The 72,089-nt window shown below is 49.3% G+C and overlaps 1 protein-coding gene and 1 long non-coding RNA gene across 2 annotated transcripts; one reads left to right on the top strand and one right to left on the bottom strand.

Annotated features, from left to right (window-relative positions):
* Window positions 1-42,984: 42,984 nt before the first annotated feature.
* On the top strand, window positions 42,985-46,450 carry LOC142295847 (uncharacterized). The gene is made up of 3 exons (XR_012751556.1): window positions 42,985-43,333; window positions 45,268-45,337; window positions 45,438-46,450. It is a non-coding gene; the product is annotated as an uncharacterized LOC142295847 (long non-coding RNA).
* A 10,661-nt stretch (window positions 46,451-57,111) lies between these two features.
* On the bottom strand, window positions 57,112-68,346 carry LOC142310793 (conserved oligomeric Golgi complex subunit 8-like). Its single transcript, XM_075348541.1, has 4 exons — window positions 68,262-68,346; window positions 66,824-66,951; window positions 66,574-66,742; window positions 57,112-57,347 (listed from the first exon to the last, which is right to left on the bottom strand). The coding sequence occupies exons 1-4, from the start codon at window positions 68,344-68,346 to the stop codon at window positions 57,112-57,114; spliced, it is 618 nt and encodes a 205-aa protein (XP_075204656.1).
* Window positions 68,347-72,089: the final 3,743 nt, after the last annotated feature.

The following is a 72,089-nucleotide window of genomic DNA, read 5'->3' as shown; positions in this document are numbered from 1 at the left end:
CACCTCATGAAGCCAGCTCAGTTCTGGAAAAGTATTCTATGGACAGATGAGACAAAGATCAACCTGTACCAGAATGATGGGAAGAAAAAGTTTGGAGAAGAAAGGGAACGGCACATGATCCAAGGCACACCACATCCTCTGTAAAACATGGTGGAGGCAACGTGATGGCATGGGCATGCATGGCTTTCAATGGCACTGGGTCACTTGTGTTTATTGATGACATAACAGCAGACAAGAGTAGCCGGATAAATTCTGAAGTGTACCGGGATATACTTTCAGCCCAGAATCAGCCAAATGCCGCAAAGTTGATCGGACGGCGCTTCATAGTACAGATGGACAATGACCCCAAGCATACAGCCAAAGCTACCCAGGAGTTCATGAGTGCAAAAAAGTGGAACATTCTGCAATGGCCAAGTCAATCACCAGATCTTAACCCAATTGAGCATGCATTTCCCTTGCTCAAATCCAGACTTAAGACGGAAAGACCCACAAACAAGCAAGACCTGAAGGCTGCGGCTGTAAAGGCCTGGCAAAGCATTAAGAAGGAGGAAACCCAGCGTTTGGTGATGTCCATGGGTTCCAGACTTAAGGCAGTGATTGCCTCCAAAGTATTCGCAACAAAATATTGAAAATAAAAATATTTTGTTTGTGTTTGGTTTATTTGTCCAATTACTTTTGACCTCCTAAAATGTGGAGTGTTTGTAAAGAAATGTGTACAATTCCTACAATTTCTATCAGATATTTTTGTTCAAACCTTCAAATTAAACGTTACAATCTGCACTTGAATTCTGTTGTAGAGGTTTCATTTCAAATCCAATGTGGTGGCATGCAGAGCCCAACTCGCGAAAATTGTGTCACTGTCCAAATATTTCTGGACCTAACTGTATACTCATGTGAAAACAAAAGAGCAGGACAAGGAAAGAGAGGAGGAGACACAGATATAGGCATGGCACGCCCTTCTAAAATCATGTAAAACACCGCAAGGTGACTCCAAGCGGAGTCTTCCTTTTTTCCAAAAATTGGGCCACACACACACCCACCCATTCAGTGGCAGCAGTTGTGCCCCAGTTGTACAATTCACAGCTAGGTTTGCATCAAGCACATTCAAAAATACGCCATAATTAACCGTCCCCAGGATGACACCAGGGTAGGTAGCAAAGTCTTTCCTGATCCCAGCTCTGTTCATCTTGGCTCCTTTTAAAAAACACAGCAAGCAAGGGTTACTCCAAGCGGAGTCTCCCTTTTTTTCCAAAAATTGGGCCCCACACACACCCACCCCTTCAGTGGCAGCAGTTGTGCCCCAGTTGTACACTTCACAGCTAGATTTGCATCAAGCACATTCAAAAATACGCCATAATTAACCGTCCCCAGGATGACACCAGGGTAGGTAGCAAAGTCTTTCCTGATCCCAGCTCTGTTCATCTTGGCTCCTTTTAAAAAACACAGCAAGCAAGGGTTACTCCAAGCGGAGTCTCCCTTTTTTCAAAAAATTGGGCCCCACACACACCCACCCCTTCAGTGGCAGCAGTTGTGCCCCAGTTGTACATTTCACAGCTAGATTTGCATCAAGCACATTCAAAAATACGCCATAATTAACCGTCCCCAGGATGACACCAGGGTAGGTAGCAAACTCTTTCCTGATCCCAGCTCTGTTCATCTTGGCTCCTTTTAAAAAACACAGGAAGCAAGGGTTACTCCAAGCGGAGTCTCCCTTTTTTCCAAAAATTGGGCCCCACACACACCCACCCCTTCAGTGGCAGCAGTTGTGCCCCAGTCTTACACTTCACAGATAGATTTGCATCAAGCACAGTCAAAAATACGCCATAATTAACCATCCCCAGGATGACACCAGGGTAGGTAGCAAAGTCTTTCCTGATCCCAGCTCTGTTCATCTTGGCTCCTTTTAAAAAACACAGCAAGCAAGGGTTACTCCAAGCGGAGTCTCCCTTTTTTCCAAAAATTGGGCCCCACACACACCCACCCCTTCAGTGGCAGCAGTTGTGCCCCAGTTGTACACTTCACAGCTAGATTTACATCAAGCACATTCAAAAATACGCCATAATTAACCGTCCCCAGGATGACACCAGGGTAGGTAGCAAAGTCTTTCCTGATCCCAGCTCTGTTCATCTTGGCTCCTTTTAAAAAACACAGCAAGCAAGGGTTACTCCAAGCGGAGTCTCCCTTTTTTCAAAAAATTGGGCCCCACACACACCCACCCCTTCAGTGGCAGCAGTTGTGCCCCAGTTGTACACTTCACAGCTAGATTTGCATCAAGCACATTCAAAAATACGCCATAATTAACCGTCCCCAGGATGACACCGGGGTAGGTAGCAAAGTCTTTCCTGATCCCAGCTCTGTTCATCTTGGCTTCTTTTAAAAACAATGTAAGCAAGGGTTACTTCAAGCGGAGTCTCCCTTTTTTCAAAAAATTGGGCCCCACACACACCCACCCCTTCAGTGGCAGCAGTTGTGCCCTAGTTGCAAACAGGATGTTTTGATTTGCATCAAGCACATTCCAAATCCACAAGCATTTACTCTCCCCAGGATGACACAGGGGTAGTAAATTCCTTCTGGATCCATGACTTGTTCATTTTGATGAACGTCAGTCTGTCCACATTGTCACTGGACAGACGCGTGCGCTTATCTGTCAGCACACACCCAGCAGCACTGAAGACACGTTCAGAGACAACGCTGGCAGCTGGACACGACAAAATCTCCAAGGCGTAAGTTGCGAGCTCTGGCCATTTTTCTAGATTTGAAGCCCAAAAGGAGCAAGGCTCCATTTGCAAAGTCATGGCATCGATGTTCATTTGGAGATACTCCTGTATCATCCTCTCCAGCCGTTGACTATGTGTCAGACTTGTTGTCTCTGGTGGCCTTGCAAAAGAGGGTCTAAAAAAATTATGAAAAGATTCCATAAAATTGCTGTTACCAGCACCAGATACGGTCCTACTGGTACGGGTAGACTGTTGAAGATGACGAGACCGTCCCATGTTTGGCAAGTTACAACTGGGAGATTCCCTCCCTGCACCTGCACGGTTGTTTGGTGGAAAAGCCGAGCTAAGATCGAGTAACAGCTTCTGCTGATACTCCTGCATACGTGCGTCCCTTTCTATGGCTGGAATTATGTCACAAAATTTGGACTTGTACCGGGGATCTAATAGTGTGGCAAGCCAGTAGTCATCATCACTTCTAATTTTGACAATACGAGGGTCATGTTGGAGGTAGTGCAACAAGAAGGCACTCATGTGTCTTGCGCAGCCATGCGGACCAAGTCCACGCTGTATTTGTGGCATAGAGGTGCTAACCGTTCTTTCTTCCTCTGACATCTCCCCCCAACCTCTTTCAACTGAAATTTGACCAAGGTCTCCCTCATCTGCTGAGTCTTCCATGTCCATGGACAGTTCGTCCTCCATTTCTTCATGTTCTCCTGCACCTTCCTCAACATCTCGCCTGCTACCATGCACCCTTGTTGATCCCTGTCCCCCATGGTCTCATGCCTGGCGCCTTGGTGATGATGAACGTCTGGACCTTGGTGATGTTGTTGTGTCTTGTGCATATGAATCCTCCTGTAGTTCATCCCCTTCCTGTTGTCCCACCCCCTGACTCCGAATAGTGTTTAGCGTGTGCTCCAGCATGTAAATGACTGGAATCGTCATGCTGATAATGGCATTGTCAGCGCTAAACATATTCGTCGCCATGTCGAAACTGTGCAGAAGGGTGCATAGGTCCTTGATCTGAGACCACTCCATCAGGGTGATCTGACCCACCTCTGCATCTCGTTGGCCCAGGCTGTACGTCATGACGTATTGCACCAGGGCTCGGCGGTGCTGCCACAGTCGCTGTAACATGTGGAGAGTTGAATTCCAGCGTGTCGCCACATCGCATTTCAGGCGATGAACCGACAGGCCGAAAGACTTCTGGAGCGATGCAAGTCGCTCAGCTGCGGCGCTTGAACGGCGGAAGTGAGCAGACAGTTTTCGTGCCCTGTTCAGAAGGCCATCTAGGCCGGGATAGTGTGTTAAAAATTGCTGGACGACAAGGTTCAACACGTGAGCCATACAAGGTACGTGTGTCACCTTGCCCAGACGAAGGGCCGCACCCAGGTTTGCAGCATTGTCGCACACGGCCTTACCAGGCTGCAGGTTGAGTGGAGACAACCATTTATTAAACTCGGACCGCAGAGCTGACCACAACTCCTCAGCTGTGTGACTCTTATTCCCAAAACATGTCAAGCTAAAGACCGCCTGATGCCGTTGCGCTCTGCTGCCAGCATAGTAATGAGGGGTGCGTGATTCCTTCTGCGCAGTGAGAACGCTGGTGGCCTGACCAGGCAGGCTTGGGGCGGAGGTGGAGGACCCAGATGAGGTGGAGGAGGCAGAAGCAGTGGCGGAACTTGGACAGACAGAGGATTGACACACAAGTCGTGGGGACGGCAAGACTTGTGCAGCAGACCCTTCACCATCTATCACCATAGTCACCCAGTGCCCAGTCAGCGACATGTAACGTCCCTGTCCATGCTTACTGGTCCAAGTATCGGTGGTGAAATGCACCCGTTGACACACAGAGTTTCTCAAGGAAGCGGTGATGTTGTGTGCGACATGCTGGTGTAGTGCGGGCACACCTTTCTTAGAGAAGTAGTGGCGACTAGGCATCTGGTACTGGGGCACAGCGACAGACATAAGGTCTCTAAAATCCTGTGTGTCCACTAGGTGGAAAGGCAGCATTTCGGTAGCCAACAGCTTACAGAGGGATAGAGTCAACCTCTTAGCTTTCTCATGGGTCGCAGGAAGTGGCCTTTTATTTGACCACATCTGAGGGACAGAGATCTGGCTGCTGTGTGTAGACGGTGTTGAGTAGGGTGTCCCTGGAAAAATGCAGGTTTGTGAGGAAAGTGCAGGCGGAGACATGATGTTGCCTTCATCCAACGTTGGTGCTATCGATGTCTGAGAGAGCTGTACACACTCACTTGTTTCCCCTTCCAAACCAACTGACGACCTACCAAGCAAACTGCCTGTTGCGGTTACAGTGGTGGAAGTTGTGGGTGGAAAAACAGGTGTGACAGCTGTCCCCACAGTCCTAGAAGATAAAGAGCGCGCGGATGCACTGGAAGGGGCAGGCGGTGGATGGTTCGCTCCGCTAGGCCGCATTGCAGCACGGTGAGCTTCTCACCGGGACATATGATATTTATTCATGTGACGATTCATGGAAGAAGTTGTCAAACTGCTGAGGTTTTGACCTCTACTAAGAGAACCATGACAAATTTTACAGATCACATAATTTGGGCGATCTTTTTCTATGTCAAAAAAGGACCAGGCTAGGCCAGGCTTAGAGGCCATGCGACCTGTTGATCCACCCCGAATAATGCTCAGAGGCAGAGTGGTGGCTGAGGATGCAGTTGTAGACGTGCTACCAGTTCCCCGACTGTGTCCAGGAAGGCGCAAGGTAACTTCGTCATCAGTTGCATCCTCCTCCACCACCTCTGTTGACCTCCTCGAGTGCCTGACTGTGGGTTGACAGTAGGTGGGATCTAGAACTTCATCATCAATTGTTGTGTTTGCACTCCCCTCCCCCTCAGACCGAGCCTCTTCTTGCCCTGACCGAATATTTAAGTTGTCATCCCAATCGGGTATCTGTGTCTCATCTTCATCAGTATGTTCCTCATTGTCTATAACCACAGGTGTTACAGTTTGTGACAAAGGGTCAACATTATGCTCAGAAACTTGGTCCTCACGGCCTGAATCAGAGTCACAAAGGTTCTGGGCATCACTGCAGACCATTTCCTGTTCTGTACTCACTGTAGCTTGGGAGCAGACCTCTGATTCCCAGGCTATAGTGTGACTGAACAGCTCTGCAGACTCAGCCATCTCAGTTCCACCATACTGTGCAGGGCTGATGGAGACTTCAGAGCTGGGAGAAAGCAAGTTTGATTGGGATGACAACTCAGAGGACTGGTGTTTTTTGGATGCGGTACTTGAAGTGGCTGAGAGGGCACTTGTTGGACCACTTGAGATCCATTCAAGCATTTTCCTTTTTTGGCCATCATCTACCTTTGTTCCTGTTGTTCGTGTACGTAAAAAAGGGAGCACATCGGATTGTCCACGGTAAGTAGTAGACATCTTACTTTTGCTGGTAGATGGTCTCTCTTCAGCAGATGATAATGGAGCTTTGCCACCTTCCCCACGGACAAACCCTTTTTTTCCTTTTCCACCACGCCTCTTCCCCTTTCCACCAGCATCTGTCATTTTGCCACTCATGTTGATTGCGAAAAGATTGTGCACTTAAAATGTGGTAGTAAAAATTGAGAGGTGGTGTAGATTGCAGCGGTGGTCTAGCTTTATTAACAGCAGAATAATAAAGAATAAATATCCCTGACAATGCAACTACGGCCCTTAAACTGGCAGCATCAATTGCTAGTATAATGGCTTAGTTATAATGAGTTGGAGTGTGCAATGCAGGCAGAGGTGCTGCAAATATCTTTGCACTAGTGGGACTATAGCAAAGTCCAATAGCCACGTTTAGGATGCCACTAGGTACACTGAGTGTTTGCTAGTATAATGGCTTAGTTATAATGAGTTGGAGTGTGCAATGCGGGCAGAGGTGCTGCAAATATCTTTGTACTAGTGGGACTATAGCAAAGTCCAATAGCCACGTTTAGGATGCCACTAGGTACACTGAGTGTTTGCTAGTATAATGGCTTAGTTATAATGAGTTGGAGTGTGCAATGCAGGTAGAGGTGCTGCAAATGTCTTTGCACTAGTGTGACTAGACAAAAGTCCAATAGCCACGTTTAGGATGCCACTAGGTACACTGAGTGTTTGCTAGTATAATGGCTTAGTTATAATGAGTTGGAGTGTGCAATGCAGGTAGAGGTGCTGCAAATGTCTTTGCGCTAGTGTGACTAGACAAAAGTCCAATAGCCACGTTTAGGATGCCACTAGGTACACTGAGTGTTTGCTAGTATAATGGCTTAGTTATAATGAGTTGGAGTGTGCAATGCAGGTAGAGATGCTGCAAATGTCTTTGCACTAGTGTGACTAGACAAAAGTCCAATAGCCACGTTTAGGATGCCACTAGGTACACTGAGTGTTTGCTAGTATAATGGCTTAGTTATAATGAGTTGGAGTGTGCAATGCAGGTAGAGGTGCTGCAAATGTCTTTGCACTAGTGTGACTAGACAAAAGTCCAATAGCCACGTTTAGGATGCCACTAGGTACACTGAGTGTTTGCTAGTATAATGGCTTAGTTATAATGAGTTGGAGTGTGCAATGCAGGTAGAGGTACTGCAAATGTCTTTGCACTAGTGTGACTAGACAAAAGTCCAATAGCCACGTTTAGGATGCCACTAGGTACACTGAGTGTTTGCTAGTATAATGGCTTAGTTATAATGAGTTGGAGTGTGCAATGCAAGTAGAGGTGCTGCAAATGTCTTTGCACTAGTGTGACTAGACAAAAGTCCAATAGCCACGTTTAGGATGCCACTAGGTACACTGAGTGTTTGCTAGTATAATGGCTTAGTTATAATGAGTTGGAGTGTGCAATGCAGGCAGAGGTGCTGCAAATGTCTTTGCACTAGTGTGACTAGACAAAAGTCCAATAGCCACGTTTAGGATGCCACTAGGTACACTGAGTGTTTGCTAGTATAATGGCTTAGTTATAATGAGTTGGAGTGTGCAATGCAGGCAGAGGTGCTGCAAATATCTTTGCACTAGTGGGACTATAGCAAAGTCCAATAGCCACGTTTAGGATGCCACTAGGTACACTGAGTGTTTGCTAGTATAATGGCTTAGTTATAATGAGTTGGAGTGTGCAATGCAGGTAGAGGTGCTGCAAATATCTTTGCACTAGTGGGACTATAGCAAAGTCCAATAGCCACGTTTAGGATGCCACTAGGTACACTGAGTGTTTGCTAGTATAATGGCTTAGTTATAATGAGTTGGAGTGTGCAATGCAGGCAGAGGTGCTGCAAATATCTTTGCACTAGTAGGACTATAGCAAAGTCCAATAGCCACGTTTAGGATGCCACTAGGTACACTGAGTGTTTGCTAGTATAATGGCTTAGTTATAATGAGTTGGAGTGTGCAATGCAGGCAGAGGTGCTGCAAATATCTTTGCACTAGTGGGACTATAGCAAAGTCCAATAGCCACATTTAGGATGCCACTAGGTACACTGAGTGTTTGCTAGTATAATGGCTTAGTTATAATGAGTTGGAGTGTGCAGAGGACAGGAGGGTACAGTGCCAGGATTGTGGGGCTCTGGGTAGAGGAATGGAAGCCTGCCTTTCTATTCCCTCCTGATGGGGAAATGCAGCGACGAAATCCCGGACCTTAGCTACACAGACGCTGTCTCTGTTTTCAGGACCTGTCACCTATGGCTCTGACCCTGCCGGTACGAGCCCTTAAAAGGACTGATGGAAAGTGCTATCCCTATGCTGTCCAGCGCTGTGTATGGAGCGCATACAGCAGTATCGGCGATAGGACAAAGGACGGAGCTGCGCCAGTGATGTCTGACACCAAGGACGCAGAAGAGATAATGGCGTCCGGACGGCCAGATACTCGTTTTTATAATGCAGGGACATGTGACATGGACATCCTATCACACATGCCGTTGCTTCTCTGGCTAAAAGTCCACTTAGCTGTGTGTGTGTCTGGGATTGGCTGACATAATGGCCCTCCCCACTACACGCGCGCGCTTAGGGAAGGAAGACAAGGAACCTAGTGGCAGCCATTATACAAACAGGAGTGATCTGAAGGCGCTGTTCACGCACACTATACACTGAAATGTCATAATAGTGTGAGTCACAGAGTGACTTACACTATTACAGCGGAAAGCCAGCTAGGAATTAGCTGTTTTTTTGCTGCTAGAACCGTTCTCGAACGTTTCTAGAACTATCGAGCTTTTGCAAAAAGCTCGAGTTCTAGTTCGATCTAGAACAGGCCCCAAAATCACTCGAGCCTAGAACTGGAGAACCTCGAACCGCGCTCAACTCTAGTGGTGACTAATTAGTATAGAACATAGTGTTACAGCACAAACCATTTGAAAACAATTGATAAGGAAACAAAATATAAAACGATGAAATAAAAAAAATCACCAGGTTTCACGTTTTAAAGATAAATAAGCAAGAATAATGGTGAATTAAGTTCAAATTTATTTTTATAAATATTATTTTTAATAATTAAAATTATTTCTATTCTGTATTCAATGCAACTTTAATTTTATTGTTGGAAGGAGGATTGCTTTGTAAGGCTGCTTTCACACTACGTCTTTTTAACATGCGTCCTGAACGTTTTTTTAACGCAGAAATGGATCCAGTGCAAATGCGTTTTCATTTCAATGCATTTGCAATGGACTCGCGTTAACATGCGTTCACCTGCGTTTGCGTGCGTTATAGTGAGGATCCAGCGAGTTGCAGTTTTTTAACATCTTTCAAAAACGCTACTTGTAGCGTTTTTGAGCTGCGTCCAACTTCTGGAAATTGCTGGATCCTGACTAAACAGCACGCAAACGCATGTGAACGCTGGCATGCTGATAGGCAGGATCCTGCTTGCTCTACTGAGCATGCCCAGAAGCCAGCCTCCGTGATCAGTCTATCTCTCTCCTCCCTCTGTCTCTCTCCCCCTCCCTCTCTCCCCCACCTGAGAGCTGCGGACACTCGTAACCAAGGTAAATATCGGGTAACCACTTATCTTAGTTACCCGATGTTTACATTGGTAACGTGTGCAGGGAGCCCGGCTCCTAGCAGCTGCAGACGCTTGTAACCAAAGTAAATATCGGGTATCCAAGCAAGTATACCCGATGTTTACCTTGGTTACGAACCTCCGCAGTTGTAAGAAGCCGGCTCCCAGTCTGGCACGTTTAGTTCCCCTCACTCCCGATCACATGACTCCAATGCCCGCCCCTAAACATCCAGTGACAGGATCCTGCAAAATAAGACATGCGTTTGCATGCGTTTTTTGCTGTAAAAGCAGGATCCGCTTTTGCAGCAAAAAACCGTTCAGGACGCATGTTAAAAAGACGTAGTGTGAAAGCAGCCTAACAGATACAATTCTTCTTTGGATTGCTGGTTTCATGTGCACAGACCATGGCTATCAATGTCAACTAAAGTTGTTAAGGAAAATAGCAAAAACAACTGATTTTTCTTCTGTTACAATGTAGTAACCATCTTTACTTAAAACATCACTCCAGCATTTTTTTTCAGTGCTGTAGGGGTGCTTTTAAAGGGAACCTGTCACCAGATTTGTCCCCTATGAGCTGCGGCCACCACCACTGATATATACAGCATTCCAGAATACTGTATGTAAGGGCCCAGGTCGCGCTGTATAACGTAAAAAAAAGATTTTTATAATACCTAGGGGGTGGTTTTACACTTTTATTTGATGCATGCCACTCTCAGATGTGCCGGCTCCCACTCTCTCTTTTTGCTTGAAGTTATGCTACATTGGTCCGGTGACTGACCTCCCCCATGCCATGTACGCCTGATGTTGGTTTGCAAATATTCCTCCTGTTGGTGGCTATTCACATTCAGACACCTCACCCTTTTCCACAAGCATTGCTAATTAAGCACCATACTTGGGTCTGGTCCGCTTTTATTTATGGTTGCTGGTCTGGCACTATGAAGGTCAGTTCTGACATTGTCCTGGCGTGTGTGGCGTCTGCTGCATATGCTGGGACCTGGGCTACCTTTTATCCGCAGTTGCCTCTTTTTGCGACATGGAAGTGGTTATAAAAGGTCACAGGTATATGTGCTATAATATGGTTCTGCTTTTAATTTATCTAGGAGGCCACATGGCACAATAAAATATAAAATATAGAGAAGGAACCCCCTATTGAGATTTGCCATGACGTGGCAGGGGTGGCTCAAAGAATTGATCAATTATTTGCTAAAAATCTCATTTTGTATTATAGTACAGTTGGAATAAATCTGTGAATTTACACTTTTATTTGCTGCATGCCATTCTCAGATGTGCTGGCTCCCCCCTCTCTAGTTTTAACAATGTGCCAGAAGTCTAATGCACTGGTTAAACGATGAGCAAAATGTTCAATAACCTCTGGCACTGAATGGAGCAGGTGTATTCTCTTTTTTTCCATTGACTTCAAATAAAAAAATAGTCAATGATTACCCTGATTAAAGCATGGTATGAACTAGTAATAATATAATCTCCTGATTTTAGAGTTAAACATTAAGTGGATGAATCATACTAAATTTATATTATCTACAAATATTAATCTGTTTCTTTACCTGGAAACAGCTAAGAGGCAACTATCAACCGCTATCAATGTCAAATAAAGTTTTTAAGGAAAATCGCAAAAACAACTGATTTTTCTTCTGTTACAATGTAGTAACCATCTTTACTTAAAGCATCATTCCAGCATTTTTTTTTTCAGCGCTGGAGGGGTGCTATAAAGGGAACCTGTAACCAGATTTGGCCCCTATGAGCTGCGGCCACCACCACTGAGCTCTTATATACAGCATTCTAGAATACTGTATATAAGAGCCCAGGCCGTGCTGTATAACGTAAAAAAAGACTTTTATAATACTCACCTAGGGGTTGGTCTGGTCCGATAGGTGATGATGCTATTTATTCTGGTGCTTCCTCTCTGCGGCGATCACCATCCTCCTTCTACCCAGCCCATTGTGGGTTATGTGTCCTACGTCATGCACACAGACCAGCATTTCGGTCCTGCGCAGGCACACTTTGATCTGCATTGCTGAGGGCAGATCAAAGTACTGTAATGCGCAGGCGCAAGGAAAGGTGAAAGACCGCCTGTGCATGCACACTACAATACTTTGACCTGCCCTGAGTAGGGTAGGTCAAAGTGCGCTTGCACTAAAATGCAATGCCAGCCTCTGTGGATGACGTAAGACGTGTCATGCACATAGGCCCCAGAAGTAGGTGGATGGTTATCACAACAGAGGAGGTGCTGGACTGGAGGGCAGCGAAGCCCATTGGACAGGACCACCCTCTAGATGAGTGTAATAAAGGTGTTTTTTTACATTCTACAAAGCACCCTGGGCTCTTATTTATAGCATTTTGGAATGCTGTATAGAAGAGCTCACTGGTGGAGGCAGCAACTTATAGTCGCCAAATCTGGTGACAGGCACACTTTAAAGGGAACCTGTCACCACTTTTTTTGGCTATAAGCTGCGGCCACCACCACAGGGCTTTTATATACAGCATTCTAACATGCTGTATATAAGAGCCCAGGCCGCTGTGACAACATAAAAAACACTTTATAATACTTACCTAACGGTCGCGCTGCGGTGGAATTGGGTCACGGAGGCGTTTCCGTTCTCCGGTACCAGCGCCGCCTCTTTTGGCCTTCTTTGTATTCTTTCTGAAGCCTGTGTGCATGACGCGTCTACGTCATACACACTCGCTGGTCCTGCGCAGGCGCACTACAATACTTTGATCTGCCCTATTCAGGGCAGATCAAAGTGCGCCTGTTCAGGACCTGAATGTAGGCGAGTGTGGGTGATATTGGACGCGTCATGCACCACGGCTTCAGAAGAAGGAGGACGAAGATGGCTGAAAGAGGAGGCGCCAGCGCCGGACAACGGAGACACCTCTGTGACCCAATTCCACCGCAGCGCGACCGTTAGGTAGGTATTATAAAGTGTTTTTTATGTAGTCACAGCGGCCTGGGCTCTTATATACAGCATGTTAGAATGCTGTATATAAGAGCCCTGTGGTGGAGGGCACAGCTTATAGCCAGAAAAAGTGGTGACAGGTTCCCTTTAAACTAAGGACCTTGCCACCTGTCTTATACTCACACTATGGTGGCTTCACCTTTTATCACTGCCACTTTGGTTTCTCAGCGCCATCTTATGAACGCAATTTCTGACTGGCAGGAAGTCAGAAGTTACATCACAAGCTCTCAATCCAAGTATATGAGAGCCAGAATGAGGCCAGAATGAGGTTCTCATAGACTTGCATTGAAGAGTCATCTCCGTCTCGCTCCATGAAAACACTGGAGCAAAACAACAGATCGCAAACTGCCTGATGTGGACAGGAACAGTGCCAATAGAAGGTTAAAAAGCTGGCGGGAGAGTATAAGATCAGGGGCAGGGAAGTTAGAAAAAAAACATCACTCCTGTAGTGGAAAAAAAAAGAAACAAATGCTGGAGTGGTGCTTTAAAAAGTACCTTTCACAACTTTTCAACTTATAAACTGTAAATTCCTGCACAGAAGTAGTAATTTAGTTGTATGTTTTTCCCGTATTGTTTTCTCCATTCCGTTGTGTAAATGCAAGGCATCAAAATTATTGGCATTACATTTACTATCATTCAGCTGGGCATTTCATTTCTTTGAGCCCATTGAGCGTGTACTTTCAACACACAAGGACGAAGTCCAATCATAAAAAGCCAGCGTCGTAGTGAGGAAAAAGTAGACAGCCAATGTTCTGACAGACATAAAATGAAGGTTAATCTATGCTAGTGAAGTCACAAGAGACTGTTTTACATGACTGCACTGAAGACACCTCCCTAGCTGCAATATCAGAAATACTTAAAGGGATTCTGTCATGTCATTACATGCTATTAACCTGCAGATACGAGGTCATTCAACAAGTTAAAAGCATTCTAAATTTGCTCAAACGCCACATTAACAGCACAACTACTGGGAGAAAATGAACTTTATTCTTTCCAGCAGCCTTTGGCTTTCAGAAATACAGGCATGCCGCATAGGCTTCAGTCACTGCTCAGTATACTTTAAGTGGAGGCTGTAAGCATGCCATAGAGCATGGACTTACAGCTTTTTCTGCTTAGCTCAGTTTAGTGCTGATAAAGATAGATGCTGACTGTATAACACAGCCATCATGTTACGGGTGTGATGCAGGCACAGCTCTTGAGAAAACATCTGGACTTCTCAACAGGTAATTGTATGCTGATTCTTTTATGAGCTCTAAGGTAGTTGTTTCTTGGCAGCAGGACTATATCCCTTATTAAAAGAACAAACAAAACAAAAAAAATCTTTGTTTTTTTGTTGTTTTTTTTCCAAGTTTAGCTATATATATATTTTGGTTAAAAAACATAGGCGATACTGGATAACTGCTTACAATATACACCATGTACGATTCATTTATATTTTGCTTAAATATTGCATTAAAAATATATGGCATTCATGGTATAATAGCAAAAACACATTCTATAAACAGTTAGTTCCAGAGATATTTGGATAGTTACAAGTTTTAGCATTTATTCAAGATAGTTTTATAATCAATATGGGCTTAAAGTGCAGACTTTAGTGCAGCTTTAATTTGAGGTTATTCAAATACTAATTGGAGAAAGGGTGTAGGAGAGAGTTATTTTTTATGTAGCTGCCTCTTCTTTAAGGGACCAAAGGTAATTGGACAATTATCTCAAAAGCTCTTTAATAGGCTTGTAAATCCATTATCAATTAAGCAGGTAGAAGGTCTGTAGCTTATTCCACTTGTGGCATTTGGATTTGGAAGCTGTTTCCCTGAACTCACAACATTGGGTCAAAGGAGCTCTAAATGGAAGAGAAATAGACAATTATTAGGCTGTAAAAAGAGATATAGCAGAAATGTTAAGAGTGGCCAAATCAATAGTTTGGTATAATCTACAAAAAAAAATAGTGTGCTGGTGAACTTGGGTAATTAATAGGGATGATTGAATACCAGAATATTCGCTTTCGTGAATATCTGATGACTAGGTCGCCGCTATGCGAATATTCGATGCGCAATGTAAGCCTATGGGAAGCCCGAATAGTTGTTATTCAGGTGTTATTCGGGTTTCCCATAGACTTACATTGCGTATCGAATATTCGCGAATAGTCGAATAGCGGCGACCTTTTCGGTGAATATTCGTGAAGCCGAATATTTGTGGTATTCGATCATCCCTAGTAATTAATAAGAAGTGGAAAACCACAGAAAACGACAGTGGATGATCGCAGAATCTTTTCCTTGGTGAAGAAAAACCTCTTCACAATGTCCACCCAGTTGGAGAACACTCTCCAGGAAGTAGATGTTTCAGTATCTAAGTCTACTATAAAGAGAAGACTTTTTGGGATTCCAACGGCTGTCTTTGTTGCCGTTGGAATCCTCCCTGCAGCTCTCCTTCCACTTCCTTTCCTTGACCTCCTGTGGTAATACCTAATACCTTATTGTTATCAATACCCTTTATATTTACTTCCAGCCACTAACATATTTTAGGGGATACTGCATGCATAATCCACTGCTCATCATGTTTATTATACACCATTTCTATCTAGATGGCATTACCGAGAACTACCATCTAACACCTCTCTATAAGTGAAATTTATTGTTGTTAACATTCTAACTATTCCAATATTCCAAACACTAATATTTAGAACAGAAATTAACATGCATGTAGCTGCACTCAAACCTTGTGAATATATGGACCACTATGCACACACATACGACTCCTACGGGAGCTACTAGTAACTACAGCTTCCCGTTTCTCTAAAAGTGTAGTATTCCTATAGCAGGGGTTCAGTGTGAATGATATTCTAAGATGTGTTGGAACTATGCCCGCTTTAATATAATTTTCAAGACTTTGAACCACCCACCATGAGGTTATTTGGTTCTTGTAAGTCTTGCTGAATTCTTTAAAGGCAGTATTGTAGGAGGGAGTGTACCAGGGTTGAAAAATTATGATCTGAGATTATATCCTTTCCTTCAGCCAACTAATTATTGACATCCAATCCAGTTGTGAGAAATCTTGCCATCTCTGGTACTACAACATAAAACATATAGGAACCGTAGGTTACATATAAAAGGTAACAACTCAGATTGAATTGAAAATCTTAGATTAAAGAGTAGTTTTTAAATTTACCGAGTAAACAAGATACCCAAGAACAAGACGTGATTGAAATGTATAAACATTTTATTTTAAATATATTCATATAAAAAATAACATAGATATTTATCACAATGAAGAACCAGGATATAGGAAGTGATGAAGGGGAAGAAACCCCACGTGACCCAGGGAAGGATACCAGATCTCAAAGTGATCTGACAAGGTGCCCAGATAAACAGCTAGTTGCCCAGATGCAAGTGCAAAAATTGCCAGCAAAGTGGCAAGAAAAATCTCAATGCATGGCATAACAAAGGCAAAGTGGCTTACCAAACTATCAGATCACCTAGTTTAACCCGAGTAAACACGTGGGGACCGGCGTCCCAACACGTGTTTCGCGTAGTGTGCTTCGTCGGGGGACAGATAAAATAGGTGCACAGTACGAGCATTATAAAGGGACCCTAATTGCTCCTGGAACGCCCATTCATCGGCGCGTCATAGTGGTTTCAACCGCTACGGGTCGCGCTGTGGTTCAGCGTCGGCAGCGGAGGCCGGATGGAAGAAAACTTCCTGTGACGTCACCAATACTTCCGGTTCTCCGCTGCTAAGGACGCCACCACAGACGCGCCCAAAAGGCGGATACTTCCACGATGATACGTCACATGTACCTCCCATTCAACCCTTCTTAGCCAGCAAACTAGACATAGCCAAGACAAAACATAATCACACCGCGATCACCTATGGACTACGTAAACACTAAGTATGTACCATCTTTACAAGGTAGTAAAGGGAATCGTGGAGAGGTAAGGGTTGATGAGAAAAAAGGAGGAAAGAAGCAGAAACAGCAGACGTCTGCAGGAAGCGCATAGTAATCCATATACATCAAAAGATAAACGTGAATAGTCACATAGCGGTACATATACATAAATATGCAATTGCAGCATGATTCCTTAGTGGATCCCGGCATGTAGGACTCATTTACAAGGCATGGTTGCCGTGAGATTCCTGTTCATTCTTCCAAAGGAGCTTGGAATGGGAGGGAAGCGGCAAAAGAGTGGCAATGGGTCCATATTAGCTAAACAAATATAAAAACACACTGTTAAAATTGAGTCATAATAGAGCTGCCACAGGTACAGCACAAACATCCGCCATAGTATATGGAAGGAAAGCTAAATATATGTGAATGCGCCTGGTACATTGCACACAGCACAGACGCATATATCATAAAAGTCATATCCCAAAAGGGATTCTAAGACAGGGTCAGTCTCCACACTAAAGACCAATTAAATAAAAAACGATGCTGGATAGTATAGTTAGAGGAACGGGGCAAAGGAGAGCCGTTCGTTTAGCCCATGTGGTGCCTGAGTACCAAGGGTGAAAATCCAGTGGCACTCAACCTGTGCCAGGTGTTTTTTGAGGTCACCCCCCCCCGAATCCCAAGGTGCACCCTATCAATACCCCGAACTCGCAGAGATGTTGGGTCACAATTATGGACCTCTCTGAAGTGACGAGGTATCGTTTTTAGGGATTCTGGGTTGGTGGTCTCCTTAGCTGCTGAGATGTCCCGCACATGCTCCCTAATGCGGATACGGAGCTCCCGGGAAGTAAGACCGATATATATCTTGCCACAGCCACATGTGGCGTAATAAATTACGCCAGATGTGCTGCAGGAGATATATTCTCGGATGGAAAATTCTCTTGTTCCATCTGCAGAGCAGAAGGTAGTAGCTCTAATAATGTTTTGGCATCCCCGGCAGCTTCCGCATGGATAACAACCAACTCGTTGAGGGCCACAGCCAAAGAGGGGGGTTCTCTTAAGAACATAATGGCTATGTACCAACATGTCTCTGAGACTCCTACCCCTCTTTGCTGTCATCATCGGGCGTTCAGGCAAATACCCCTCAAGAGATGGTTTGGTTTGGAGAATAGCCCAATGCCTACTCAACACACTTCTTATTTGTTCCCACTGACGACAGTAGGTAGAAATAAACCTAGCCACTGGACCAGATGATGTTACCGGCGTGCCTTTCCCAGACAGTAACGGATCCCGTCGGGAATATTTGGCACGCTGGTAGCGCTTTTTGAAGGACCTACCACTATAGCCCCTGTTGATGAACCTCTCCCTCATATCTCCCGATTCAAAAGTACTATCCGAAGAGCACAGTCTGCGTAATCGCAGAAACTGGCCAGTCGGGATTGCATTCACCGTTGACCTGGGATGCCCTGGGTAGCGTGGAGGAGGGAATTAACCGCGGTGGACTTGCGAAAAATGGTGGTAGATACTGTGCCACTAAGCTCAATAGAAATCCGGATGTCAAGAAAATCGATGGTCCTAGGTCCGATCTGATGGGTCAAGAAGATGTTAAGGTCGTTGGAGTTGAGTCGACGCACAAAGTCCTCTAGCTCAGAACCGGTTCCGCCCCAGACGACAAGAATGTCGTCAATATAGCGGAGCCAGCACTGCGCATGGGAGCTCGCCGGCACGCCGTCCCCGAAAACCTCCCTCTCCCAATAACCGAGAAAGAGGTTTGCGTAAGACGGCGCACAAGCCGCCCCCATCGCAGTGCCGCGCCGCTGGAGGAAGAACCGGTCCCGAAACACGAAGAAGCTGTGTGTCAACACAAACTCCAACAACTCCATGATCAGACCGGACAAGGACCCATCGAGATTACTTGCATCCAGATAGAACTGTGTGGCCGCAAGACCATCGCGGTGACCAATACTGGAATAGAGGACCTCGACGTCCATGGTTACCAACATAACCTCCTCCTCCAAGGTAAGACCCTGCAATCTCCTGAGGATGTCGAAAGTGTCTCTGACATGAAAGGGCAGCGTCTCCACCAGCGGATGCAAATAGTGTTCGATAAATTTGCATGTGACGTCACATATCCCTCCCATGCCAGAGACAATAGGATGTCCCGGAGGTGTCTTGGGGTTTTTATGTATCTTAGGGGGAAGGTAAAACATTGGAACCACTGGTGTTTTCACGAGGAGGCCCTCATAGAATTTTTTAGGGATAATCCCCGCCTCGAAAGCCCTCAGCAGCATCATCTCCAGGTCATTGGTGTATCCCCTCACTGGATTATGATGGAGAGGCTCATAAGCCTCTCGGTCCCTCAACTGACACCAGGCCTCCCTTTCATACAATTTAACCGGCCATACCACCACGTTCCCACCCTTGTCTGCGGGTTTAATCACAACCCCCTCAAGGGACTGGACTTCCCTCAACGCCACCTGCTGCTGCCTGGTGAGGTTGTTTTTACCACCCCTCTGAGGGAGCTGCTGGATATCTCTTGTCACCAGTTCCCCAAAGATTTGAATCGGGGGACATAGTGATAAGGGTGGAAACGTGGTGGACTTTGGCATCGTATGGCGTGGAAAGTTACCTGGTAGATGGAGAGCAGACTCCTCTTCCAGTTCCTCGAGTGTAGCTATGGCTTCCTGTTCACGGATGGACATACTAGGTTCTCCTGAGGCTTGTTTAGAATGCAACTTATGCAGTACTAGCTTCCGCAGAAATAAGTGGAGGTCCTTAATTACTGAAAAAAGATTAAAATTAGTCTGGGGCACAAATGACAGTCCAAGCTTAAGGACCTCAATATGTGGGGGGGTGAGCATATGTTTAGATAGATTAATTACCTCAAGATGTGAATCTCCCCCTTTCTTCTGAACTGGAAGAGGAGCCGCCGGTTCACCGTCAGAGGCTATGGTTTGTTTATTCCGGGCATTAGTGGCTCTGGTGTTAGGTCTCAAGTTTCTGGTTTTGTCGGGTGCAGATTCCTCGTCCAAAGAAGAGATGGATGATGCCGAAATCGACATTAATGAAGTAAGATGGGCCTGGGCAGCCTTAAATCCATGCTCAATAGAAAGACGAGACTATTCTATTTCACTTTTTTCAGATAGTCCATTGTATTTTTCAGTCTAGTATTCCCATAGCAGTTCTGCTTTTCATTATTCCCCTATACATTGTGACTGGTGTGCAACTCTTTATCCTATTGTTTAGTTGTATATTTTTGAGTCTTGCACCTTGTTCACACCATTGGTGTTCCAGACGTACATTTTTAATTAGTATGCATTTTCTGTCTGAGAACCCTGCCCCACCCATAGCCATGTGTCTTATTTCATATATATAGCTTGGTCCTTTGCTTCCCATACAGAGCAAGTTATTTAACTGCAGGTGAGGTTACACGTAGGTTAGGGACCCCAAAAATAGAGATTACCTTGGCGTTTGGTTTTGGGGCTCCTTTGCATTGATCAATACAATGGCTAAACATCTCTCATTCCTATTATTCATAGCAGTTATGCATATACCATTTTCATGTTTTTCACTTTTTTCAGATAGTCCATTGTATTTTTCATTCTAGGATTCCCATAGCAGTTTTGCTTTTCATTATTCCTCTATACATTGTGACTGGTGTGCAACTCTTTATCCTATTGTTTAGTTGTATATTTTTGAGTCTTGCACCTTGTTCACACCATTGGTGTTCCAGAGATACATTCTTTAATTAGTATGCATTTTCTGTCTGAGATCCCTGCCCCACCCATAGCCATGTGTCTTATTTCACATATATAGCTTGGTCCTTTGTTTCCCAGAGAGAGCAAGTTTTTTCACTGCAGGTGAGGTTACACGTAGGTTAGGGACCCCAAAAATAGAGATTACCTTGGCGTTTGGTTTTGTGGCTCCTTTGCATTGATCAATACAATGGCAAAACATCTATCATTCCTATTATTCATAGCAGTAATGCATATACCAGTTTCATGTTTTTCACTTTTTTCAGATACTCCATTGTATTTCTCATTCTAGTATTCCCATAGCAGTTCTGCTTTTCACTATTCCCCTATACATTGTGACTGGTGGGCAACTCTTTATCCTATTGTTTAGTTGTATATTTTTGAGTCTTGCACCTTGTTCACACCATTGGTGTTCCAGACGTACATTCTTTAATTTGCAGGCCTGCTAGGCTACTTGTTTTCTATGGTAAATTTCTATGGTTGCGCATTCTAGAGTTAAATCGAAATCTAACGTGTTAACTATGATTTCAGAAAAAAATCGCATGCAGAAACACGCATCCCATACTGTTACGGGGGGCTGTCTAATAAAAAAACCTAAAGGAATATCAGACAGTCAGGGTCCACCGTGCAAAGACTCTGCTGCAGACTATGGCAGAGGATAAGGGGTATATAAGTATGCCACTGTAAATATTAATAGCACAAATGCAGAGTGCAATACCTCTGCTAAACTCACAGAGAAATATAATTAGAAAATTAAGCAATTCCTCTCTTAATTGGAGGGTGTGTGGAATGGTCTCTGCTAAAGATCACAGAGACAAAAGCAGTGAGTGTGAAATGGCACCTACCTAGGTCCGTTCCTCTAGTGGTGCCAGGAGACGGACAGCAGCGTAAGCAGCACAAAGCTCCTACCTGTGTTCGCTCCACTAGTGTGCGAGGACATGAACCACTAGATATGGCACCTGCCTATGTCCGCTCCACTAAGAGGTAAGGATACGGACTGCAGCCGAAGCTGCAAGGTATAAGAACGCTACCCTGCCGGTAGCGCTCACCTAGCATAGACAGAGAGATGCCTAGAGGAACGTGCACAGAGTGTCTACTCTCGTGCATGAACCAAGAGGACTGAGCGCCGTGCGTCAGGGTCTTATATAGACTCTGTGCCTCATCCAAGATGGAGGACACCAGAACCAATCCGCTGCCAGAACGACAGGAATGACGTCACGCTGGCCTATCACCGAGCAAAGCGTCACAAGCACATAACCAGCAACCAATTGGCATAGAAGGTGTCAGAGACATGTGACCACGTGTCACAAGCACATGACCAGTGGCCAATCAGCTTAGAAGGTGTCAGAGACATGTGACCTCGTGTCAGCGATGATGTCACCCACACATGTGCAATGGCTCCAAGATAGGACTTAGTCTCCAGCGCTTGCACATGTGCAGTAGCAAGAAATCCGAACATAGTCTCCAGTGCTCGCACATGTGCAGTAGCAAGAAATCTGGACAAAGTCTCCAGTGCCACAGCAACCGTAACAGTACCTCCCCCTCAAGGGCCCCCCTCCCGGCGACGCAGGTAATCGGCAACTAAGTCGGGAGCATGGACAGCCTCCTCAGGCTCCCAAGAGCGATGTTCCGGGCCGTAGCCCTCCCAATCTATCAAGAAGAACCTGCGCCCTCTAACCATCTTAGAACCAACTATGGCTCGTACCTCATAGCTAGAGCGAGAGGAATCAGAGGCAGGAGAGTGCACTTCACGAGCGTGAGGTAAAATAGCCGGCTTTAGCAGTGAGACATGGAATTTGTCATGGATCCTAAGATGGACGGGTAACTTCAATTGGTAGACTACAGGATTTACCTGTCGAAGAACCTCATAAGGACCCAGGAAGCGAGGAGCAAATTTGACAGAGCTCACTCTAAGTTTCACGTGTTTTGCAGAGAGCCACACAAAGTCCCCCGGAGAAAAGACAGGAGCCGGGCGACGAAACCGATCGGACACCGTCTTCATACGGTCCTTAGCTGCTTGGATCGACTCTTGAGTCCGATCCCAAACCTCTCTGGCATTAGTTGCCCAGTCGGCCACAAGAGGAGGAGGTGCAGCAGCGGGAAACGGTACCGGTACCCTAGGGTGTTGCCCATTATTGAGTACGAACGGTGTCTGCCCAGTGGCCTCAGCCAGCGAATTCTTAAGGGCAAATTCTGCCCAGAGTAGGAGGGAGGACCAGTTATCGTGGTTCTCAGCAACAAAGTGTGGAAGGTATATAATCATTGATTGATTGGTACGCTCAACCAAACCATTGGTCTCCGGATGGTATGCCGAAGAGAGATTCAACTCAATTTGCAGAAGGCTACAAAGATCTCACCAGAAACGGGAAGCAAATTGCGGGCCTCTATCACAAATGATACGATCTGGCATCCCGTGAAGCCTAAAGACATGCTTGAGGAATAGTTTGGCTAGTAGCCTGGAAGATGGGATTCTCGATAATGGTACGAGATGAACCATCCGGGAGAAATGGTCCGTAATGACCCACACAAATTTATGTCCCTGTGAACACGGAAGATCACCCACAAAGTCCATGCCTACCACCTCCCATGGTCTATCTGGCACTGGTAAAGGATGCAAGAGCCCAGCCGGTCTCTGCCGTAATGGACGGTTGCGAGCACACGAGTAGCAGGAACTGAAATATCTCTTGACGTGGCTGGCTAAGTGTGGCCACCAATACCACCTCTCCAGTAACTCTCGTGTCCGTCTAATACCAAAATGCCCACCCACCTTTGAGGTGTGGGCCCACGACAGTATATCATTCTGTCGATCAGGCGGAACAAAGGTCTTGCCCGGTGGGATTTGGTCTAACGTCACAGGGGAGAGCGTATGAAAAACCCTGGAGGGAAGGATAAGACGAGGTTCGTCAATCTCTTCCTGGGTAGAAACCATAGAGCAAGACAGGGCGTCTGCCTTGTTATTCTTACTCCCAGGCAGATAGTTGATGGAGAAGTGAAAGCGGGAGAAAAACAAGGACCAGCGGGCTTGGCGAGGATTCAGACGCTGAGCGGTTTGTAAGTACGTTAGATTCTTATGGTCTGTATGGACCTGGAAAGGATGTTTCGCTCCTTCCAGCAAGTGACGCCACTCCTCCAAGGCTAATCTCAGGGCGAGCAGTTCCCTATCCCCAATGGTATAGTTTCTCTCTGCCGGTGAAAAGGTTTTAGCAAAGAAGAAACACGGCCTTTTTCTACCTGCACCATTCTTTTGATAGAAGACCGCACCAGCACCTACTGAAGAGGCATCAACCTCCAAGAGGAAGGGCTTATTCTCATCGGGTCTTTGAAGAACGGGAGCAGTTGAAAAGTGTCTTTTTACTGCCTCAAAAGCCTGAGATGTCTCAGTAGACCAGACTTTTGGATTAGCACCTTTCTTAGTCAAGGCCACCAAAGGGGCCACCAAAGTAGAAAAATGGGGTATGAACTGCCTGTAATAATTTATGAATCCTAACAAGCGTTGCACCGCCTTCAAGGAATGAGGTTCGGACCATTCCAGGACAGCAGAGAGCTTCGCAGGATCCATAGCCAGACCCTCTTGTGAGATAATGTAGCCCAAAAAAGGCAAGGATGACTGCTCGAATACACATTTTTCGAGTTTAGCAAACAAAGAGTGCTCCCTTAAACGGGAAAGGACACGAACGACATCCTGACGATGAGTCTCCAGATCAGGAGAAAAAATTAGGATGTCGTCCAGATACACCACGACGGAGGATAACAGTAAATCCCTGAACACATTGTTTACGAAGTCCTGAAATACTGCGGGTGCATTACATAAACCAAAAGGCATGACGAGGTATTCATAGTGACCGTCTCGGGTGTTAACAGCGGTCTTCCATTCGTCACCCTCTCGAATTCGTACCAAGTTATACGCACCCCGCAGATCCAACTTCGTAAAAACCTGAGCTCCCCTCAGTCTGTCAAAGAGCTCCGAAGTTAAAGGTAATGGGTATTTGTTCTTTATTGTGATTGCGTTGAGACCCCTGTAATCTATGCAGGGACGCAAATCACCCTCTTTCTTCCGAACAAAGAAAAACCTTGCTCCCGCAGGAGAGACAGACTTATGAATGAACCCCTTCTCTAAACTCTCTCTTATATAGGTCGACATGGCCTCCGACTCAGGTATCGACAGGGGGTAAACCCTGCCCTTAGGTGGAACCGAACCTGGGATAAGGTCTATGGCACAGTCATATGGCCTATGGGGTGGAAGAACCTCAGCACCCTGTTTGGAGAACACGTCAGCGAAATCCAAATAGGGTGTAGGTATGGGAGAGAGATCAGTTGATGCAACCGCAACGAGCTTAGGTGGTAAGGGAAGACATCGGGACTGACATTTCGAACCCCAACTAATAATGCTGTCGGACTCCCAGTCAATGTGAGGAGCATGAGTCCGAAGCCATGAGAGACCCAGAAGGACGTCGTCTATACCCTCAGGCAAAACAAGAAAAGAAATCTCCTCTATGTGACCCTGAGGCAGGGAAAGGCGCAAGGGAACTGTCCTCAATGTAATGGAGTCAGACAACATAGTCCCATTAACAACACGGACAGGAATAGGCGCCTCTAACATGATAGAGGGAATATTGTGTCTCTTTACAAATCCTGAGGACACAAAAGTCCCGTCAGCTCCAGAATCCACAAAAGCCATAATAGGCCATGTATTCTCAGAGAATGAGAGCTGACCTGGGATACTACACTTAGAGGGTGCAGAAGACGTCTCTAGTAACCCCCCTCTAATGGTTACTAGGCCTGGGAGTTTCCCTGACGACTAGAATACTTGTTGGCATAGTGCACAGCCTGACGACATACGTAACATATAGGAGGACCAGACTTGCGTAGTCTGGAGGACGTATGACCTAACTCCATAGGAGTGGGAGATGTTTCAGATGCTGAGGAAGATGGTAGTGGACCCTCAACAACTGGAATAGCCCGATGCTTAGGGCGTGAGGAAGAGACCTCGAGTCTACGTTCCCTACGGCGTACGTCGATCCTCGTTGCTACTGTGATCAAGTCCTCCAGAGAAGCAGGGACCTCACGAGTAGCAAGGGCATCCGTGACATAGCCTGCCAACCCTCTCCAGAAGATAGGAATCAACACCTTCTCTGGCCAATCTAGTTCTGCCACCAGAGTTCTAAAAGCAATGGCATAAGAACTAGTGGATAACGAACCCTGAGATAGATCTAAGAGTCTCAGGGCCGCATCATGGGTAACCTGCGGACCCATGAATACCGCTTTAAGAGCATCAAGAAAGTCTTGATGTCTCAGAGTAACCACATTAGAGCGCTCCCATAAGGGAGTCACCCATTCTAAGGCTTTGTCCTGAAGTAAGGAGATGATAAAGCCTACTCTGGACCTCTCCGTAGAGAAGCGAGAAGAGTTGACCTCTAGGTGTATCTGACACTCACTAATGAAACCACGACATGATCTGGCATCGCCAGAATATCTGTTTGGCAGAGCAAGTCGAGGATCATGTGCAGATGTCACCATGGTCTGAGGTTTATCTTCTATACTCTTGAGCCGCGACTCAAGTACTTGTATGTAACGGTGTAACTGCTGATATTCTGCCATAACTGCCAGACCCTTGGCTCAGTCCTAATGTTACGGGGGGCTGTCTGATAATAAAACCTAAAGGAATATCAGACAGTCAGGGTCCACCATGCAAAGACTCTGCTGCAGACTATGGCAGATGATAAGGGGTATATAAGTATGTCACTGTAAATAATAATAGCACAAGTGCAGAGTGCAATACCTCTGTTAAACTCACAGAGGAATATAATTAGAAAATAAAGCAATTCCTCTCTTACTTGGAGGGTGTGTGGAATGGTCTCTGTTAAAGATCACAGAGACAAAAGCAGTGAGTGTGAAATGGCACCTACCTAGGTCCGTTCCTCTAGTGGTGCCAGGAGACGGACAGCAGCATAAGCCGCACAAAGCTCCTACCTGCGTTCGCTCCACTAGTGTGCGAGGATACGAACCACTAGATATGGCACCTGCCTAGGTCCGCTCTTCTAGTGGTGCAAAAGAGACGGACAGCAGCATAAGCCGCACAAAGCTCCTACCTCTGTTCGCTCCCCTAGTGTGCGAGGATACGAACAACTGCCAGACGCAGTATAAGGAACGTTACCCTAGCGGCAACGTCCACCTACGAGTAGAATCACAAGGCCCAGCCGGACCATGTGCCTCAGGCACCTGCCTATGTCCGCTCCACTAAGAGGTAAGGATACGGACTGCAGCCGAAGCTGTAAGGTATAAGAACGCTACCCTGCCGGTAGCGCTCACCTAGCATAGACAGAGAGATGCCTAGAGGAACGTGCACAGAGCGTCTACTCTCATGCATGAACCAAGAGGACTGAGCGCCGTGCGGCATGCGTCAGGGTCTTATATAGACTCTGTGCCTCATCCAAGATGGAGGACACCAGAGCCAATCCGCTGCCAGAACGACAGGAATGACGTCACGCTGGCCTATCACCGAGCAAAGCGTCACAAGCACATGACCAGCAACCAATCGGCATAGGTGTCAGAGACATGTGACCACGTGTCACAAGCACATGACCAGCGGCCAATCAGCTTAGAAGGTGTCAGAGACATGTGACCTGGTGTCAGCGATGATGTCACCCACACATGTGCAATGGCTCCAAGATAGGACTTAGTCTCCAGCGCTTGCACATGTGCAGTAGCAAGAAATTCGAACATAGTCTCCAGTGCTCGCACATGTGCAGTAGCAAGAAATCTGGACATAGTCTCCAGTGCCACAGCAACCGTAACACATACGGATTACAAACGGATTGCACGCGGACTACAATCTTGAGAAAATCACAGAATCGCATGACAAATGCATTGCACACGGATTCACATATGGAGAGAGGTCATCCTACTCTATGGCATGAGAAACGGACTGATTTTTCATACGCAAGTGTGACTCTGGCCTTATACATTTTTCCTTGTTGGACACTTTGCAGGAGTGTTTGTTACTGCTTGCAGCATCCACGTGCCCTCTATCTGATGGTTAGTTAGGGCGCAGATACTCACCTTATATTCTCCATTTGTACTTTAGAACAAAAATATTCATTTTGCCCCATATTGTACTGGAAAAATATTCCAAGTGTGGTGAAATTGCAAAAAAGGGAAAAGTTTACAATTGTTTTGTTTTTTGTTTACCATATTCACTATTTTGAAAACCTGACCTGGCAATATGATTCCCCAGGTCAGTACGAGTTTGTAGATACCAAAGATGTATAGTTTAACTTATCTAAGTGGTGCCAAATTTTTTAGAAATTTATACAAAAAAAAATTGTAGTTAAGTTGTTTCCTAGACCCGTAATGGTCTCATATTTTGGGATCTGATGACTTATTTTTTGAATCTTAAGCTTGCATTTTTAATTATACCATTTTTGCGTAGATGTGATATTTTAACCCCTTCAGCCCCCGGGCACTTTCCGTTTTTGCGTTTTTGTTTTTTGCTCCCCTTCTTCCGAGAGCCGTAACTTTTTTATTTTTCCGTCAATCTTGCCATATGAGAGCTTGTTTTTTGCGGGACAAGTTGTACTTTTAAATGAAACCATAAGTTTCACCATATGGTGTACTGGAAAACGGCAAGAAAATTCCAAGTGCGGAAAAATTGCAAAAAAAGTGCGATTGTACAATAGTTTTTGGGATATTTTATTCACTTTGTTCCCTGTATGGTAAAACTGATGTATCTATGTGATGCCTCAGGTCAGTGCGAGTTTGTAGACACCAAACATGTATAGGTTTACTTGTGTCTAAGGGGTTAAAAAAAATTCACAAGCTTGTCCAAAAAAAGTGGCGCACGTTTTGCGCCATTTTCCAAAACCCGTAGCGTTCTCATTTTTCGGGATCTGAGGCTCAGTGACGGCTTATTTTCTGCGTCTCGACCTGACGTTTTTAACGGTACCATTTTTGCACAGATGCTACGTTTTGATCACCTGTTATTGCATTTTGCGCAAAATTTGCGGCGACCAAAAAAACGTAATTTTGGCGTTTGGAATTTTTTTGCCGCTACGCCGTTTACTGATCAGATTATTTGATTTTATATTTTGATAGATCGGGCATGTCTGAACGCGGCGATACCAAATATGTGTATATTTTTTATTTTTTTAACCCTTTAATTTTCAATGGGGTGAAAGGGGGTTGATTTGAACTTTTAGGTTTTTTTATTTTTTTTAAATTTTTTTAAAACTTTTTTTTTTATTTTAGCCCTAGGGGGCTATAGCGATCAGCAATCCGATCGCTCTGCACTATCTGTAGATCTCAGCTACAGAGCTGTATTCCGGCATTGAGAGGAAGTAAGTCATGGTAGCTACAGGCGTCATCACATGACCCTGTGCTACCATGGCAACCACCGAAAGTCACGTGATCATGTCACGTGACTTCCAGTAGGGGCGGGGTAAGTGACTGTCATGGTGGCGCCCATATACATATCGCTGCCAGATTTTGGCAGCGATATGTAAGGGGTTAATGGCCACGGGTGGAAGCGATCCCACCCGCGGCTAGCAGGCACACATGTCAGCTGTTGAAAACAGCTGATATGTGCACGGATCGCCGCCTGCCCGCGGCAGGGGGTGGGGCTTAACGGCACACGATCCATGACGTACCCAGTACGTCACTGGTCGTTAACGGGTTAACTATATCAGCGTGCACAGTGCGCGCCGATATAGTTAACCCCTGCGGCAGGGCCGCCATCAGGGCATTACTAGTAGAACTCCTGTAGCGGGCCCGGTGAGCAGCAGGCAGGAGGCGGGGCCCGGACACGCTGACAGGCCCCTCCCCTTTCATTCCTCTGCTCCCCGGGTCCCATGGGCAGGGGGCGGGGACGTTTCACTGACAGCACCTGCAGTCGCACAGGGGCCCCAAGCGGGAGCGGGCCACTAGAGCCTGAAAACGTACTGGGTACGTCATAGCTCCCTGGTTCTTAAGGACCCATGACGTACCCAGTACGTCATGGCGAGATCGTGGCCCCGGTGGCTGCGATCGCTGCAAATACCTTAGATTCGGGGAGGAGGGGCCCTCTGCCTGACCTCAGGAGGGGTGGTGTCTCCTCCCCGGACCTAAGGAGGCTGTGATTGGCTGAGCGGCGTTTGTCAGCCAATCACAGCCACTGTAATGTTCCAACCATTGAAAATGGCTGAAATATTAAAATCCAGCCCTGATCAGTGCATCTGTAGCACCGATCATTGGCTGGAGCTGGGTGACCTCAGTTTCACCCGCCCCCAGCTCTGATTGGAGAGATCGGCCTTGTGACCGATCTGTCCAATCACTGTGGATCTGGGGCCGGTGACCACTCCCCTCAGCTTCACTCCAGCGTCCGTGCGTGGAAGGTGAGGAGAGCGACCGGTAAGTTTAAAGACACTGTCTCCTTTAAGCCGCCGCCGTCATTGCCCCAGCCCCCACCCATCAACCGCCGCCGCCATTGCCCCAGCCCCCACCCATCAGCTGCCGCCCCTGATCCAGCAGCACTGAACCCATCTGCTACGTCCCCTCCATCTGCCACCCCCTCCCCCATCAGCCGCTGCCCTCCTCCCTCATCTGCTGCCCCTCCCCCACCTCTCACCTTCCTCCATCTGCTGTGACCCCACCCCCACCTGCTGTGACCCCACTTCCACCTGCTGTGACCCCCACCCCCACCTGCTGTGACCCCACCCCCACCTGCTGTGACCCCACCCCCACCTGCTGTGACCCCCACCTGCTGTGACCCCACCCCCACCTGTTGTGACCCCCACCCCCACCTGTTGTGACCCCACTTCCACCTGTTGTGACCCCACTTCCACCTGCTGTGAGACCCCCCACCTGCTGTGAGACCTCCCCACCTGCTGTGAGACCCCCCACCTGCTGTGAGACCCCCCCCACCTGCTGTGAGACCGCCCCCACCTGCTGTGAGACCCCCCCCCACCTGCTGTGAGACCCCCCCACCTGCTGTGAGACCCCCCCACCCACCTGCCCCCCCACCTGCTGTGAGACCCCCCCCACCTGCTGTGAGACCCCCCCACCTGCTGTGAGACACCCCCCCACCTGCTGTGAGACACCCCCCCACCTGCTGTGAGACACCCCCCCACCTGCTGTAAGACACCCCTTCCACCTGCTGTGAGACACCCCCCACCTGCTGTGAGACACCCCCCCACCTGCTGTGAGACACCCCCCACCTGCTGTGAGACACCCCCCACCTGCTGTGAGACACCCCCCCACCTGCTGTGAGACACCCCCCCACCTGCTGTGAGACACCCCCCACCTGCTGTGAGACACCCCCCCCACCTGCTGTGAGACCCCCCCCCCACCTGCTGTGAGACACCCCCCACCTGCTGTGAGACACCCCCCCCACCTGCTGTGAGACCCCCCCACCTGCTGTGAGACATTGGGGGCATTATTATGTGGAGGCACAGTGGGGGCATTATTATGTGGGGGCACAGTGGTGGCATTACTATGTGGGAGCACAGTGGGGGCATTATGTGGGGGCACAGTGGTGGCATTATTATGTGGGGGCACAGTGGGGGCATTATTATGTGGGGGCACAGTGGTGGCATTATTATGTGGGGGGCACAGTGGTGGCATTATTATGTGAAGGCACAGTGGTGGCATTATTATGTGGGGGGCACAGTGGTGGCATTATTATGTGGAGGCACAGTGGTGGCATTATTATGTGGGGGCACAGTGGTGGCATTATGTGGGGGCACAGTGGGGGCATTATTATGTGGGGGCACAGTGGTGGCATTATTATGTGGGAGGCACAGTGGTGGCATTATTATGTGGGGGCACAGTGGTGGCATTATTATGTGGGGGCACAGTGGTGGCATTATTATGTGGGGGGCACAGTGGTGGCATTATTATGTGGGAGGCACAGTGGTGGCATTATGTGGAGGCACAGTGGTGGCATTATTATGTGGGGAGCACAGTGGGGGCATTATTATGTGGGGGCACAGTGGTGGCATTATTATGTGGGGGCACAGTGGTGGCATTATTATGTGGGAGGCACAGTGGTGGCATTATGTGGAGGCACAGTGGTGGCATTAGTCTGTGGAGGCACAGTGGGGGCATTATTATGTGGGGGGGCACAGTGGTGGCATTATGTGGGGGGGCACAGTGGGGGCATTATTATGTGGGAGGCACAGTGGTGGCATTACTATGTGGAGGCACAGTGGGGGCATTATTATGTGGAGGCACAGTGGTGGCATTATTATGTGGGGGGCACAGTGGTGGCATTATTATGTGGGAGGCACAGTGGTGGCATTATGTGGAGGCACAGTGGTGGCATTATTATGTGGGGGCACAGTGGTGGCATTATGTGGGGGCACAGTGGGGGCATTATTATGTGGGGGCACAGTGGTGGCATTATTATGTGGGAGGCACAGTGGTGGCATTATTATGTGGGGGCACAGTGGTGGCATTATTATGTGGGGGCACAGTGGTGGCATTATTATGTGGGGGGCACAGTGGTGGCATTATTATGTGGGGAGCACAGTGGGGGCATTATTATGTGGGGGCACAGTGGTGGCATTATTATGTGGGGGCACAGTGGTGGCATTATTATGTGGGAGGCACAGTGGTGGCATTATGTGGAGGCACAGTGGTGGCATTACTATGTGGAGGCACAGTGGGGGCATTATTATGTGGGGGGCACAGTGGTGGCATTATGTGGGGGGGCACAGTGGTGGCATTATTATGTGGGAGGCACAGTGGTGGCATTACTATGTGGAGGCACAGTGGGGGCATTATTATGTGGAGGCACAGTGGTGGCATTATTATGTGGGGGGCACAGTGGTGGCATTATTATGTGGGAGGCACAGTGGTGGCATTATGTGGAGGCACAGTGGTGGCATTATTATGTGGGGAGCACAGTGGGGGCATTATTATGTGGGGGCACAGTGGTGGCATTATTATGTGGGGGCACAGTGGTGGCATTATTATGTGGGAGGCACAGTGGTGGCATTATGTGGAGGCACAGTGGTGGCATTACTATGTGGAGGCACAGTGGGGGCATTATTATGTGGGGGACACAGTGGTGGCATTATGTGGGGGGGCACAGTGGTGGCATTATTATGTGGGGTCACAGTGGGGGCATTATTATGTGGGGGGCACAGTGGTGGCATTATTATGTGGGGGCACAGTGGTGGCATTATTATGTGGGGGCACAGTGGTGGCATTATTATGTGGGGGGCACAGTGGTGGCATTATTATGTGGGGTCACAGTGGGGGCATTATTATGTGGGGGGCACAGTGGTGGCATTATTATGTGGGGGGCACAGTGGTGGCATTATTATGTGGAGGCACAGTGGTGGCATTATTATGTGGGGTCACAGTGGGGGCATTATTATGTGGGGGGCACAGGGGTGGCATTATTATGTGGGGGGCACAGTGGGGGCATTATGTGGGGGCACAGTGGTGGCATTATTATGTGGGGGCACAGTGGTGGCATTATTATGTGGGGGGCACAGTGGTGGCATTATTATGTGGGGGCACAGTGGTGGCATTATTATGTGGAGGCACAGGGGTGGCATTATTATGTGGGGGGCACAGTGGGGGCATTATTATGTGGGGGCACAGTGGTGGCATTATTATGTGGAGGCACAGTGGGGGCATTATTATGTGGGGGCACAGTGTTGGCATTATTATGTGGGGGCACAGTGGTGGCATTACTATGTGGGGGGTACAGTGGTGGCATTATTATGTGGAGGCACAGTGGTGGCATTATTATGTGGAGGCACAGTGGGGGCATTATTATGTGAGGGCACAGTGGGGGCATTATTATGTGGGGGCACAGTGGTGGCATTATTATGTGGGGGCACAGGGGTGGCATTATTATGTGGGGGCACAGTGGGGGCTTTATTATGTGGGGGCACAGTGGTGGCATTACTATGTGTGGCAGTAAGAGGAGTCGGTTTTTGTGCACGCAGCAGGTGCAGTAATAGGGGGACACACGGCAGCAGCGGCTCAGTATTGGGGTGACGGCAGGATGAGGAGTTTGTGCAGGTTGGGATTAGATGGGGTTCGGGGTCGGAAATGTGAGGAGTGAAATGTGTCTTTGTTGTAATCTCTGTAGATGAGTTGTGGCTGGAAGAAGTCGTCATGTCGGTCTGGGCCAGATGGAAAACACAGAAAAGGTGAACAACCCCATCTGGAAGAACGTCGGCTGTAAGTCACCATCTATAACTGCACTGTGACCTCTTGTATGTGCTGCAGCACCGATATCTACCGCTATATAGTCACCATATAGCGGTAATATCAGTGTCATCTGCCGAGGTTCCACTATACCCACGATTAGTCTGCGCCACCGTAGTTATCATGGTGACCTGGTAAGGGGCCCACTCAGATGTTTTGCCCCCCCTGAGCTGAAACCCTAGCTATGCCACTGTTCAGGGGGATGGATGTCACGGGTGGCCTGCCCGGTTTCGTGACCCCGAGGTGTCCACGGAGAAGGGGGGATGGATGGAATGATTTTGTGACGCCACCTGCGGTACGCGGCCAGGGATTAGCCGCCGCTGCTGTCGCTGTCTTCCGGGGCAGATGGTAATTGCAGGTAAGACGGTTTGGCCCCGGGGAGGATAATGAGGGGGTCAGTGGCTGTTGGCGCCGGTAATAAGAGTCCGAGTCGGCTGCTGCGGTTCCAGGTGTCTTTACTAACAGTCTTTGTATTGGCCGGGAGGCACCGGACACCGCCGTGCTGGGCCCCGTCGACCTCGGATGAGTTGGAGGAAGCCACCGATGTTTAGAAAGTGTCCTAGGGGTGTCCCTTCAGGAGAGGAGGACCCGAGAGCATCTCGCTCCAAGCCGCAGGCCCCATGAGAAGAAAAAGGAGAATAAGTGGTGTCGTGTCGCCAGAACTGAAGCCCCGACTTGACTGCCGGGTGTGTGTGTGTGATGCTCCTCTTCTATCCCAAGTGGAACCCGTCCCCCAGGTGGTAGTCCTAGTGACCGGGAAAGTCCCAAGCTTCGTGATGGCCGCCCCCTGCCTACCCTAGTCCGGCTCCCCAGTGAGAAGGCGCCTAAGCTGTATGTAAAGTGTATGTGGAACACCGGTGATTAACCCCCTCCTTACCCGAGGTGAATACTGCACCTTAAATGAGGTGCAGTACCCTGTGGCAACTGGAGCCGCAGGGGCGCCACACTAGTTTCTTGGAGATTTCTATAAATCCATCCACTGTGCTTATACTGTACAACGCAGCATTTTGGAATCAGTGAAAACACTTTGCGTCCAAGACGCTGCTGACACTGATTGTGGCACGGACCCTAAGGGCTCGTTCACATATGTGTTAGGGAATTTCATTTGTCTTTCCATGTTTATGAAAAGAAAAGTGAAATTAACCCCTGCACTGTGACGTAGCCATGTGACCACCTTATGGCCTCCTTCACGTGCCTGTGTATCTGGTACGTGTTGTATCCGCTTTTTTTATGGGTACCATATGTACCCATTATAGCATATGGTGCTGCTCGCATGTCCGTGTGTTTACACAGACTGTGTGTGATCCCTATGGGGCCGTGAGAAACACATACAGCACACATAAGGCATAAGTGTATAGTCCGTGTGCCAGCCGTGTTCCGTATGAGTTGAAAATATAGGAGAAGCTTTGTATTGTTGTACATGTAGTTAGCTGGGTTATGGTACTGTATCTATGTAGTAAGCGTGGTTTTGCTCCTATATCAATACAGTAAGCTCGGTTATGGTACCATAGTTAAGCAATAAGCTTAGTTCTGTCACTATGTATATGCAGTCAGCATGTTCTTTTCCCCTAGCTATGGAGGAGACTTGGTTCTGTTGCTGTTTCTATGTTGTAGACCAAGTACAATTTTGTTGTATGGGTACAGTAAGCTCGGTTCTGTTCCTGTATATCTGTAGTAAGCTCAGTTCTGCTCCTGTATCTCTGTAGTAAGCTCAGTTCTGCACCCTTATCTCTGTAGTAAGCTTGGTTCTGCTCCCTTATCTCTGTAATAAGCTTGGTTCTGCTCCCTTATCTCTGTAGTAAGCTTGGTTCTGCTCCCTTATCTCTGTAGTAAGCTTGGTTCTGCTCCCTTATCTCTGTAGTAAGCTTGGTTCTGCTCCCTTATCTCTGTAGTAAGCTTGGTTCTGCTCCCTTATCTCTGTGGTAAGCTTGGTTTTGCACCCTTATCTCTGTAGTAAGCTCGGTTCTGCACCCTTATCTCTGCAGTAAGCTCAGTTCTGCACCCTTATCTGTGTAGTAAGCTCGGTTCTGCTACCTTATCTCTGTAGTAAGCTCAATTCTGCTCCCATATCTGTGTAGTAAGCTCGGTTCTGCTCCCTTATCTCTGCAGTAAGCTCAGTTCTGCACCCTTATCTCTGTAGTAAGCTCGGTTCTGCACCCTTATCTCTGCAGTAAGCTCAGTTCTGCACCCTTATCTGTGTAGTAAGCTCGGTTCTGCTACCTTATCTCTGTAGTAAGCTCAATTCTGCTCCCATATCTGTGTAGTAAGCTCGGTTCTGCTCCCTTATCTCTGTAGTAAGCTTGGTTCTGCACCCTTATCTCTGTAGTAAGCTTGTTTTTGCACCCTTATCTCTGCAGTAAGCTCAATTCTGCACCCTTATCTCTGTAGTAAGCTCAGTTCTGCTCCCTTATCTCTGTAGTAAGCTCAGTTCTGCTCCCATATCTCTGTAGTAAGCTTGGTTCTGCTCCCTTATCTCTGTAGTAAGCTCAGTTCTGCTCCCTTATCTCTGTAGTAAGCTTGGTTCTGCACCCTTATCTCTGTAGTAAGCTCGGTTCTGCTCCCATATCTCTGCAGTAAGCTCAGTTCTGCACCCTTATCTCTGCAGTAAGCTCAGTTCTGCACCGTTATCTTTGCAGTAAGCTCAGTTCTGCTCCCTTATCTCTGTAGTAAGCTCAGTTCTGCTCCCATATCTCTGTAGTAAGCTTGGTTCTGCTCCCTTATCTCTGTAGTAAGCTCAGTTCTGCTCCCTTATCTCTGTAGTAAGCTTGGTTCTGCTCCCTTATCTCTGTAGTAAGCTTGGTTCTGCTCCCTTATCTCTGTAGTAAGCTTGGTTCTGCTCCCTTATCTCTGTAATAAGCTTGGTTTTGCACCTTTATCTCTGCAGTAAGCTCAGTTCTGATCTTGTATCTCTTTAGTAAGCTTGGTTCTGCATCCTTATCGCTGTAGTAAGCTCAGTTCTGCTCCCATATCTGTGTAGTAAGCTCAGTTCTGCACCCTTATCTCTGCAGTAAGCTTGGTTCTGTTCCCATATCTCTGTAGTAAGCTTGGTTTTGCACCCTTATCTCTGCAGTAAGCTCGGTTGCACCCTTATCTCTGTAGTAAGCTCGGTTTTGCACCCTTATCTCTGTAGTAAGCTTGGTTTTGTACCCTTATCTCTGCAGTAAGCTTGGTTATGTTCCCATATCTCTGTAGTAAGCTTGGTTTTGCACCCTTATCTCTGTAGTAAGCTCGGTTTTGCACCCTTATCTCTGTAGTAAGCTCGGTTTTGCACCCTTATCTCTGTAGTAAGCTTGGTTCTGCACCCTTATCTCTGTAGTAAGCTTGGTTTTGCTCCCTTATCTCTGCAGTAAGCTCGGTTCTGCTCCCTTTTCTCTGTAGTAAGCTCGGTTCTGCTCCCATATCTGTGTAGTAAGCTCGGTTTTGCACCCTTATCTCTGCAGTAAGCTCGGTTCTGTTCCTATATCTCTGTAGTAAGCTCCTTGCAGTTCCCATATCTATGTAGTCATATTGGTTCTGTTGTAGTATCTATGTAAGCAGTAAGCGCGGTTCTGTTCCAATATATATGTATCAGTCTGTTATCACTGCTGTTTTAATGCAGCGGCCAGAGATAAACAGACCAAAGATGGGCCACTGCAACTTGAGGGCCACTGCCTTATGATTGCCCCCCAGGGTAAAATGTGCCAGCCCCTGTTTACATTGCACCAATAATACCATGTAAAGAAATGAAAAATGAAGAAAATCACAGATTTATAAATCCGAACTGTTCCTTTAAATTGCTTTGTTCACAAACTACAACCCTATCATGCTTTTCATGCTGGGAGTTGTAGTTTAGCAATAGCTAGAGGGACGCAAGTTGTAAAGTGTAAGATATTATATGTTAGGATTAAATAAACATGGCTGACAAGCGCCACCCTTGCCCACAGGCTGTGTGTGTGTATATCTATGCAATTCGCTTTTCTTTTTTCTATGTCTTAATGGAAATTATTGGTAATAAATAAACAGTTTAAAAAAAAAAAAGAATAGTCTGAGACACAGAAGAAGTAGGGTTGCTGAGGGGTGTGTTGCATAGCTCCCCTCAGAGGGACCGACCGGGAGGAGTGCTTAAGAGCTCTCCCGGGACCGACTGAGAGAGTGCCAGAACATTAGGGACTCACAGGACCGCGGTCGCTGGAGGGCGTGCTTTAGAGCTCCTTCAGTTAGGACCGGGCAGACTGGAAGAAGCAGGAGACGACCGGTGGAGCTGGTGAGACAGAGGAGAAACACGGGAGAGCCTAACAGCGCCTTCGGGACCGGCGCAGTCAGGGTGCAGAACCCTAGGGTGGCGTACACTCCACGTTGCGCCATTAGAATCTGCAGGGAAGGGGGATTTCATGTCCCATTGCCCACCACAAAGGTCCCGGGGCACAGCAGCATATAGAGTCAGGCGTCAAGACCACGGTCAGCCCACAAGTGATTTGCGCTGCCTACGAAGGGGACGGGAACTAAACCCAAGGACACTGGGGTCCCCAAGTAGCTTCACACCATGGGAATCCACACTACAGAGCGCAAGTAAGGACAGTCTGACACTGCACAACACCGGTGGTGGCCTCTGAATCATCCAAGATCGGCTGGGGCCCATCACGGCAGAAACCGGCACTCCAAGGGTGACGACCTGACAGTGAGTTAAAGAACTTTGTCCGCAGTCCTGGTGTCATCCTGTCATTGCCGGCGTCGTTACCACGAGCTCTGGCCCCGATGACTGCTACTCCCCCCACCATCGTCCTCCCTGGGGCCGAGCTCTACCTGTGGGGAGCTGGACCATCTGCTCTGCGTGACCATCCGCCCCGGAGGAGAGCAACATCTCACAGCGGCGGCTGATCGTTGGCCGCATACCACGGGTGGCGCTGCAAAGCAAACCCCATCATCCCCCATAACGGTCACCCTTGCACTCTTTTATTGACACCGACTGGGCCACAGAGCCGGGTCAGGCCAATCACAGCAACCCCAAATACCAGTGGCCCAGTGATGAGTAGCCCTGAGGCCCAGTGGGCGCGTCACTAACATCACCAGGGAGCAATGTGGCTAAAATATGAAGGGGCACTGTGGTTAATATTATTAGGGGCAATATGGCTGTAATGTGATGGGGCACTGTGGCTAACATCATCAGGGGCCAATGAGGCTGGAAAGTGATGGGGAACTGTGACTAATATCATTAGGGGCTAGTGTGGCTGTAACGTGGTGGGGCACTGGGGGCAATGTGGCTGAAACGTGATGGGGAACTGAGACTAATATCGTCAGGGGCCAATGTGGCTGAAACGTGATGGGGCACTGTAGCCAATATCATTAAGGGCCAATGTGGCTGAAACGTGATGGGGCACTGTAGCCAATATCGTTAAGGGGCAATGTGGCAGGAAAGTGATGGGGCACTGTAGCTAACATCATCACGGGGCAATATGGCTGTAATGTGATGGGGAACTGTGGTTAATATTGTCAGGGGTCAATGAGGCTTGAAAGTGATGGGGAACTGTCACTAATATCATCAGGGGGCAATGTGGCTGTAACGTGATAGGGCACTGGGGACAATGTGGAAGGAAAGTGATAGGACACTGTGTGGCTAACATTGTCATGGGGCATGTGGCTGTAATGTGACGTGGCTAACTACGTCAGGGAGCAATGTAGCTGGAACGTGATGGGGAACTGGGACTAACTTTGTGAGGGGGCAATGTAGCTGTAATGTGATGAAGCGCTTTGGCTAATATCTCCAGGGGGCAAAGTGGCTAGAATGTGTAATTGATAAGAGCACCAGATCAGGGAGCTGATATCGGGAGGGGGGGGGGGCAGTGGGTGGTGACTGAGGCTGGACTCTAACTGTCCAAGATGTGGCTTACAAAATGCCCATCCCATATGTGGTGCCCCTGAGGCTTCAGTCACCACAGGGTACTGCATCTCACTTAAGGTGCGGTACTCATCCTGGATCCAGAAGAGGTCAATACCGGCTCCACTACACACAAACTCATACACACAATCAGGTTGCCCTCCCGATTGTGGACCGGGCTAGGGTCAGATCTTAAGATAGTCACCAAACATGGGGGGGCTGCCACCCACTAGTTACAGGGAACTAGTGGAGGAGCAACCACCAGGGGGAGTTAGGCGCAACACGAGTTAGGAGTTCTCCAGCAGGAGAGGAAAGGAGCAGACGGGTTTCTCAGTAGCTCCTATGGGACAGAGGAGTTAATACGGTCGCTGAGGGGAGAGCTTCATTGCTCCCTCGGGACCGGCAGAGAAGCAAGGTGCAGAGTCCTAGAGTGGAACAGACTTCAAGTTGGATCACCAGAATCTGTAGGACAGGGGGATTGTATGTCCCTCTGACCACCACTAGTTCCCGGAGCTCAGTGGCACATAGGGCCTGTAGTTGTGATTAGAAAGACCCCACTGTGGACCCGTGTCACCTGCACACGGGACAGAAGCCAAACTACAAGGACCGGGATCCCCAAGTAGCTTTAGGCCACGGGTATTCATCTTCAAAAAGCGCAAACAGGAAGGGCCCTCGGACTTCCGGATTGTTATAGACCTCCAAAGGATCCGGGATCGGCTGGGGCCCATCACGGCAGAGACCGGTACCCTGAGGCTCCATTGGAACTGTAAGTAAAGATACCTGGACCCGCAACAGCTGATTCAGCCTCTTATTGCTGGCGCCCCGCGCTTCGGCGCTAGCCATCACTACAACCCTCATCCTCCTCCCCGGGGCCCGCTCCACCTGTGGGGAGCAGAAACATCCTTGCTGCGACACCATCAACCCCGGAGGACATCACCTGCAGCGGTGGCTAATCCCTGGCCGCATACCACAGGTGGCGTCACGAGACAAGCTATTCCCATCCTCTCATCCACCATCATCCTTCCCTTTTTATTGTATGCCTCGGGGCCACGAAGCCGGGCAGGGCCACCCGTGACATCCCCAGACCTGATATCACTGGCCCGGCGACGAGTAACACTTGACCCCTTGCCCCGTGGGTGCTACACATACACATGATGTGGGAACACAGGGCAATTGGCCCATTTTGGGATGATGTTTTGGACATAATCCATATATTCTATGGTATAGTAATGAATCCTCATCACAAATTATGTATATTGGGTATTATTCCAGATTTTCCTGCAGAGGATCTGGTAGTAACCAATATATCCAGAATCATGTATATTGCTAGAAAAACTATTTCTCTCTGCATACAACCTTCCTCCCCATCCACAGGTGAATGTATTAAGAATCAATGGCTGATTTGTTTAGAAAAAAAGTGTATAAAAAAAAAATGCAATTAAAAAGTTCAGAAATATCTGGGGCCCATGGATTAATGCCCCGGGTTACTCTCAAATATCCTATTGCTGGAAAATAATTTTGTGAAAGCATGGAAATCTAATTTCTCCTTTCTAGGCTATGTCTGGACTTTGTAACTGGACAGTGGGGACATTACAAGAGAGACTTACAGGGCTATCACAAGAGGGGCGGGCTGTGGGGACATTACAAGAGGGGCTGGCTGTGGGGACATTACAAGAGGGGCTGGCTGTGGGGACATTACAAGAGGGGCTGGCTGTGGGCACATTACAAGAGGGGCTGGCTGTGGGGACATTACAAGAGGGGCTGGCTGTGGGGACATTACAAGAGAGACTTACAGGGCTATCACAGGAGGGGCTGGCTGTGGGGACATTACAGAGGGGCTGGCTGTGGGCACATTACAAGAGGGGCTGGCTGTGGGGACATTACAAGAGGGGCTGGCTGTGGGGACATTACAGAGGGGCTGGCTGAGGGGACATTACAAGAGGGGCTGGCTGTGGGGACATTACAAGAGAGACTTACAGGGCTATCACAGGAGGGGCTGGCTGTGGGGACATTACAAGAGGGGCTGGCTGTGGGGACATTACAAGAGAGACTTACAGGGCTATCACAGGAGGGGCTGGCTGTGGGGACATTACAAGAGGGGCTGGCTGTGGGGACATTACAAGAGAGACTTACAGGGCTATCACAGGAGAGGCTGGCTGTGGGGACATTACAGAGAGGCTGGCTGTGGGGACATTACAAGAGGGGCTGGCTGTGGGGACATTACAAGAGGGGCTGGCTGAGGGGACATTACAAGAGGGGCTGGCTGTGGGGCCATTACAAGTGGGGCTGGCTGTGGGGCCATTACAAGAGGGGCTGGCTGTGGGGCCATTACAAGAGGGGCTGGCTGTGGGGCCATTACAAGAGGGGCTGGCTGTGGGGACATTACAAGAGGGGCTGGCTGTGGGGACATTACAAGAGCATCTGTCTGTGGGGACATTATAAGAGCGTCTGTCTGTGGGGCCATTACAAGAGGGGCTTGCTGTGGGGACATTACAAGAGGGACAGTCTGTGGGAACATTACAGAGGGGCTGTCTGTGGGGGACATTATACTCTATATGCGGCTGTGGTGACCATATTGTATATGGGGCTGTGGTGGACATCATATTATATACTAAGTGGCTGTAGTGGATATTATACTGTGTGGTGCTGTCGTGGGCATTATACTGGATATAGGGAATGGTGGAGGACATCATTGTATATATGGGGGGCTGTGGTGGTTACCATACTATATATTTGGAGACTGTGGTGGATATCGTACTGCATGGGGGGGGCTGTGGTGGACATCATCGTGTATATTAGGGGGCTGTTGTGGATATACTATATGGGCGGCTGTTGTAGCCATCATACTGTGTAGGGGGACAATGTGAGGAGGGGGGTACAGTTTGGAGAGGACAACATAGTAGGCAGTTTTGTTGTGAACTGTATTAGTCACATGATGGACTTTAAAAATAATACTTATCTCTTAATGTGTAATGGGGTCTGTTTAGTGTCCATTAGGGTGTTCACCAAATTCTGAAAACCAAATGTGAAACCAAAAGGTCCCCGGTTCTAGTTAGGTTGTATTAGTTTCCATAACTGTCCTGGGGTGTGACATATAAAATACAGGGCGGCAGGGATGGATACTGCTGATGGTCCCTGGTATTGTGTAAATGTCCCACAAAGAATGAATGACTCTAGATCTAACTTTGAGAACCACTCCCTATTGAGCCTCACATCTAAAGTTACACCACTTTTATTATTTTTGCTGGTATTTTTATTATAAAGGTCACAATACTAGTGTACATGGTTGTCAGAGCTTGTACCTGCCCCATTGGAGGCCATTGGAGAGGGGGTTTGTTAGGGGTCCTCCTGATACCTTAGTCTTTGACCCTTTCCTTTACACGTGGGGGCTGCGGGTTCATAGTGGGGGGAGGCCATCGGAGTCATCTGGTTTTTGGTTCTTTGTGCACTATCTTTCTTTTATATTAGATGATATTTCATGGTTTCTTTATAAGGGGGTATATTTCTTTATTTTGAAGATATTTAACTAGATTTCTTTACTTGTCTTTTATTCCCTATTTACTGCTATCAAATTAAAAGACCACGTGGCATCAAAAGCTCTGATGACATCACTGCCTTCTATGACATCACGAGGATCCAGACGTTCTATGCTATGACATCACAATGACCTAGTTCCATAAGAACGTCACCCGCAGTCAGATCTGCACATTCACAGGGACACAGAGGACGAAGATGGAGGCGATTCGTGGTGAGGTTAGAGTCACAATGTGAGTGTGTAAGAAACATCAACCTGCACATGGATTCTGTCCTGTGCATATTACAGGCTACCTGTGGGGGAGCTCATCTACAGCAGAAACCTGATCACCAGATGTGTACACACTCACATGACCTCGGTCACTGGCATATCGTATCGGATGATAGGCATTGGATGCCATATGCTAGTGTGACTCTAGCCTAAAAGGCTCCCAAAAGGCTCCTAAAAGGCTCCTAAAAGGTATGTACCACAGCGACACACCCACCATCCTCACATACTGTACAGCTCTGGCAAAAAAGTTGATAATCATTAAGAAACAACAATACTAATAATGTTTTACCTCAGGAAAAGTTCAGAAATCAATATTTTGTGGAATAACCATGATTTATAATCACAGCTTTCATGCGTCTTGGCTGCTTTCCACCAGTCTTTCACGCTGCTCTTGGGTGACCGTATACCACTCCTGGTGTAAAAATTTAAGCAATCCTTCTTTGTTTGATGGCTTGTGACTATCCATCTTCGTCTTGATTACATTCCAGAGGTTTTCAATGGGGTTCAGGTCTGGATATTGGGCTGGCCATGACAGGGTTTTGATGTGGTGGTCCTTCATCCACACATTGATTGACCTAGCTGTGTGTCATGGCGCATTGTCCTGCTGGAAAAAACAATCCTCAGAGTTGGGGAACATTGCCTGAGCAGAAGGAAGCAGCTGTTTGTCCAGGATAACCTTGTATGCGGCTTTATTAATACGTCCTTCGCAAAGTTTAATCTGCCCAATTTCTAGAGTAAGGTAATCTTCCCTGATGAGTCTAATTTTCAGCTTTGTACAACACCTGGTCATCTAATGGTTAGACGGAGAACTGAAGAGGTGTACAAGCCACAGTGTCTTGCACCCACTGTGAAATTTGGTGGAGGATCGGTGATGATCTGGAAATTTTTCAGCAAGGCTAGGGTTAGGATTATGTCCTGTATGTTACATGTGAGGGGCAGTACAATGTCTTTGTAGTGTATATCTGTATATACATGTGTCCTGTATGTTACATGTCAGGGGAAGTACAATGTCTTTGTAGTGTGTATTTCTCCCATTTGTACCATCGTTCCTCCTCCAATTCTTCCAGTTGTACGATTGTTCCTCCTCCATCTCTCCCGGTTGTACCATCGTTCCTCCTCCATCTCTCTCAGTTGTACAATTGTTCCTCCTCCATCTCTCCCGGTTGTACCATCGTTCCTCCTCCAATTCTCCCAGTTGTACCATCGTTCCTCCTCCAATTCTTCCAGTTGTACGATTGTTCCTCCTCCATCTCTCCCGGTTGTACCATCGTTCCTCCTCCATCTCTCTCAGTTGTACAATTGTTCCTCCTCCATCTCTCCCGGTTGTACCATCGTTCCTCCTCCAATTCTCCCGGTTGTACCATCGTTCCTCCTCCAATTCTCCCAGTTGTACCATCGTTACTCCTCCATCTCTCCCGGTTGTACCATCGTTCCTCCTCCATCTCTCCCGGTTGTACCATCGTTCCTCCTCCATGTCTCCCGGTTGTACCATCGTTCCTCCTCCATCTCTCCCGGTTGTACCATCGTTCCTCCTCCATCTCTCCCGGTTGTACCATCGTTCCTCCTCCATCTCTACCGGTTGTACCATCGTTCCTCCTCCATCTCTACCGGTTGTACCATCGTTCCTCCTCCATCTCTCCCGGTTGTACCATCGTTCCTCCTCCATCTCTCCCGGTTGTACCATCGTTCCTCCTCCATCTCTCCCGGTTGTACCATCGTTCCTCCTCCATCTCTCCCGGTTGTACCATCGTTCCTCCTCCATCTTTCCCGGTTGTACCATCGTTCCTCCTCCATCTCTCCCGGTTGTACCATCGTTCCTCCTCCATCTCTCCCGGTTGTACCATCGTTCCTCCTCCATCTCTCCCGGTTGTACCATCGTTCCTCCTCCATCTCTCCCGGTTGTACCATCGTTCCTCCTCCATCTCTCCCGGTTGTACCATCGTTCCTCCTCCATCTCTCCCGGTTGTACCATTGTTCCTCCTCCATCTCTCCCGGTTGTACCATCGTTCCTCCTCCATCTTTCCCGGTTGTACCAGCGTTCCTCCTCCATCTCTCTCCTCCCATCACTTCTTTCTTCCCTGAATCTGTGATCTTGTTTTGATATAAGTAATCTTTTCTTACAGAAGCGTCGATTTGGTTCTGGACCTTTCCATTTGTATAACACTCACAAAGCAATGAGGACGACACCAGCAGGTATGTATGGAGGGGCCTGTATTCTTAGGGCACGTTCAGGGGTTTTGGTGCTAATAACATTATTTTTTCATGTCTCCTAATAAAAATTCTCTGTTTTCAGTTCCAGTTAGTGAGTGGGACCACGAATTGGGCGGACAAGTCAATGAAAATACCGCTCTTGTGACAGTCTCCATCTGAAGCCTCAAAACGATCACAAGACGGATCACACACTACATTGTGTCTTTTCTGTTAAGTGATCATCCGTTTTTCAGGACGATCACTTATTTCTGGCATTTTTTTCGGCGTCTGAACGGTTTTTTGTTCTTTTCCTGAAGCGCTTTGTCGACGCTTTTTCCGTTTTTGAGTAACGTTTTTAATAATTTTTTTTGACAACTTTTTAAGGGGATTTTTTGGCCCAAAACACAAAACGAGTGAAAAAGGCGTCATCGGGGCGTATTTTTTATCCTATTGCTTATTATATATATGGAGTTTTTGTAGCGGGGCCCGATTCATCAGGACCAGCGTTGTTTCCGCTTGTTCTGATGAGGGGCTGTTACGTCACCACCGGAGTCCGCTCCAGCGACTTCTGCTCAGATCGCCACGCCGTGTTCCTGCCGTGGATGGTGATGGGAGAGGAGTCCCTGTTCTGCTATAGTGATCTCCAGGGCCCTGTGTAATTCCAAATCCCTGTATAGGGGATAAAGGGTTTCAGGGTTCTGGGGGTCCTGCTTCCACTTTCCAGATCCAGTCCCCTGTCCATCATCCACGTTCCAGATCCAGTCCCCTGTCCATCATCCACATTCCAGGTCCAATCCCCTGTCCATCATCCACTTTCCAGATCCAGTCCCCTGTCCATCATCCACTTTCCAGATCTAGTGCCCTGTCCATCATCCACTTTCCAGATCCAGTCCCCTGTCCATCATCCACGTTCCAGATCTAGTCCCCTGTCCATCATCCACTTTCCAGATCCAGTCCCCTGTCCATCATCCACTTTCCAGATTACGAGTACTGAGTGGCTCTAGTCTGTCCATTACATCCCACCTGAGTCTGTTGATCCAGGCAGGCGCCAGTGTGCAAGCAAAGATGTCGTGAGCGAACGCTCGCTTGTTCACGATAATCTTTCAGTGTAAATTTTATCCTTTTTTTCCATTTTTTTTGCTTTTTATCAGCATTTTTGTACTTCTTTTTAATCCGATGGATAAAACGGGAAGACGCTAAGAAAAAGCAAAAAAATACGACGGTTTTAGGGGCGGGAAAAAAAAAGACACAGTGTGAACATACCTTACACATTACAGAACACAGACGGACGTCACACGACGAGGACGCTCATACACGGACAGAGCTGGTTCACTACAGACATTAGCAGTTTATTGTGTATTATGTATATTGTGAGGCTTATCCTAATTAGGAGTTAAGTGTATATTTGTATATTATGTATATTGTAGTAGTTAATTGTATTTTTGTATATTATGTACATTGTGAGCCTTAACCTCTCAATGACCAGACACGGTTTTTCCGTTTATCATCCATCTGCGATATTTTTGACCCTTTTTCTCGTAGAGATGTTTTTTTTCCATATTTATTTGTTCTGTTTTTGTCCTAAAGTCATTAAGAGGTGAGGACGATATTCCTGGAGTGTAAATTGTATTGCATGTGCGGCATCAGGCAGGCAGTATGGGCGGCACGGTGGCTCAGTGGTGATTTACACTGGTGCTATGCGGACAACATCTGCAAGGAGTTTGTATGTTCTCCTCGTGTTTGCGTGGGTTTCCTCCGGGGTCTCCGGTTTCCTCCCACACTCCAAAGACATACAACAAAAGGGGACGATCAGTATTGGAGAAAGATCGCTGTCTTCTATGTAATCTGGGGCAGTTCCGCTCTTTTAGGCTGCGTTCACACCTCGCAGGTTTGATGCGGATTTTACACACAACTTATTTTTCCACCCCAGGAAAGTGGGTGAGTTTATCTTCCTCTCACCCCCATTCCAGTCTGTGTGGGGCACAATCCATATGGAAATCAGCTTTTTTTTATGCTGTTTTTATTTTTTTATTTACAGCATGCCGATTTCTGTAGCGGATTTTACATATTCATTTCACTGTGGATCCTTAAATCTTGCAGGTAATCTGCCGGCCGGGCATGAAATATGGAGGACTTTTTTTTCTCCACGCATAAACACTGCAGATTTAATTTTATCAATCCAGTTGTAAAATCCGCACCAAATACGCAAAGTGTGAACAAAGCCTAAAAGGTCCAGATCTGCAATTCAGATATACCCTATAGACAAGGGGAGAGGTCAGCCATACTTCTCTAATGGTTGAGCCTGGAATTCCCAAATACTTATACTTCTCTAATACTGAACAACCCTTTTTGATCAATTTTAATACAATTAAACTTTGTATTATTATTATTGATTATGAGAATTTTTGGTTCACTGCCTAATGCTAATAAATAAATTTAAAACAAGAATCGGTCTCAGTGTTTTTCTTCTCGGCGATTATTATATCACACAGTGACCAGGATACATCGATGATCCTTCAAATTCCAGATCCAGTCCCCCGTCCATCATCCACTTTCCAGATCCAGTCCCCTGTCCATCATCCACGTTCCAGATCCAGTCCCCTGTCCATCATCCACGTTCCAGATCCAGTCCCCTGTCCATCATCCACGTTCCAGATCCAGTCCCCTGTCCATCATCCACGTTCCAGATCCAGTCCCCTGTCCATCATCCACGTTCCAGATCCAGTCCCTGTCCATCATCCACGTTCCAGATCCAGTCCCCTGTCCATCATCCACGTTCCAGATCCAGTCTCCTGTCCATCATCTATGTTCCAGATCCAGTCCCCTGTCCATCATCCACTTTCCAGATCCAGTCCCCTGTCCATCATCCACGTTCCAGATCCAGTCCCCTGTCCATCATCCACGTTCCAGATCCAGTCCCTGTCCATCATCCACGTTCCAGATCCAGTCGCCTGTCCATCATCCACTTTCCAGATCCAGTCCCCTGTCCATCATCCACGTTACAGATCCAGTCCCCTGTCCATCATCCACGTTCCAGATCCAGTCCCCTGTCCATCATCCACGTTCCAGATCCAGTCCCCTGTCCATCATCCACGTTCCAGATCCAGTCCCTGTCCATCATCCACATTCCAGATCCAGTCGCCTGTCCATCATCCACTTTCCAGATCCCGTCCCCTGTCCATCATCCACTTTCCAGATCCAGTCCCCTGTCCATCATCCACTTTCCAGATCCAGTCCCCTGTCCATCATCCACTTTCCAGATCCAGTCCCCTGTCCATCATCCACTTTCCAGATCCAGTCCCCTGTCCATCATCCACGTTCCAGATCCAGTCCCCTGTCCATCATCCACGTTCCAGATCCAGTCCCTGTCCATCATCCACATTCCAGATCCAGTCGCCTGTCCATCATCCACTTTCCAGATCCAGTCCCCTGTCCATCATCCACTTTCCAGATTACGAGTACTGAGCACCCGAGCATGGTAGTGCCCACCTCTAACAGCAGCAGAAAAATCAGAGATCTGACTGTAAACACGTACCGGTGTGGAGCACTTCTAAAGCCGGCGTTCATAGGAGATGATCATTACAGCAGTCCAGAGCAGCGCTGATACATTGTTCTGTACGGCAGAAGTTATCGGAATATCGCAGCTTCAAGTCACCTAAAGAGATTAGTAAAAACAGGAAAAAGTGAAAAAAAAAAATGTTTAAAAAATGTGAAGGAAAAAAAACAAATAAAACTTAAATACGGCTATGTTGATGGAAAAATAAACAAGTTTTGGATCTTGGAAGAAGAAAATGAAAAAATAAAAATGAAAAGCAGAAAATCGCCTGGTGGTGAAGGGGTTACAACTTATTTGCATGGCTAACCGGGCCAGAATGGTGAGAGCCTCGGAAAATAGCAAAATATTGCACATTTTTTAAACAATTATTATAGTGAATGTGGAAAATGCCGTCACACATTTCTCCCATTGTGCGCAGTGTATTTTATATTGTGCGATCAGGCAGGAAAAAAAAAAATAATATGGTATATATTTTTAAAGAAAAACTATTGTGCATGAAACCGTCCTAAAAAGACACTTATTATTCAGGGCACTCAGTATTCAGGCTTATCACATACTGGCAAGTAGATGGCACCATGACACCACCGAGTAACTGAGCTCATGAGTAAAGCAGAGGCGGCCATCTTGTGGACGGCCCTTGTAACTGTTTAATGAAGGCATCTGTAACGTCCGGGTGGTGGAACCTCTGGACCGTACACCGGTTTCTCTTGAGGAGGCAGCCAGGCAGGTCACCCCGCCAGAGGGTCTGGGTGCACGGCAGCCGAAGCACAATAGGTAGTTGGATAGTCCGTAGGTGAGCAGGAAAGGTGGACAGAGTTCTGGACGCTGGTCCGGGTGACGAGGCTCAGAGTCCGAGGCCAGGTGGTAAGGTCAGGCGGGATCCGGAACTTGCTGAGCGATGGAACGGGTCACCAGACGGAGCCAGGGAGTGGAGACTGGCGGAGCTGCAGAGATGGTGGAACATCCGCCGAGGTCACCGTCAGGGTACGGGAATGAGCGTGGTTCGGAGCGGCTGGCGTGGCAGGACAGGCTCTACGAGACAGGACAGGGTTAATGCAAGCAAAGCACAAGGCAAAGCAATAGGGGACCTGAACACTAGCTTGCTAAACACGTAGAACAGGCCCCGCCCACCAGGAAAGTGATTCTTAATATACCCTGTACCTGTCTATGTAATTTCCTGTTTCTCGGTGCTGGCCCTTTAAGAGAGGGTCAATGACCGCGCGCGCGCCCTAATGCGCATGCGCGAGGCCCGGGTGCCAGAAGCCAGAGGAGGGAGCGGTGAGGAGGAAGCAGGAGAGCCGGGCTGAGGCAGAGATGCCGAAGGACGCCGGGAGCGGGGACCAGGCTGCCTGGGGACCGCAGGCGATGGGACAGGAAGGCTATGGAGCGGGGGACCGGGAAGCCTGGCACGGGAGCGGGTAAGCAAGGCAGAGGGGCCGGAGAGCATGGCAGGGGAGCCTAGCAGGGGAGCCGGGGAGCGTGACAGCATCATACCCACAGTACACCTCTGTATGGAGCTGGAGCAGAGGCTTCTTTATAAAGAGCCTTATAATCTCCATATACAGCTGTGCAGGCAAATTCTGCACATATCCATACTTACAGAGAAACACTAGGCCTCAATTCTCAAAACGGTTCCTTGGCCCTAGCAACCAATCACAGCTTAGCTCTCACTATTGAAACAGCTCTGGTAAAATGAAAGCTGCGCTGTGATTGGTTGCTATGGATTTCTTTGAAACAGTTTTGATAAATCTGCCCCATAATTAGAGGTAAATGAAGGCACATGAAGAGATCCAGTGTAGAAATTCCCAATTAGATGTGTATATATGTCCAAGAGAGACAAGCGAGAGAGATGGAGGGAGGGAGAGAAAAAGAGGGAGACGGGGAGAGGGAGAGAGATTGGGGAGGGAGAGAGAGAGACGGGGGAAAGAGAGACGGGGGAGGGAGAAAAAGAGAGACGGGGGAGGGAGAGAGATTGGGGAGGGAGAGAGAGAGACGGAGAGACGGGAGGAGGGAGAGAGATTGGGGAGGGAGGGAGAGAGAGAGACGGGGGAGAAAGAGAAAAAGAGAGACGGGGAGAGAGAGACGGGGGAGGGAGAGAGAGAGACGGGGGGGCGGGAGGAAGAGAGAGACGGGGAGGGAGAGAAAAAGAGAGACGGGGAGGGAGAGAGATTGGGGAGGGGAGGGAGAGATAGATGGGGGGGCGGGGAGAGAGATGGGGGAGAGAGAGACGGGAGAGAGAGAGACGAGGGGGAGGGAGAGAGATTGGGGAGGGAGAGAGAGAGACGGGGGGAGGGAGGGAGAGAGAGACGGGAGGAGGGAGAGAAAAAGAGAGACGGGGAGGGAGAGAGATTGGGGAGGGGAGGGAGAGATAGATGAGGGGGCGGGAGAGAGAGATGGGGGAGAGAGAGACGGGAGAGAGAGAGACGAGGGGGAGGGAGAGAGATTGGGGAGGGAGAGAGAGAGACGGGGGGAGGGAGGGAGAGAGAGACGGGAGGAGGGAGAGAAAAAGAGAGACGCGGGAGGGAGGGAGAGAGATGGTGGGATTGGAGAGAGAGACGGGGGAGGGAGAGACGGGGGGTGGGAGAGAGAGAAAGAGAGACGGGGAGGGAGAGAGATTGGGGACGGAGAGAGAGATTAGGGGGAGGGAGAGTGACGGGGGAGGGAGAGACGGGGGGAGGGGGAGAGGGAGATGGGGGAGGGAGAGAGGGGGGAGAGAGAGAAAGAGAGACGGGGGAGGGAGAGAGATTGGGGACAGAGAGAGATTGGGGTGCGGGAGAGAGAGATGGGGGGAGAGAGAGAGACGGGGAAGGAGAGAGACGAGGGGGGAGGGGGAGAGAGAGAGATGGGGGAGGGAGAGAGAAGGGGGGAGGGAGAGAGACGGGGGGAGGGGGAGGGAGAGAGATGGGGGAGGGCAATAGAGATAGAGAAGACACCCTCAGCAGAAGTCAAGCTGGGTTCATGCCAAACTATTCCACCACTGACCACATTTACACCCTGCAAAGCCTCATCAAGACTCACATCCACGGCAAAAAAACAGGAAAATATTTGCATGTTTTGTGGACTTCAAGAAGGCCTTTTGCTCAGTGTGGCACCCAGGCTTGTTCCTTAAACCTATGACATGATCAAGAACTCATTCACTGAGAACCGCTGCAGCGTGAAGGTGAACGGAAAGAGGACGGCCTTCTTCCGGCAGAGCCGCGGGGTAAGACAGGGCCGCAACCTGAGCCCAACTCTATTCAATATCTACATAAATGGACTGGCCGCAGCCCTGGAATTCTCCTCTGCCCCAGGTCTCAGCCTGCAGGACCGCGAGGTGAAGATCCTGCTGTACGCAGATGACCTCCTGCTGCTTTCCCCAACCGAGAGAGGCCTCCAAGATAGCCTGGCTGTGCTAGAAACATTCAGCACCACATGGGCGTTCCACATCAACCAAAAGACCAAAGTCATGGTGTTTCAGAAGAGGAATAATAACGAAACCTCCACTCCCTGCCTCACACTAAATGGCACCGCTCTGGAGAAGACCAGCAGCTCTACCTACCTCAGTCTGGAGCTAAGCCAAACCGGGAGTCTCAAGCAAGCAGCAGAGAACCTGAATGGGAAATCATGCAGAACCTTCTGCGCCATCAGAAGACAACTATATCACCTCAAACCACCGGTGAGAGTCTGGCTCAAGATATTCGACAGCGTCATCACCCCTATACTGCTGTATTGCAGCGAGGTGTGGGGCCCAGTGACCTACCCAGACCACACAAAGTGGGATTCCAGCCCAACTGAAGACTTCCATCTGGAGTTCTGCAAATATCTCCTCCAAGTCCATCGCAGCACCTCAAACATAGCCTGTCGGGCAGAGCTGGGCCGATTCCCCTTATGGCTCAGTATACACAAGAGGGCGCTATCACACCAGGCGCACATACAGAACAGCAACCCCAGCTCCTACAATTGTAAAGCCGGGCTGAGCCAGAGCCCAGAGCAAGCCAGGAACCCCGGCAGCCAGTCCAGCCAAAGTCAGCAACACACCCTGACAAAAGCCCAAATAAAAGAGATCTCAGAGAGCGGCAAGATGCAATACATAGAGGACTGGAAGAGTGAATTAGAGAACTCCCAGAAACTCTCCATCTACCGGTCACTGCAGAGGGACTACCTTCTGGCCCCGTATCTGGAAAGGTTACGCCACCCCAAAGACAGGCAGACACTGAGCCTGTACAGACTGAGTGCCCACAGCCTAGAGGTGGAAACAGGACGGCACCGACAGACATACAAGCCGCGGGAGAACAGACTGTGCCAGCACTGCCAGCAGGGGGCTCTGGAGGACGAGGCGCATTACCTGCTGCACTGTAACAAATACTCAGCAGTGAGGGCCTCCCACTTCCAGAAGCTTACCACTCATACCCTGGACTGTCCATCCATGGACGAGGAGAGGAAACGCTGCATCCTACTGGGGGAAGAAGAATCAATGGTGCAGATCGCCGCCCAATATGTCACCACATGTCTTAAGCTGAGGGGTACTAAAGACCTCCAAATGGGCCATCATTCCCCAAATTGTGTCCCCGACACCCCATCCCCATAGCTCTAACCCACTCCTCTGTCAGACTTTTTCTTGCTTTGGCAACACTAATTGTATTGTGGTCCTGCCAATAAAACCGATATGATTGATTTGAGAGAGAGAGACACACACACACACACACACACACACACACAAGGAAACACAGAGACACACACAGAGAGAGACACAGACACAGAGAGAATGACAGAGAGAGAGAGAATGACAGAGAGAAAGAGACACAGAGAGAGACACAGAATGACACAGAGAGACACAGAATGACACAGAGAGAGAGAGGATGACAGAGAAAATGACAGAGAGCGATACACAGAGACAGAGAGAAACACAGAAACAGAGACAGACACAGAGTGACAGAAAGAGAGAATGAGAGCAAGAAACACAACGAGAGACACAGAGAGAGAGACACAGAGAGAGACACACACACAGAATGACAGAGAGACACACAGAGACACAAAGACAACAGAGAGGGAGACACAGACAGAGAGACACACACACAGAGAGACACACAGAGACGCAGGAAGAGAGAGACAGACACACAGGGAGAGATACAGAGAGAGAGACACACACACAGAATGACAGAGACATAGACAACAGAGAGAGAGAGAGAGACACACACACACACACACACAGAGTCACAGAGAGAGATACACAGAGACAGAGAGAGACACACACACACAGACAGAGTCACAGACAACAGAGAGAGACAGAGAGAGAGAGATGACACAGAGAGAGATAAACACACAGCCACACACACACACACACACACAGAGGGAGACAGACACAGGGAGCGGGAGACAGAGACGCATGTGCACACACACAGAGGGAGACAGACAGTGAGAGAGGGAGATAGGGTGAGTGTGTCGCGGGCGGCGGGGCGCTGGGCTCGCTAACGCTCGGGTCCGGCGCTGCTGCTGCTGCTCGGTGGCTCGAGCGGTGGGCCGGATCCAGGGACTCGAGCGGCGCTCCTCGCCCGTGAGTGAAAGGGGAACGATTGGTTTGGGGAGAGAGTGTCCGTGACGCCACCCACGGGTTGTGGTGAAGATAAGCACCACCGCTGCCGGTGATGGGGATCCCGGGAGCGATGGCAGGGAGCAGCTGGGATGTTGTTCTCCCCCTCCGTGGGTAGGGGTTGGTGGTCCCGGGGCCTGGTGGTGTGACAGGGAGACTTGGTTGGTGAGGTGCAGGGTTGCAGGGACAGCGCGGCGCCGGACGGCACTGGTGTACTCACTCAGATAATCAATGACAGAGTCTCTGGTAAACCGAACGGCCGGATGGACGGGTCCCGCAGCCGGCTGCAGTGCTAATGTTGTGCTCTCCCCGGACGGCTGATGGTGGCTGTCTTTCCCTGCACCTTTGTGTACTGTGTTGACTCCGATGGTTTCCCACACGGTAGTCCGCTCCCCGGCGTATAGGTGCCGTAGGAGCCCTTTTGCCCGCAGGCGCTGGCCCTTGGATCTCTAGCCTGGGGCGGTGGCTGTATATCCTCACAGTGCGGACGGTTGCCTTCTAACGGGACTTGGGTTGCTAGGAAACCCCTGGGGTTCCGGTCACACTCGGGATTTGACCGTTGTCGGCGGCGCCAAGCCTGGTCGGGGCCCGATGGCCCTGCCTGTGTGCTTAACTTCACTCCGGTCCCCGGTTCGGTACCGGTGGGCCACCGCCCAGCCCCGGTCCTACGGTTCTGCGGAGATCCGTCACTCCTGCAGACGGCCACCACCGTCTGCCAACCTTGCTGTAGGTGCCTGGGCTCCAACCCAGACACGTCAGTCTTTAACTCCCTTCACTTCAAACTCCTGAACTGCACTGACTCCTTTTCCCGCCTCCAGGACTGTGAATTCCTCGATGGGCGGGGCCAACCGCCTGGCTCCGCCCACCTGGTGTGGACATCAGCCCCTGGAGGGAGGCAACAAGGGTTTTTGTCTGACTGCTGTAACTGCCTAGGGTGGGGGGGGTTGTGTTGTTGTTTTCTGTGACCCCTGGCTAGTCCAGGGCACCACAAGTGACAGAGACACTTGGTCACTATTCCGAGCAACGCCAGGTACTACAGCTAATAAATGTTATATATATATTATATATGAGACTATTCTGCAACTTTTCAATGTATTATATATGTTAATGCCTCGCTACTTCCCAGACCTCTGCTTTGTAGTTTTTTTTGTTTTTTTTTAATTACTATCGTGTACAAAACCATCCTAAAGCGAGACTTATTATTCAGGGCACTCAGTATTCAGGCTTATCACATACTGATGTAGATGGCACCGACACCACCGAGTAACTGAGCTCATGAGGGAAGCAGAGGCGGCCATCTTGTGGACGGCCCTTGTAACTGTTTAAAGCTTCCTTTATACATCCGTGTCTCTGGTACGTGTGACGTCTGTTTTCACACGTATCGTAGACACGGACACACGTAGACCCCTTAAATTTAATGGGTCTGCACACACATCCGTGTTTTGACACGGACCATTTGTCCGTGTGCTCCACATGGCAACATACTTGTTTTTCTCCGGCAGTACAGGCCTCACACGAAGCGCACATTGATGGGATTTGTGTGACAAATACCGGAGAAAACACAGGTGACATAAAAATAAAGAATTTTTATACTTACCTATCTTGGGAGCTGCTGTTGCTTCCGGGCCCACTCATTATCCCTCATGAATATTCACTGCAGTCACCACAGACCCATATCTAACAGCAGCGCTGGAGACAGGTAAGTATAGCAGATAATGCTGTCCGAGTGTTATCCAGATGTCACAGGGATAGCACAAGTAAAAGACGCACTCAGGCACACATACACACCTTCACCACAGACTGTGCAAACCATTAGTGTTTTGCACGGACGTATGAAAGAGGCCATAAGGGTACTGCACAAGAATCACGCGAGAGACATCAGAACAAAACATTGGAGGAAAAGGAATCGATCACCAGGTTGTTGCTATGTAATCTGAGAGTAGGATGATGTAGGGGCAGAGACCCTGATTCCAGCCATGTGCCACTTACTAAGCTGCTTTTTGCAGTTTTGATATAATCCCAATTTTCTCTGCTGCAGATCTACCATCCCTCTGAATGCCGAGCTCTGTATAACCGCAACCAAACCACTGATTGGCAGCTATCCGTGTACACTGTTCACAGGCAGAAAGCCACTGCCAATCAGTGATGTGGGTGGAGCTACACAGAATAGGTGACACAAAACAGCTAGTGTAGTGATAATCTTCTGCTGATAAAACACTGATTTTATTGAAACAGCAACACACAAACCGGTAAGTGACATTACTGGAATCAGTAATACCCGACCACTGAAACCCAAAAACAATGAAAGAGACAGAAGTAATAAAAAGGTATTTTTTTTATTTTTATAACTACATACAACCCCTTTAAAAAGGTATTTGATTAGCGGAATATCATATATATATTACACACTTCTGGCAACCAATCAGATGGCTGCTCTCATTCCCAAAATGCAGCTTTGAGTTCACCACACCCATGAGTACCCAAAAGTGCGAGTGCTGTATGATCAATAATGAAGACGGATTTGACAGAGTTGGGATGTAAATGTCGGAGTCATTGTGGCTCCAGGTAACGGCTGATGTCTGTCCCGGGCCCCATATATATATATATTGACATCCCTCTCCCCAATGTAGACTTCATTCACAAAAATGGCCGTCATGGGGCGTCATCTCCGGCCGGAAGCTCAGACACCGCGGACACAATCTGTGCATCCTCCTCCATCTTCGTTTCCGCCTTCGCTATGGATGGTTGAGATTTCTCCGGCTCGGCCTCGGGTGTGGGGATAATGTCAGGCTCCTTCTGAGGTAATAAACCCTCCAAGGCTTCATGCAGCGGAACCACATTGATAGAACCCAGATTGCCGTAACGGGAGAGGTGAGAGGGGGCGACACCTGAGAGGGGGAAAAAAAGGAAAAATAATATATGACATTACAAAGGCTGAAAAACTCTGCAAATATATTACTGATCCTGAGTACATCCTGCATTATACTCCAGAGCTGCACTCATGATTCGGCTGGTGCAGTCACTGTGTACATACATTACATTACTTATCCTGAGTACATCCTGCATTATATTCCACAGCTGCACTCACTATTCTGCTGGATCTGTCACTGTGTACATACATTACATTACTTATCCTGAGTACATCCTGCATTATACTCCACAGCTGCACTCATAATTCTGCTGGTGCAGTCACTGTGTACATACATTACATTACTTATCCTGAGTACATCCTGCATTATACTCCACAGCTGCACTCACGATTCGGCTGGTGCAGTCACTGTGTCCATACATTACATTACTGATCCTGAGTACATCCTGCATTATACTCCAGAGCTGCACTCACTATTCTGCTGGATCTGTCACTGTGTACATACAATACATTACTTATCCTGAGTACATCCTGCATTATACTCCACAGCTGCACTCATGATTCGGCTGGTGCAGTCACTGTGTACATACATTACATTACTTATCCTGAGTACATCCTGCATTATATTCCACAGCTGCACTCACTATTCTGCTGGATCTGTCACTGTGTACATACATTACATTACTTATCCTGAGTACATCCTGCATTATACTCCACAGCTGCACTCACGATTCTGCTGGTGCAGTCACTGTGTACTTACATTACATTACTTATCCTGAGTACATCCTGCATTATACTCCACAGCTGCACTCACTATTCTGCTGGTGCAGTCACTGTGTACATACATTACATTACTTATCCTGAGTACATCCTGCATTATATTCCACAGCTGCACTCACTATTCTGCTGGTGCAGTCACTGTGTACATACATTACATTACTTATCCTAAGTACATCCTGCATTATACTCCACAGCTGCACTCACGATTCTGCTGGTGCAGTCACTGTGTACTTACATTACTGATCCTGAGTTACCTCCTGCATTATACTCCACAGCTGCACTCACGATTCTGCTGGTGCAGTCACTGTGTACATACATTACATTACTGATCCTGAGTACATCCTGCATTATACTCAGCAGCTGCACTCATGATTCGGCTGGTGCAGTCACTGTGTACATACATTACATTACTTATCCTGAGTACATCCTGCATTATATTCCACAGCTGCACTCACTATTCGGCTGGTGCAGTCACTGTGTACATACATTACATTACTTATCCTGAGTACATCCTGCATTATACTCCACAGCTGCACTCACGATTCGGCTGGTGCAGTCACTGTGTACATACATTACATTACTGATCCTGAGTACATCCTGCATTATACTCCACAGCTGCACTCACAATTCTGCTGGTGCAGTCACTGTGTACATACATTACTGATCCTGAGTACATCCTGCATTATACTCCACAGCTGCACTCACAATTCTGCTGGTGCAGTCACTGTGTACATACATTACTGATCCTGAGTTACCTCCTGCATTATACTCCACAGCTGCACTCACGATTCGGCTGGTGCAGTCACTGTGTACATACATTACATTACTGACCCTGAGTTACCTCCAGTATTATACTCCAGAGCTGCACTCACTATTCTGCTGGTGCAGTCACTGTGTACATACATTACATTACTGATCCTGAGTACATCCAGTATTATACTCCACAGCTGCACTCACGATTCGGCTGGTGCAGTCACTGTGTACATACATTACTGATCCTGAGTTACCTCCAGTATTATACTCCAGAGCTGCACTCACTATTCTGCTGGTGCAGTCACTGTGTACATACATTACATTACTGATCCTGAGTACATCCAGTATTATACTCCAGAGCTGCACTCACGATTCTGCTGGTGCAGTCACTGTGTACATACATTACATTACTGATCCTGAGTTACCTCCTGTATTATACTCCAGAGCTGCACTCACGATTCTGCTGGTGCTGTCACTGTGTACATACATTACATATCTTGTACTGTTCATGAGTTACCTCCTGTATTATCACTGTGTACGTACATTAGATTACTTATCCTGCAATGATCTGGATTTACATCCTGTATTATACTCCAGAGCTGCACTCACTCACTATTCTGCTGGTGGAGTCACTGTGTACATTACATTACCTTACTGATCCTGAGTTACATCCTATATTATACGCCAGAGCTGCACTCACTATTCAGAAAGCCATGGAACCCATAGGGTGGAGGGGCGACATGACTAGAGGGAAGGGAAGGAGTGATGGGGTTAATGGAAACAGGAATGGTTTGTTTATAAGGCAGAGTAAAGGGATTGGTGGGTAGGAGGAGTTCCCTGGAGGAAGAGGTGGGACAGTTGAGGGGTGTAAGTAAAGGACTTTGACTTACCCCCTCTCTCTTGACTTCCGGATATGGAACGATCTGACTGGAGAGGTTCCTATAAGGTGTCAGGACGTCACCTTCTATTTCTCCATGGAGGAGTGGGAGTATTTAGAAGGACACAAAGATCTGTACAAGGACGTCATGATGGAGGTTCCCCAGCCCCTCACATCACCTGACTTCCGGATATGGAACGATCCGGACGTGCGACAGGATGGCTGCTACCCGGGAGCAGCGGATTCATCATGGCAGTGCACGGGCCCCTGGCAGCGCGGTCCCACGTCTTGGCTGCTGGGGGTTAACCCGTTGGCACTTTCCCCTCGCTCCCCTGTCAGCTGCGGGCGGCGTCCCCCCTCCCTCATATCTCAGGTACTTGCCGTGTGCGGGGGGAGCGAGGAGGAGATGCGAGAGCCCCTTCGGGGACCCTCCGCGGTAGGACGTGGGCAGGGCAGTACTCAGCTGCTGCTCCGGCCGCGGGAGGAATCTCCGTCCGGGCCGCGGCAGCCGGGAGGGGGGCGTGGCTTGGCTGCGGCCTACTTCCGGTCCGAGCCGCGGCCTGGATTGCTGGATGCGGCGGCTCCCGGACGGGGAGAGCGCCCGGCGGTGACAGAGGCCAGCTTTACCCCTCGCGGAAGGCGGGGGGGGGGGGCCGCGGAGCTGCAGCCAGTGGTGGGTCCGGCACCAGGGCAGGCGGGCCTGGGGCGACGGGTGCCCAGGAAGCGTCGGTGAGTGGGGGTGACGGCAGGGGCCCTGCAGTTCCTGCTTGGTCACCCAGATCAGGTTGCAGCTCCCGGCCGCGGCGGTCTCCCCCAGGAGGGGGAGGGCCCAGCGGACAGAGGCTTTCATGGGGCCCAGGAGGGCTGGATGCGGCGGCTCCTGGCCAGGAGAGCGCCCGGCGAGGACGGAGGCCAGCGTTACCCCCCCCCCCGCGGGTGGAGGGGGGGGGGCCGGGGGGCTGCAGCCAGCAAGGGGTCCGGCACCAGGGCAGGCGAGCATGGTGCGACGGATGCCCGGGAGGCGTCGGTACGTGGGGGTGACGGCGGGGGCCCTGCGGTCCCTGCCTGGTCACCCAGAGCAGGCGTGCAGCTCCCGGCAGTGGCGGTCTCCCCCAAGGGGGGGAGGGCCCGGCGGACGGATGCCTTCTGGGCCCAGGAGGGCAGGAGGCTGGCGGCTCTGGATGGGAGTCTGCTGGCAGCGGGTCGGGCCACAGGTACCCCCTGTCCTTGCAGGTAGCAAGGGGGGGTCAGGCCAGAAGATAAGGCCCGCGGTGGCAGCCCGTAGGACGGGACGGTTTCCGGGGTTGTCGCCGCGGGACAGAAGATGGAGCTTGGAGGATGGTGCCCACGCGGCGTACCAGGAGGACGGCCGTGGTGGTGGCAGCGCTTCGGCGGCGTCTGCATTACATGAGCCAGAGGCGGTCGGCTCCAGCGAGGAGGAGGAGGAAGCAGCGACGGATGAATCAGACGTCCGGATGGCGTGATTTTTATTCCAGGATATGCCGGGTCGCGGTCGGGTGAGACGGCCGTGGATTTGGCAGGGCTGGGGGGGGGGCGGCTGCGGACACGGCAGCGCCGAGTGGGTTGGTGTTTTGACCAGGTATGGGGTTTACTGAAGTGGTGTATACGGTTGTGGAGAGTGCGCATGCACCGCCGGCGGCATGGACGGGATCGGTGGTTAGTAGGCGCAGGTGCGGCAGGCAGAGTGAAGGCGCATGAGGCGGCAGGGGAGCATTTTCGGGCAGAGGCGGCAAGGGCTGTGACAGAGTGAGTGGTGAGGAACGAAGAGGGGGATGAGGTGGTGCGTCTGGCTGACAGTGGCCAAGTGTGAGAGGTATGGGTGCTTCAAAGGCCCGCTGGGGGGGCTCACTTGCTGGAGGATGTGAGGGATAAGATTTGAATGGGGAACGTGTAGCAATAGTTTCGCTGCTCCCCCGGGAACAGTTTCACCTGGATTAGGTTAAGCCAAGTGATTCCAGGAAGGATAAGTAGAGGGAGGGGAGCGCCGGTGGAGGCTCACCCTCGTACATTTGCAACGTGGCTGCGGGCATTTGCGTTTTTTGGCAAGGGTATCGGGGGAAGGAATTGGGTAATTGGTTCGGCATGGTTCGGTTATATGGATCCATTTGGGGTGGCTTGTTAGGTCATATGGCGGTTTAGTCTGGCTTCAGTACGCCGAGTAATTTCAGCAAGGGAAGGTGTTGCGTGCCAGTATGCGGTAGGATCATACGGGCACATCCTTATGGCTGCAGTGGATGGCGGCTCCTAGTCAGCCCCCCCCCCCTTTTTGGGGGGTAGTTGGCTGTTCGGGGCTTGGAACCCCGGCGACACGGACGATGAGGGTTTTTTGGGGGGAATAGAAGGATGGGTGGTGCAGATTTGGCGCGGACGGTTGTCTTAAGCATAAGTGTTGGGTTGTGGTAAGGAACATAGTAATTCTGCGTCATTCTATTTATATTGGTGGATCTTTGCCTCCTTATTGGAAGTTTGCGCTGGGCTAGGGGACACCTGGTGGTTGTCAGTGGAAAGAGGGGTCAGGAAGTGGTGTTGGGCAGGATGGGTGGGCCATTCGGGGCCCTCCTTGTCACGATTGGGTTTCTCTGTTGGGGGGTAGTGCCGGAAATGAGCCGTATATAGATGTATATATTTCGGCTTGTTCAAAACGTATCTTATCTGGAGGAGTCATCGGTGTATGCCTGCTTGGCTCCAGAATTGTCGGCGGTTTATTATGTGTCGTTTGACAGAGGGTGGGATTTGGTAAAGGCGGTGAGCCGGGGAGCATTGATGGCAAAGGCGAATTTGGAGGCGGCATTTAGGTTGTTACTGGTCCACCCTGCTAGCTAGCAGTTCTGGTGCTGCGGTGGGGAGGGGAGTTATTATTATGTTGATCGGTGGGTGCTAATGGGTTGTTGTCCCATTTTATGTTCCTTTGGAGGCGGTTATTTCTTGGTGGAGTGGTTTGTGCGTGGTGTGTCCCAGCTTACACCTCTTATTCATTATAGGTTGATTCTCTTTACATCGGGTTGGCGGGTTGATGATTCGTTGAGGTTGATTGTTTTATTACAGATGGTGGTGGATACTCTTTTGGGCCTGTTGGCGCAGGCAAAGACTGAGGGTCCAACGCCAGTGATACGGTTTGTGGGGATAAAGTTTGATGTTATGGTCAGAGGGGTAGGATTCGTGGGTAATGGTGTGGTCCTATGGGCTGCGATAGAGGCAGTTAGGTCAGCTAAGACGGTGCGGTTTCAGGCGGTGCAGTCTTTGCAGGGGCGGTCGAACCACGGGTGCAGAGTTACGCCGCTGGGGTGCGTGTCTGCTGGACGGCTGGCGATGGCTGCGCCAAGGGTGCAGCCATCGGATCCTTTGTGTGTGGTCACGAGGGAGATCAATGATGATCTGATGGTGTAGGAGGTTTTTTCTTACGGCGATTTAGTGGCCGCGGATTGTGGCTGGGTAAGGTGCTACCTGATGGAACGTAGCTGCGGTACTCGGAGGCAGCGGGTCCAGTTGTTTTCTGGTTGGGCATTGTGGGGTAGCGCTTCCAATCGGTGGTAGTGGTCGGGTGGTGGAGGTTGGCAGTTTTTTCCAAGAGGAAGGTGTGCTGTCATTCTGGCTATCAGTTGGTGGAGAATTCGATTAATAGTTGGTTTGCTAATCCTGGGGCCAAGGGTGGCGTACTTGCGACAGTTGGTTTCTCAATTGGATGTGTTTTAAAAAAAAAAAAAAAAAAAAAAAAATGTTATGCGTGGCGCAACCAGTACTGGGGTTCGCCAAGGGAATAGCAGCTGCTGTGTTTCCTTCCAGTTCTGCAGGTCTCGGGAGTTGAGGCCGGGTAGCAGACGAGGTGGGCACGGTGTGTCCGGAGGGCTTGTGGAGTCTGGTGTGGCTGTGTTGGGGAGCGGCTCGGTGCCCAGTGACTGAGGTTATTTGGGGCTGATATTCAGAAGTATGGGTGGCGCGGATAACGTTTGGGACAATGTGTGAGGAAGGCCCGGTGGAGTATTTGATGGTGGTGTTGGCAGTGGTGAGTAACGGTTTTCAGGCTGCTAGGCCGGCGTCCGCAGTGGAGCAGAGGGTGGCGGCTGTGGCTGTCTTGTTAAGTATTAGATGTGGAGAGATGTTTTCGCAGGATCTTAGGGCGCGGCAGGCCTTGAAGGGTTTGGTCGTAAGGGTGTGAGGGAGCGGGATACAAGGGTCCGTCTCCGTTGTTTGGTGGCAGCGTTTGGTGAGTGGTTTGTGGCGGCTATGTTCATCTGAGCACGAGCGGGTTTTTGTTTCCCTTGTCCAAAACGGTTTGTGTTAGCCTTTTGGGGGGCTTTGAGATTGTGGGGTTGGTCAGCCCATCTACGGTCAAGAGCGGAGGTTGGATGTTGGAGGATGTGTCCGAGGTGGTGCAGTGGGTTGAGCGCCGGCTTTGTCGCTCACCGAATTAGATTAGGCGGGTGGTGAAGGTTGGTGTTGTTATACGCGGTCCCGGGTGCGGAATTATGTTGTGAGGGCGCCCAGGCTCATTATTGTGTCGCGTTTGTTAAGGTACCATTTTGTGGCAGTGCTGCAGACTTGATTGCAGGTGGCGGGGGTGGGCGCCCGGAATACTATGGGTCGTATTCCTTCTGGATTGGGCTGCCACGGAGGCCCCTCGGTGGGCTCAGAAAAGGGGTTGTGAGAAGTATTGGGAGGTGGGAGTCCTCTTGTTTCGGTGTTACGTTTGGCCTCAGTTGTTATCGGGTTAAGGCAATGGGGGCATTTGAGTCTTTTGGGAGTGGAATGGGTTGGCGTAACAGGTTGGTGTTATCTGTGGGTTTATATCCCCTGGGTTTTTGTGGTGAGGGTGTGCCTCATTTGGATATTTGGGCATTCGTTGGTTCTCGGGGCCTCGACGGTCTGAGGCTCGCCTGAATGTTGCCAGTTGGGTCTGGACGGGTCGATGGTACTGGTCCAGTAAATTGGAGGCAGCGATTTGGTATCTCGAGAAGATATTTATGAATGTTTTAAAAAAAAAAAAAAAAATTGTTGGTTGTTGCATTGTGTAAGACATACCTGAGCTTAATCGTGGGGTAGTTTTGATAGTGTGACCAGGTTGGAATGGCGTGTGGCTCGTGCGATAGGCAGTATCAATCGAGCCTTATTGGGGGGGCGGCGCCAAAAGTTGGTGGCGCTGAACTGGTGGTTTTGGGGATGCGATGGGGGTGCATCTTCACGTGCTTGGTGCTGTTTTGCGGACGCTGGGATTGCGTGGAGGTGTGGTACAAGCTTTTGGTGTGTGGCGGGTCCAGGCCACGTAAGGAGTCACGTGCCCTGTCCTGTGGCGGGGGGTAGGTCTGGTCCAGAGGCGGTTGAAGGCAATGGTAACTGGACAGAGAGACACCATCTTGGTATGGTGGCTCCAGGTTCCGGGATGTTGCAGGCACGGGGTTCTGCAAAGTTGGGGGGTTAATCCGTAGGTGATTAATACCTCATCTCTGGGTCGGTGTGTTGCGGCCAGGGATACTGGGGTGAGAAGTGGTTCCTGGACTGGGCCTACTCAGGGTTGTATATTTACTGTATTGGTTACTGTGTTACCTATTGTTATTTGTTGGGGTCGCCCGTTGGACGGCGCCCCCTTGTGTTAGTATGTAAATAATAGGTAATAAAGGCTGCTGTGGCCAATTTTAAACCAAGTCACATGCAGTTCGTGTATTATTTACAGATGGTATTGGTGGGTAACACACATACAGCACGACTGGAGAATCCTTCCTCAATGGTCAAGAAAGCCATGGAACCCATAGGGTGGAGGGGCGACATGACTAGAGGGAAGGGAAGGAGTGATGGGGTTAATGGAAACAGGAATGGTTTGTTTATAAGGCAGAGTAAAGGGATTGGTGGGTAGGAGGAGTTCCCTGGAGGAAGAGGTGGGACAGTTGAGGGGTGTAAGTAAAGGACTTTGACTTACCCCCTCTCTCTTGACTTCCGGATATGGAACGATCCCCGCCCACCCTCCCTTGTGTTTAATGCCGAGGGGAATTTGGTCTGGGTTGTTTCTTTGTCACAGCAGCGGGGGGTAGGTCTGGTCCAGAGGCGGTTGAAGGCAATGGTAACTGGACAGAGAGACACCATCTTGGTATGGTGGCTCCAGGTTCCGGGATGTTGCAGGCACGGGGTTCTGCAAAGTTGGGGGGTTAATCCGTAGGTGATTAATACCTCATCTCTGGGTCGGTGTGTTGCGGCCAGGGATACTGGGGTGAGAAGTGGTTCCTGGACTGGGCCTACTCAGGGTTGTATATTTACTGTATTGGTTACTGTGTTACCTATTGTTATTTGTTGGGGTCGCCCGTTGGACGGCGCCCCCTTGTGTTAGTATGTAAATAATAGGTAATAAAGGCTGCTGTGGCCAATTTTAAACCAAGTCACATGCAGTTCGTGTATTATTTACAGATGGTATTGGTGGGTAACACACATACAGCACGACTGGAGAATCCTTCCTCAATGGTCATGCCGCTGCAGTCACTGTGTACATACATTACAGATCCTGTATTATACTCCAGAGCTGCACTCACTATTCTGCTGGTGGAGTCACTGTGCATATAAATTTCTATTGACAATAGTGTGGTATTTTTAGGATTCACCATCTGCAACTCCACATTCTGGCAGAATTCATTTTCTTTTGCCTGAATAGATGAAAAACAATTCTTCTCATTCCATCCATCTCTGTATAGACACTGAACAAGCAGGTAGTGCAGCCAGAGATGAACTCATCACCCTCCAGAATTGTGAATACAGCTCTGGAGGAACGCAGGGGACAGATTGTACTTTACGATCGGGAATTATTATTAGAACATAAACCTTTTGTTTTTACCAAGTATTTGTGCTCTTTGCGCTGGAGGAAAGAGGACCTGTAAGCAGCGGTTCAGATACGGGGTCAGGTCCTCCAAAAAGACAGTGCAGAATTGGATAAAGAGTTCCCGCTCCTGGGGGCTGAATGCAGCATCCTCGGCTCGGTGGAACGTCAGGATGGATTTAACGACCTATGAAGGAGACAGAACAAAAAAAGAGGAGACGTTCCTGCAGAACTCCAAGAACCGAGTGCTCGAAATGACTGTTTGTACCTTCTCCAAGGCGTCCTGCAAGGTGATGGTCACTTCTTCGGTCAGAGCCACCGGACAGCAGAGTCGCAGGTCATTAAAGGCCACAGCTAAGATCTGCACAAATGGGTGATAACTGCACCGGTGCAGAGCTAAGAAGGAAGGAATCGCAACGCATCATAGGTGGAAGAGATACTAGGGGTGAAAAGCCCTCAGCAATGTCCAGATTCAGGCGATATGATGATGCTACACTCTTCTACACTAAAGGGGGCTTTACACGCTACGATATCGTTAATGTTTTATCGTCGCACATCCGGCGTCATTAACGATATCGCAGCGTGTGACACTGACCAGCGACCTTAAGCGACCTCAAAAATGGTGAAAATCGTTCACCATGGAGAGGTCGTCCCAAACTCAAAAATCGGTAAGGGTTGTTCTTCGTTGTGGTTCGTCGCTCCTGCGGCAGCGCACATCGCTGCCTTCCGTTACAATCCGCCCTTTTGGAAAACAGCGGATTCCGCTGTTTCCCATAGACTTGTATGGATGACGGATTGTGCCAAAAGGACCTGCGTTGCTTCCGCTGGGCGACGCTCCGTTGTTTCCGCCCAGCGCGAGGAACGCAGCATGTAACATTCTTTTGAGCAGCGGAATCCTCAGGATTTTACTGCGCATGCTCATTTTTTTTTTTTATTTTTTTTAATCACAAACTTTATTTTGTCTCGCAGTGGCCGAACGTTCAGCTAAGCGCCCGCCCGCCGGCATGCCTGGCCGCCGGCAAGTGACAGCGCTCAGCTGAGCACCCGCCCGCCGGCAAGTGAGAGCGCTCAGCTGAGCGACCGGCCGCCGGCATGCCCGTCCGCCGGCAAGTGACAGCGCTCAGCTGAGCGCCCGCCCGCCGGCAGGTGAGAGCGCTCAGCTGAGCGACCAGCCGCCGGCATGCCTGGCCGCTGGCAAGTGACAGTGCTCAGCTGAGCGCCCGCCCGCCGGCATGCCCGGCCGCTGGCAAGTGAGAGCGCTCAGCTGAGCGCCCGCCCGCCGGCATGCCTGGCCGCCGGCAAGTGACAGTGCTCAGCTGAGCGCCCGCCCGCCGGCAAGTGACAGCGCTCAGCTAAGCGCCCGCCCTTCTGCTGGCATGCCCGGCCGCTGGCAAGTGAGAGCACTCAGCTGAGCGCCCGCCTGCCGGCATGCCTGGCCGCCGGCAAGTGACAGCGCTCAGCTGAGCTACCGGCCGCCGGCTATTGAGAGCGATCAGCTGATCGTTCACAATAGTCTGCTGCCGGTAAAACTGTAAAACAAAAAAAGCTTTCCGTTGTTTTGTATGATCCGTAGCATCCGTTGTGCCACTATATGCAACGCATCCGTTGCATCCGTCACACAACGCAATGCTACGGAAGCCGTCCAACGCAAGTGTGAAACTAGCCTTACAGAGATATATGAAAAGATATGTGAGGTAAAAGCCCACCCTGATACCAGTGCACCAAAGCCGCAGACAATGCAGAGCCCAAAGCCTGAGAAAGGAGAGACTGGAAAACAGCAGGAGATGCCATATTGTAGACCCCAAAATGAAGCTGCCAATATCCCTGTGTTCAGTCTATTGGAAAGTCAATGATTCTGTCTATTCTGGAGCTGCTCACAAATTGCTCTACCGCTCTTGTTAACTAAAGGCCCAGTCACACTAAACAACTTACCAGCGATCCCAACAACGATCCAACCTGATAGGCATCGCTGGTAAGTTGCTAGGAGGTTGCTGGTGAGATGTCACACTGCGACGCTCCAGCGATCCCACTAGCAACCTGACCTGGCAGGGATCGCTGGAGCGTGGCTACACGAGTTGCTGGTGAGCTGTCACACTGGCAGATCTCACCAGCAACCAGTGACCTGCCCCCAGCCAGCAGCGCCGCGTGGAAGCGATGCTGCGCTTGGTAACTAAGGTAAATATCGGGTAACCAACCCGATATTTACCTTGGTTACCAGCGCACACCGCTTAGCGCTGGCTCCCTGCACACCTAGCCACAGTACACATCGGGTTAATTACCCGATGTGTACTCTGCTACGTGTGCAGGCAGCAGGAGCCGGCTTCTGCGGACGCTGGTAACCACGGTAAACATTGGGTAACCAAGAAGCCCTTACCTTGGTTACCCGATATTTACCTTCGTTACCAGCGTCCCCGCTCTCACGCTGCCAGTGCCGGTTCCCTGCTCTCTGCACACATAGCCACAGTACACATCGGGTAATTAACCCACACACCCCCATCCCCTGTGAGGTCGCACACGTCACCCAAAAGGGAGACCTGATGCCTCCCTCAAGGCTAGTAGAGCACACCAGGTGGGCAGAGTCAGGCGGAAAGGCATGCCCACCGAGGAGACTACTGTCCTGGGGCAGGAAGTTCAAACAGAAAGAGGTTAGACAAGTTTGGAGTTGACAGTGAGGGGTAGAGGAGCAGCTATCGGGGACCCGGGTAGGAGCCTGGGCCCCTTAGAGAACGTCAGGCAGGCAGACGGTGGTGGCCGTCTGCAGGAGTACCGGTACAGCAACCGGCGGAACCGTACGGATCGAGCCTGGGTTGGAGCTCGCCGGTCCCGAACCGGGGAGTCAACCGTGTACCGGAGCACCAACAGGAGGGTACTCAGACCCCGTCCTAGCTTAGAAGCCACTGAGTATAGGCAAATTGACTGATTGCTGGCCGGACCTCACGGGTTCATCCACACCCAAAGTCCCGAAAGAAGGCAAAAGCCCACCGAGACCGGGTGAGCACCACCGCCAAGGGCCAAACACCCGACAGGCCAGCGCCTGCGGGCAAACGAGGGCTCCTCCGGCAGCTCAACGCCGGGGAGCGGGCTACCACTGCTGAGGCAGGGGGGCCGAAACACAAACATCCAGAGGTGCACGGGAAAAGGGGCCACCATCAACCCCACAGGCGACATCAGCAGCCGGCCGCGGGGACCGACCACTTCCGAACTTTGGTTTACCAGTGACTCTGAGTGTGAATCAATCGTGAGTACACCAGTGCCATCCGGGCACGATGCTACACCGCGGCACTGCGCCCTGCACCCCGACGACAACATCAGCCCTTACAGTCCCCCACCGGGCCCCGGGACATACCTCCCCTACCCACGGAGAGGCTAACATCTCAGCTGCGGCCGCAACACTGATCCCGGACGAGCCCACCAACACTTCAGCCGCAACGGTGGTGCATTCCCCGTCACCACGACCCGTGGGTGGCGTCACGACCCGTTACATAACCATCACCCCCCACCGCCTCCCCTTAACAAGAGCGACGTGGCCCCCAGTCCGGAGGCGCTCGTGCCACCGAGAAACCGAGCCCGGACCTCGAGCGGCTCGGCCCGAGCAAGCGGCCGGGCCCCTCTCAGGGCGGTACAGAAGCACAGTGGATGGGATTTCTAGAAATCCTCTGCGCACTGTGCGTGTACCGCTCACAGCGAACACTGACCTGTGCTGCGGCTTCCTGAGCCCTGGGATGTTAATTTATTGCTGTGTCTCCACAGAAAGAATAGAAGAGACACCACAGTGGCCCGAACCCTGACTGTGGGCACCGGCCGCTGTGGTCCCTGCGGAGAGCACTCACAGCCCCACAGGAGAGGACATGTGTCCAGGACACACCATGTCCAGACCGTGGGCACAATCTTATAGTGTATTGTGGTGTATGTGTAAAACATTTGTATTTTTAGGGCACAACACTAAGTCTATAAGGGCGAGTGTCCACCATCAGGCGTCTTCCCGGTCTGGACACAGCGTGCTTTCTCTGGTGGAGACGCCAGTGGAGCACCCCACAGGGCCTGGGGGTTACTCGTCACCGGGCCGATGAAGGGTCAGGGGCAGTAGCGTAGCTAGCAGGGGGGGCAGAGGGTGCCCACCTGGAGCTGCGATACCATTAACCCCTTCAGCCCCCGGGCACTTTCCGTTTTTGCGTTTTTGTTTTTTGCTCCCCTTCTTCCGAGAGCCGTAACTTTTTTATTTTTCCATCAATCTTGCCATGTAAGGGCTTGTTTTTTGCGGGACGAGTTGTACTTTTAAATGAAACCATAAGTTTCACCATATGGTGTACTGGAAAACGGCAAAAAAATTCCAAGTGCGGAAAAATTGCAAAAAAAGTGTGATTGTACAATAGTTTTTGGGATATTTTATTCACTGTGTTCTTTGTATGGTAAAACCGATGTATCTATGTGATGCCTCAGGTCAGTGCGAGTTTGTAGACACCAAACATGTATAGGTTTACTTGTGTCTAAGGGGTTAAAAAAAAATTCACAAGCTTGTCCAAAAAAAGTGGCGCACGTTTTGCGCCATTTTCCAAAACCCGTAGCGTTCTCATTTTTCGGGATCTGAGGCTCAGTGATGGCTTATTTTTTGCGTCTCGATCTGACGTTTTTAACGGTACCATTTTTGCACAGATGCTACGTTTTGATCGCCTGTTATTGCATTTTGCGCAACATTTGCGGCGACCAAAAAAACGTAATTTTGGCGTTTGGAATTTTTTTGCCGCTACGCCGTTTACTGATCAGATTATTTGATTTTATATTTTGATAGATCGGGCATTTCTGAACGCGGCGATACCAAATATGTGTATATTTTTTTATTTTTTTAACCCTTTAATTTTCAATGGGGTGAAAGGGGGGTGATTTGAACTTTTAGGTTTTTTTATTTTTTTTAATTTTTTAAAACTTTTTTTTTTTATTTTAGCCCTAGGGGGCTATAGCGATCAGCAATCCGATCGCTCTGCACTATCTGCAGATCTCAGCTACAGAGCTGTATTCCGGCATTGAGAGGAAGTGAGTCATGGTAGCTACAGGCGTCATCACATGACCCTGTGCTACCATGGCAACCACCGAAAGTCACGTGATCATGTCACGTGACTTCCGGTGGGGTGGGGTAAGTGACTGTCATGGCGGCGCGCATATACATATCGCTGCCAGATTTTGGCAGCGATATGTAAGGGGTTAATGGCCACGGGTGGAAGCGATCCCACCCGCGGCTAGCAGGCACACATGTCAGCTGTTGAAAACAGCTGATATGTGCACGGATCGCCGCCTGCCCGCGGCAGGGGGTGGGGCTTAACGGCACACGATCCATGACGTACCCAGTACGTCACTGGTCGATAACGGGTTAACTATATCAGCGTGCACAGCGCGCGCCGATATAGTTAACCCCTGCGGCAGAGCCGCCATCAGGGCATTACTAGTAGAACTCCTGTAGCGGCCCGCTGAGCAGCAGGCAGGAGGCGGGGCCTGGACACGCTGACAGGCCCCTCCCCTTTCCTTCCTCTACTCCCCGG

Source organism: Anomaloglossus baeobatrachus, chromosome 1, assembly GCF_048569485.1.
Source record: "Anomaloglossus baeobatrachus isolate aAnoBae1 chromosome 1, aAnoBae1.hap1, whole genome shotgun sequence".
Lineage (NCBI taxonomy): Eukaryota > Metazoa > Chordata > Amphibia > Anura > Aromobatidae > Anomaloglossus > Anomaloglossus baeobatrachus.
Note: the sequence above shows the minus strand (reverse complement) of the source record. Positions and strands in the feature narration are given on the sequence as shown.

What these genes read in the sequence shown, in the direction of transcription:
- LOC142310793 (XM_075348541.1), bottom strand. Translation starts at nt 68,346, where the DNA reads ATGGCATCTCCTGCTGTTTTCCAGTCTCTCCTTTCTCAGGCTTTGGGC. An exon ending in TTTGGTGCACTGGTATCAGG is followed by an intron (nt 66,952 to 68,261) that starts GTGGGCTTTTAC and finishes CTTCCTTCTTAG; the next exon opens with CTCTGCACCGGTGCAGTTAT. An exon ending in GCAAAGAGCACAAATACTTG is followed by an intron (nt 57,348 to 66,573) that starts GTAAAAACAAAA and finishes TCCCCCTCTCAG; the next exon opens with GTGTCGCCCCCTCTCACCTC.